General features: G+C 34.6%; 3 protein-coding genes and 1 long non-coding RNA gene across 7 annotated transcripts; 3 read left to right on the top strand and 1 right to left on the bottom strand.

Annotated features, from left to right (window-relative positions):
* The first annotated feature begins 25,555 nt into the window (after positions 1–25,555).
* Positions 25,556–26,978, top strand: LOC120091676. 3 transcript variants are annotated; one of them, XR_005485811.1, is made up of 4 exons: positions 25,556–25,681; positions 25,870–26,034; positions 26,151–26,232; positions 26,654–26,978. It is a non-coding gene; the product is annotated as an uncharacterized LOC120091676 (long non-coding RNA). The 3 variants fall into 3 exon arrangements; XR_005485812.1 differs by adding an exon at positions 26,356–26,429 and having other exon boundaries at positions 25,566–26,034; XR_005485810.1 differs by having other exon boundaries at positions 25,566–26,034.
* Positions 26,979–31,816: 4,838 nt separating this feature from the next.
* LOC120090355 (F-box/LRR-repeat protein 3) lies at positions 31,817–36,115 on the top strand. Of its 2 annotated transcripts, XM_039047965.1 has the most exons (9): positions 31,817–32,025; positions 32,315–33,164; positions 33,409–33,534; positions 33,879–33,983; positions 34,071–34,464; positions 34,556–34,685; positions 34,779–35,073; positions 35,152–35,403; positions 35,613–36,115. In XM_039047965.1, the coding sequence occupies exons 2-9, from the start codon at positions 32,526–32,528 to the stop codon at positions 35,673–35,675; spliced, it is 2,004 nt and encodes a 667-aa protein (XP_038903893.1). In that variant the 5' UTR covers positions 31,817–32,025; positions 32,315–32,525; the 3' UTR covers positions 35,676–36,115. The 2 variants fall into 2 exon arrangements, with proteins under 2 accessions (XP_038903893.1, XP_038903892.1); XM_039047964.1 differs by lacking the exon at positions 31,817–32,025 and having other exon boundaries at positions 32,187–33,164.
* Positions 36,116–36,330: 215 nt separating this feature from the next.
* On the top strand, positions 36,331–39,456 carry LOC120090356 (probable WRKY transcription factor 26). The gene is made up of 5 exons (XM_039047966.1): positions 36,331–36,840; positions 36,941–37,117; positions 37,316–37,791; positions 37,875–38,036; positions 38,855–39,456. Exons 1-5 carry the CDS (start codon positions 36,637–36,639, stop codon positions 39,264–39,266), a joined length of 1,431 nt encoding a protein of 476 aa, XP_038903894.1. The 5' UTR covers positions 36,331–36,636; the 3' UTR covers positions 39,267–39,456.
* Positions 39,438–41,878, bottom strand: LOC120090357 (CASP-like protein 4B1). The gene is made up of 3 exons (XM_039047967.1): positions 41,386–41,878; positions 41,159–41,294; positions 39,438–39,778 (listed from the first exon to the last, which is right to left on the bottom strand). The coding sequence occupies exons 1-3, from the start codon at positions 41,664–41,666 to the stop codon at positions 39,587–39,589; spliced, it is 609 nt and encodes a 202-aa protein (XP_038903895.1). The 5' UTR covers positions 41,667–41,878; the 3' UTR covers positions 39,438–39,586.
* Between the last annotated feature and the right edge of the window lie 30,211 nt (positions 41,879–72,089).

Raw genomic sequence — 72,089 nt, 5'->3', positions numbered from 1 at the left:
TTTTCCAAATTTTTGCAAAGTGATTTCCCATATTTTTCACATTTCACATAAATTCCATATTTTTCTCAGTCCTTCAGCCATAACGCATTCTACATAACTTCTCTATACTTAGCCGAAATTTCACAAACTCAATTTCCATATTTTTCTTTTCAAATCCCCATCCCTTCTTCACCATTTCATACTAACTTTTTCATCAACCTACTCAACTTATTTATACAAATTTAAATAGAGACACACAATTAAGTGGAAAATTAAGACAATTTAAATAAGAAAACACACACTTAAGTGTAAAATTGGGATTCGGGGTTCACATTTACCTCCTCCTTATAAAAATTTCGTCCTCGAAATTTTGCCACAAGTCCGTCAGTTAAACAACTGCGGATATTTATTTCTGATTTGCTCATCAACTTCCCATGTTTCTTCTTCTATAGCATGATTTCGCCATAACACCTTTACTAATGGGATTGTCTTATTCCTCAACACTTGTTCCTTTCTGTCCAGAATCTCCACTGGTTCCTCCTTATATGACAAATTCTCTTTCAACTGTACAGGTTGCTCAGATAATATATGAGTAGGATCTGGCACATACTTTCTAAGCACGAGATAATTCTGGAGGCAAATCCAATCGATATGCCATTGGACCAATCCTTTCTATTATCTCATACGGTCCAATATATCTCGGGCTTAATTTCCCTTTTCTACCTAACTTGAGTATTCCTTTCCATGGAGATAATTTCAAAAATACTTTATCACCCATTTCAAACTCCAATTCTCTTATTCGCTTATCAACATAACTTTTCTGTCTATCTCGAGCCGTCTTAAGATTATCTCTTATAATCTTAATGTTATCTGATGTCTGTTGTACAAGTTCTAGACCTAGTAATTTATATCCATTTTCCTCCAATTAATGAGTCTCACACATAAAGTCAATCATATCATATATAATTGAACTCCCTCTTGTCAATTTGAACATTTCAAACTGGCCCAAAAAATGATTCTCAACTTGAATCCATTAAGCTACCAAGGGGACATTATGGACCTATGGCTCGAAGCTCCAACGGTACGTGAATAACTAACTAAACTCTTTAGCCACGAGATCCACCATCCGTTAACTGCCAGACATTCTACTAAAGACCGATAGCTAAACTCTCCTAACCACAGATATATTTATGTGTCCATCAGATATAACCAATCAACAGTACGATAACCCTTCACAGATGCTCGTAAGTACAGTTGGGCCAATTTACCGTTTTGCCCTTGTAGTTATATCTAACTCCTTAAGTACGACTGATCCCTCTAATGAACAATACAACATAGTCCTACTATGTGTGGACACCTCTCGGGCGATGAGAAGGTGTGTGGCGCCACATCGTTCAAGCCCCAAGACCAGTCTTTAGGAGAGTAATCTATCTACTTGCCCCTGCTTCGGGGAAAGAGTGAATTTCATCTTGTGTAGTTGAATTCTTAGCTCCCAAATCAGACGAATCCTTAAAGTGGTAGGTTTGAGTCGGTGACTTGGACACTCGCACCCATACAAATCAAAGGACCACCCTCAAAAGTAGGAGTTCCTAATTCACTCAGGATTGAGGTAATGTTACCTATGATCATCCTAGTGAAGTGAAGTCTCTGTCATGAATAGCGTTATATAACGAGACGTTAACACTTTGTGGTCAAGCCTTATACAAACTCTTTGTATAGGACGCCCCCGCTCGCATGTCTCTACATGAATGATCAGGATTAAACTATCTGTAGCAAGTTACAACACTTGTAACTATTCCATTGTTGGGTTGATGTCCTAAAGTATCGTGTCCTATAGTTTGTAAACAGTTTGTACGAACGCTTGTTTTGTATAATATATGATATTTACTTCACATGTTGATTTTGCTCAGTTGTTTGTTTTAACTTGCTTTGGCACAAACCAATAAACATAAAATCCATGGTTATCTATATGTAACTTAAGCATGTATGTGGTGACATACAAGTGGATCATTTCTTAAGTGATAACCAAAACGGTCTGTAGTATATAGATGTAGGAGGGAAATCTTATATTGGTAACGTTATTGATGCGGCCCGCTTTGTGGAATGGTCACAAGTGTTGTGAATTGTCACAGATGGTCTGATTCTGATCATTCGTGTAGGGGATATGCGAGTGGGGGCGTCCTATACAAAGAGTTTGTATGAGACCTGACCACGAAGTGTTAACGTCTCATTATATAACACCATTCATGACAGAGACTTCATTTCACTAGGATGACCATAGGTAACATGACCTCAATCCTGAGTGAGTTGGGAACTCTTGCCATTGAGGGTGGTCCTTTGATTTGTATGGGTGCGAATGGCTAGGTCGTCGATTCAAACCTACCATTTTAAGGATTCGTCTGATTTAGGAGCTGGGAACTCATTTACACAAGATGAAATTCACTTCTTCCCCGAGGCAGGGGCAAGTAGATAGCTAGGTCCCTCAAGGGCTGATTACAGGGCTTGAATGATGTGGCGCCACACACCTTCTCTTGGCCCCAGAGATGTTCATACATAGTTGGACTATGTTGTATTGTTCATTAGAGGAATCGGTGGTACTTAAGGAGTGAGATGTAACTACAACGACAAAACGATAAATTGGCTCAGCTGTACTTACGAGCATCTGTGAAGGGTCATCGTACTCATGATTGGTTATATCCGATAGACACAGAAATATATATGTGGTAAGAAGAGTTCAACTGTTGGTCTTTAATGGAATGCCTGACAGTTAACGGATGGTGGATCTCGTGGCTAAAGAGTTTAGTCAGCTATTCACGTACCGTTAGAGCTTTGAGCCACAGGTCCATAAGGTCCCCTAGATAGCTTGGATGAAGTCGAAAATTAGTTTTTGGGTCAGTTTGAAATGTTCAAATTGACAAGAAAGAGTTCGATTATATATGATATAATTGAACTGATTAATTATATATGATATAATTGACTAAATGTATGAGATACATTATATTGGAGGAATTAGATATAAATATGATTTATATCAAGTAGAGGAGAAATTACTATAGTAGATATATGATACAAAACTATAGGGTAAGAATATAATATGATTATATTTATTTATTTATTAAATTCTTTAATTATGAGATAATTGGTCGAAATATTCTCCTCAATCGTACGTTAGTGGGAGAATTCAGTATTCGATTATTGTAACTGAAGAATAAAATGAAAATTTGTTTCATTTGGCAAAGAGTTCGAAAAAATCGCAATCGGTGTGAAAACATCTTGATCGCTTAGCTGAAAGCCTATACGATAGAGTTTCATCATCTAAATGATCACACACCCGCGTCTAAACGATCGCACGTCTTTCTCTACACGATCGTTTAGCTTTCCTAAACGATCGCCTAGTGTGTCGAGTTTTCTAAATGATCGTTTACCTATTACTATACGATCTCTTAGTAAAACCTACACGATTGTGTAGCTTTATCTAAACAATAAGCATCCCCGCTATACATTAGATTCTCTCCCACTTGCTTATCGTTTACACGATTAGCCCGTTCCTCTGACCTCTACCAAATTCACCAAAGACCACGCTTTGGATTCTCACTTCGGGAATACCAAGGGCTCTAAGTGGTGGTGCGTCCCTACTCTTGCTTGCTCGTGGTTTTTCGTGTTGCTGTCGTTCGTGTAGTCGATCGTGCTGTCGTAACCGACTATTTTGCTGGGCGATAGAGAACATAGAGGTTATTCCGCTGCGTTGAGTTCAAAATTGAATAGAGTCTTCAATTGGTATGTGAACCTAATCCCTTGTATTTTACTTATCAAAGCATGTCGTTGATTAGTGTAAATTGCATAACTGTTTGATAGAATGTGTGTGTGGTAATTTCAGTCACAATGAAATCGGAAAGATCTGAACGCGCTCATGGATGCTTTTCGTTAAGAGTTCCTTCATCCACAAAGCGGGCTGCATCCATAGCGTTACCAGGATAAGGTTTTCCTCCTTTATCCATATACTACAGACCATTTTAGTTATCACTTAAGACATGATTCACTTGTATGTCACTATATACATGCTTAAGTTACATAATGATAACCAGGGATTTTAGTTTATTGGTTTGTGGTTAAGCAAATAAAACATCCAATGTTCAAAGACAAGTAGTGAAGAAAATATTATATATTATACAACACAAGCATTCGTATAAAACTGTGTTTACAAACTTCAGGACACGAGAGTTTAGGGCATCATCCCCAATAATCTCCCCTTTGTCCTAAAGTAAGTGGAGTGTACATAAAACTAGTACAAAAAGATAAACTATGGCACTAAGGCCCAGTACTATAAAATCTCTCACTTGTCCTAGTCTAGCCACGGGCGGTCCCTAACAGTGTAGTCGTGAGAGCCTTCGTAAACGGGTCAGCAACGTTGTGCGCCGAAGCGATATTTGTGACTATCACGTCCCCTCGATGCACTATCTCGCGGATCAGATGATATTTCTGCTCTATGTGTTTGTCACGCTTGTGACTCCTGGGCTTCTTGGAGTTCGCCACAACACCACTATTGTCACAATAGAAGGTGATGGGCCTAGACATATCTGGATCAACTTCTAGCTCTATTAAAAACTCTCTGAGCCAAATGACCTTCTTAGCAGCTTCACAAGCCGCTACATACTCGGCCTCCATAGTGAAGTTGGTGATGCACTTCTGCTTAGTGCTTCACCACACTACAGCTCCTTCGTTAAGAGTAAAAACTGACCCTGAAGTGGACTTTTGAGAGCCCTTATCAATCTGAAAGCTAGAATCCATGTATCCAGTAAGGATCAAATCCCTATATCCATACACGAGCATGTAGTCCTTCATTCTCCGAAGATACTTGAGGATATTTTTAACTGTGATCTAGTGAACCTGGCCTGGGTTAGATCGATACCTACTGACTATTCCCGCAGTATAGTAGATGTCAAGCCTAGTAAAGAGCATCGCATACATCAAACTGCCAACGGAAGATGCATATGGGACCCGTCTTATCTCTTCAAACTCTTAAGGCATCTTAGGACACATGTCCTTAAACAAAGTGACTCCATGCTTGAATGGCAGTAGGCCCCTTTTGGAGTCCTACATCGAGTACTTGAGCAACATCTTGTCAATGTACGATGCCTGAGACAGTGCTAACACGTTGTTCTTATGATCCCGAAAGATCCGTATACCCAGAACAAACTGAGCCTCTCCCAAATCTTTCATTTGGAATTTGGTCGCTAGCCAGTTCTTAACTGCAGTCAGTAGTCCTATATCATTCCCAATGAGTAGGATATCGTCTACATACAACACTAAGAAAACTACTGAACTGTTGACGATCTTCTTATAGATAGAAGGGTTAGGGATGATGTCCTAAAGTCTCGTGTCCTGTAGTTTTTAAACAGTTTGTATGAACGCTTGTGATGTATAATATATGATATTTACTTCACTTCTTGACTTTGCACATTGGATGTTTTATTTGCTTTACCACAAACTAATAAACTAAAATCCCTAGTTATCATTATGTAACTTAAGCATGTATGTGGTGACATACAAGTGGATCATGTCTTAAGTGATAAACAAAATGGTCTGTGGTATATGGATATAGGAGGGAAACCTTATCCTGGTAATGATACGAATGCAGCCCGCTTTGTGGAATGGTTACAATTTTTGTGACTTGCCACATATGGTCTGATCCTGATCATTCATGTGAGGACAAGCAAGCAGGGGCATCCTATACAAAGAGTTTGTATAAGGCCTGACCACAAAGTGTTAACGTCTCGTTGTATAATGTCGTTCATGACAGAGACTTCACTTCATTAGGATGACCATAGGTAACATGACCTCAATCCTGAGTGAGTTGGGAACTCCTGCCATTGAGGGCAGTCCTTTGATTTGCATGGGTGCGAGTGGCCAGGTCGCCGACTCAAACCTACCAGGATTCGTCTGATTTGGGAGTTGGGAACTCAACTACACAAGATGAAATTCACTCTTTCCCTAAAGTAGGGGTAAGTAGATAGATTTCTCATGACCCGAGAGGTGTTCACACATAGTAGGACTATGTTGTATTGTTCATTAGAGGGTCCAGTGGTATTTAAGGAGTAAGATGTAACTATAGGGGCAAAATGGTAAATTGGCCTAACTATACTTACGAGCATCTGTGAAGGGTTATCGTACTCATGATTGGTTATATCCGATGGACACGGAAATATATCTGTGGTAAGAAGAGTTCAGCTGTCGGTCTTTAGTGGAATGTCTGGCAGTTAACGAATTGTGGATCTCGTGACTAAAGAGTTTAGTTAGCTATTCACGTACCATTGGAGCTTCGAGCCATAGGTTCATAAGGTCTTCTTGGTAGCTTGGATACAAGTTGAGAATCAATTTTTTGGTCAGTTTGAAATGTTCAAATTGATAAGAGGGAGTTTGATTATATATGATATGATTGAACTAGTTAATTGTATATGATATAATTGACTTTATGTATGAGATATATTAATTGGAGGAAATTGGATATAAATATGATTTATATCTAGTGGAGGAGAAAGCACTATGGTTGATATATGATATGAATCTATAGGTTATGAATATAATATGATCATATTTATTATTTTATTAATTGGACAGTTATGGGATAATTGTCCGACATTTTCTCCGTAGCCATACGATAGTGGGAAGTTCAATTCGGTTTTCGTAATTGAAGAATAAAATGAAAATTGGTTTTATTTTGCAAAGAACACACTAAATTGCTCATGGAGTGTTTCGAATGTTATTGCTTAGTAATTCAAAGCCCATACGATAGCGCCAGTTTACTAGACGATCGCTTACACCACGCACGCATTTACTAAACGATCACTTTCATTTTATTAAACGATCGCTTAATGCCCGAGCTTTACTAAACGATCGTATAGATGATCGCCTAACTTTTCCTACACGATCATGTACCTCACCTAAATGATCAAGCATCTTAACTATACGATAGTCGTTGCCTTCTCCCACTTACTTGATCGTTGAATACGATATCTTTTTCTCCTCCCATCTACCAAATCTGAACAGAGCCCATTCATTGGATTCTCACTTCGAGAATACTAAGGACTCCAAGTGGTGGTGTCACCTCATCAACCTGCTGTTTGTGTGAAGCCGTTCGTGGTAGACGACCGGGGTGTTACTGAACGATGGCCTGTTGTTCTAGCGAGAGCATAAGGAGGCCGGTCGTGGAGAGAGCGAGATTTGTTGTGAAGAGAGTCTTCAATTGGTAAGTTCCTCATTCTCTTGTTTATTTATCTCTAAGCATGCCGGTAATTTAGTTGTTGAATGCTTATCTGTATGTGTGAATATATATGTGGAAGTTCTGTCATAATAAATTGAAAAGATCCGCTTCCGCTCATAGGCACTTTTGTATAAGAGTTCCTTCAATTGGTATCAGAGCTAGGTTTGATATTCCAAATTCATTGCTGCAAAGAATTGCATTTACATTCTCGGTGGGTAAAAGCATGTCTACTCTCTATTTTAAGTGTTAATTCGTTTGTGAATGTGTGGATTAATGGAGTTTTCTGGAATGAAGCCTCGGTTTGTTAAATTCTTTTACATTTCAAGTTAATTGTAAAGGCTTCTGCGTTTTTAGGCACGTCTGTATTCAAAGTTAGTTTGAGTCTTTGTGTCGTTTGTGAAGAAGCTTCGTAGCAAGGGTTGCTGTTCTTCGAGGATGAAGACGATCAAGCGTTGGTTGGATCGTCTAGACGATCGATCTTCGCGGCTTCGTTGTCATCTAAGCGATCGTTTAGCATCCGTGTGCTATCGTTTAGTGTGCTGCACGATCATTTACCTGGAGGCATTTATTAAACGACGGGGAGCTTTGCTCGACGGTTCAACACCTAGTTTTCCTGTGAACCAGTTTGCTCAGTGGAAAAATTGTAATAGACGGAATTTTTCATTCCGATTTTAGAAGTGGTTCATCCCGGCCCATTGATATGTGATTTTATCATATATGAGATGTATGTTTTAATTTATATGTCATATGGTATGCACATATAGAAAAATCCCACCTTACGTTATGCATTGGTCATGCATCATCTCTTTATTTTAAGTGTTATCATTTAGAGAAGCATGATTTAAATTAAGTAAGAGCATGCTCATGCATCATATAATATAAGAGTTATATTTATGCATGCATACAACATTGACATTCATCATCTTTATATTATAATTGTTATAGTATAAAGGTGTATAGAAAGCATGTGTGCTTTGTTGTTGCTAGTATATAAAAGTTATGTATAGTAGTGACCGAACATTGCATGAAGCATGACACATAGGTTAAATTTATAAGTGTTATAAAAACCTTGTTGTGTAGCAATGTATGTTTTAGTTGGTTCTTGTTAAAGGTTAAAAAGAAATTAGAACTAAAAGCAATAAGAAAGACATGCATGCTTACTTAGATTTAATTCATGGTTTTAAAATGTTTAAAACTTGGATGAGATAGACCTAAGATCATAGTTCTAATATGATTAGCAATCTTAGGCTTTAATCTTTTATTCAGTTTAATAGGATTAAATTGATTAATAAAAGGTTAAAGTGTAGCAAATCTATCTATAAGGGACCTTTTGTCCAAGGCGGTCTGTTTAGGCTAGGGTATTTAAGATGACGGAAATGTAACACCCTACCTGGTAACCTATCTGGAAAGGTGAATTAGATAGATTTGATGCATGTATGCAAGTTAAGGACAATCCATTAAAGTGTTTAGTGAAACTACTTTAACTTGTTTTATTTCAAAGATAAAAGTTGTTTTTGAGCGGACTTAATAAATGACTTAGACTAAAATCAGTAGCCAGATTGTCTAGGTTAATGAACCCTTAAATAGAACACCCAGGGGGAGGTACTTAGGGCGTATGATTCTTCATTTAAACCTTTCGCGTTTCTCCTTTATAGTCCACACCGTGAGATATACTCTCGGCCTCGTGGCACCCTGGGAGTGTCCCCCCTAAAGGATGGTGTTTGGGTAAGTCAATATCAAGGTGGATGGAAAGAATGTTCATAGTATGTGGGAGCGGAAAGTGCGACAGCATATCCCACGGTCTCTCTCGTTGGATTCAATAAAGTTTCTGCGCATCGCCTCGATGCACCTAGGAGTGTCCCCCTATAGGATGGAAGTTTTGCACGTTTCTTTATTTGATCTCCTGTAAAAGGATAAGGTTACTTAGTCTTTTGTCCTCATCTGCTTCTTTCCTATGGTGGGCTCATTAGCGCGGGACTCTGACGCTGAAATGACGGATCACACTTACGCAGAATTGTTAAGGGTTAACAGTTTTGGACTGAATAAATGGTGGCTGTTAAGTTCAGTTCCAAGAGTTGGTTATGCCTAATGGTTGAGAGTGTCTCATTCCAGTGAAGGGACATCTGATCACCCCACCGGTGACATTTGTCCTGCCTTGTTGGGGTATCATTGCAAAATAGAAGTCGTAACACTTAGGGTACTGGGAAACTGTTTTGCTAAAACTGATTGGTTAAAATGTGGTTTTGCAAAGTCTTATAAAATTTTGTTCGCTTTTCAGCAACGGTTTTTTAAAAAATGGCTACAGCCACAATCGCTTTTCTTAGCATTGAAAAACTTACTGGTGACAACTGTTCTAGTTGGAAACATATGATCATGACAATACTCATCATCAAGGATTAGATGTTTGCCCTTATGGAGGTTTGTTCTCCTATTCCAGCTCCAAATGCCACTTGAAATGTTTGGGAGGCGTACGAGCGATGGACATGGGTAAATAAGAAGGCCCGAGCCTATATCTTGGCTAGGCTAAGTGACATGAAGGCCAAGAAGCATTAGCCCATGGTCTTAGTGCGTAAGATCATGGAATCCCTGCGAGAGATGTTCGGATAACCTTCTGGACAGCTCAAGCAAGAGGCTCTTAAATACATCTTCAACTCCAAAATGGAGGAAGTGTAGGATTGTATCAGTAACAGCGGAAGAATAAGGATCATCTAAGTACTCAAATTCACAAATTTTGGCAAAATATAAAGCATGCTCTTGCGGTAAACAAATAAGTTTCAAGATATACCTCTTGTAGAACTTCTTCAAAGCTCCTTCATTAGCTGTTATCTTCTCCAAATCTTGTTGAGACCACCTCAATATCTACCCCACTATTCTCTTGGTGCTCTAGATTAAGTTATGAGACTCAAAACAAGCTTGAACCAAGGGTAGAAGGAGAAATGCTCACTGTAGAAAACTAGCTAAAGAACTCTTTCTTCAAACCAAATTTCTCTCAAAATCTCTATAGATTGCATGCCCGATTTTCACTCCAATCTCTTCATTATATTGCAGATCAAAATGAAAAGGAGAGACTTCCAAGAGTTGCAGCTCATGCTTGGAAAAGACAAGGCCAAGAAGATGCATTATGTGTGAGCTACTTGAAAGATGGATAATGAGAAAACCAATTTTTCTATTTATGTGTTTTTTTTTTCTCTTTTTCAATTTTATTTAAATCAAAATTTGATTTTGATTTTAAAAATGAAAATTTTAATTAATTTCATAAATTAATTTAATATCAAATATTAAATTAATTTTAACACATATCCATCTTTATATATTTAAATCATATTTAAATATATAATTCTCTTATTCCGTTTAATTCTTAAATTAAACATGTAATTATATCTCATATAATTACTAATTCCCTTAATTCTAATTTGAACGTTTCAAATTAACTTATCACGCTATCCTAGAGCTAGTTCGTTACGAGCTAGTAGGGGAACCTCGCGGACCTACAGATCATGGGCTCCAACGATTCGAGATTAATTGGCTAATCTCATTAGACCAAATAATCTCCATTCGTTAACTAATGGGTAACTCCATTAAATCCCATAGTTGCACTCCCCTCACTGTAGATATATTATGTCCACATGATTTAACCATAATCATCAAGTTGACCTTTCACAGGTTGTTCGTAATAACGACTGGGTCAAATATCAGTTTTACCCCCGAGATTACGTCTTATTCCTCAAGTCCCTACTGATCCTCTAATGAACAACTAGTTTGTGATCCAATCACTAAACCAAACTCTCTCAGCCTAGTGAGAGGGTGGGGCCCTTTGTTCAATACCTGAATTCAGTACTTGAGAGAACAACCTTTCTTCTATCCCTAAATCGGGTAGGTGTGAACTCCGTCTTGCATCCTATGTCTCCAGTTATCTATCCAGTCTTACCCCTGAAATGGGAGAGCCTGCGCTGTTGAGCCAACCCTCATTCATAGTTAGCTTAGGATTAAGATCGAGTTACCTGGGTCATCTAGGTGAAATAGTCAGTTTTAAACAATAAACAACGTTATAAAGTAAGAGTGACTTATTTCTTAGTCCTGATCTTATGCAAACTCATTGCATGGGACGTCCCCACTCCTTATGTCATAACATGTACGAATTAGGATCACATCATATGTAGCACTTTACAACTCTTTGTAACAACTATAGAGTAGGCCGCATCCAATGGTGTTACCAGAATAAGGTACCCAACCTCATTCATGTACCATAGATCATTTTGACCATTTACTTGAACCCGATTCACTCTTATGTCTCCATATAAAGTTTAAGTACTCATACAATAGTCATGGGTCTTAGTTTATTGGATTTAGAGTTTCATACAATTTATGAGATCAATAACAAGCATATTGATTATAGAAAATGTTTATTATTTTACAAACTATGAGTTTTTAGGACATAAAACCTAATAATACTCCCACTTGGACTAAAACTCTAATGGATCAATATATATAAATATATACAAATATATACAAATATTACATGGAGAGAATAAAATGTAGAAGCTCAATAAATTAGGGCATTACAATACCCACAAATTCTCCCACTTTCCCTTGTGATACAAAACTCGTAGACCTAGTCCTACTAGGTGACCCTCGAACACTTTAGCCGAGAGAGCCTTCGTAAATGGATCAGCTAAGTTGTCTTGGGAAGCAATTTGGGTGACAATAACGTCTCCTCTGTGTACAATCTCCCTGATGAGATGGTATTTTCGTTCGATATGTTTTTCCCTTTTATGGCTTCGTGGTTCCTTTGAATTTGTAACTGCTCCACTGTTGTCACAATAGAGAGTGACAGACAGGTGCATATTAGGAACTACTTCCAGATCTATCAAGAACTTTCTGAGTCATACTGCTTCTTTTGCTGCTTCGCTTGCAGCTACATACTCAACTTCCATTGTGGAGTCTGCAATACAACTCTGCTTGATGCATCTCCACACAATTTCTCCTCTATTTAGAGTAGATACTGACCCCAAAGTTGATTTCCTCGAATCAATATTGGTCTGAAAGTCAGAATCAGTGTATCTAGTAAGGATCAGATCCTTAGGACCATACACGAGCATATAATCTCTCGTTCTCCGAAGATACTTGAGAATGTTTTTAACAGTAGTCCAATGGTCATGACTAGGATTGGACTGAAATCTGCTGACAATTCCTATGACGTAGCGTATATCGGGACGAGTACACAACATTGCATATATCAAACTCACAACTGTAGATGCATATGGAATTCGATACATCTCCTCAACCTCTTGAGATGTCTTAGGACTTTGTTCCTTGGACAAGTGAATTCGATGTTTAAAGGTAAAGATCATTTCTTGGAATTTTGCATTTTATACCTAGACAACATCTTGTCTATATAAGATGCTTGAGATAATGCCAATATTCTGTTCTTGCGATTCCGAACTATTTGGATTCCAAGAACATACTGTGCTTCTCCCAAATCTTTCATGTGGAATTATGAAGCCAACCATCTCTTAACGTCAGCTAGATATTCTACCTCATTCCCAATGAGCAGAATATCATCAACATACAATACCAGAAAAGCGACAGTTTTGTTGACGATTTTCTTATATACACAGGATTCATCAACATTTTGTTCAAAGTCATAAGATTTGATCGTAGTGTCAAATCTCATATTCTAGGATCTAGAAGTTTGTTTTAATCCATAAATGGATCGATTAAGCTTGCAAACCTTTTGCTCTTAACCCTGCTGTATGAACCCTTCTGGTTGAGACATATAGATACTCTCTTCAAGATAGCCATTCTGAAAAGTTGTCTTGACATCCATTTGCCATATTTCATCCATTGGTCTTTGTCCACATCATTCATTGCTTGATTAAAAGACAATGGATCCTCTAAACCATCATCTAGTATGATGACTTGAGTTTCAATTAAACCCATGTACCAGTCAGGCTGTTGAACAACCCTCCCACTACGAAGAGACATTCCCAACTCTTGAGAAGGATATGAAGAACCTGCTCTATCAACAACTCTTGTTGAAGAACCTGCTCGATTAACAACTCTTGTTAATGCATTTATCGTTTCTCTGGACATTTTTTCTATTACTAGCTTACTGCGAGGTTGATGGTTCTTTATATATTCTTCCTCTAGGAAGTTGCATTTGTTGATACAAACACTTTATCTTCTTAAGGATCATAAAAGAGACCACCTTTTTTTTTTCTTTTGGGTAGCCTATAAATAGGCATACTTTTGAACGATGTTTCAACTTTTTAGGATTTTGCACCAACACATGTGCTGGACAACCCTAAATTCTGAAGTGATATAAATTTCCTTTACGTCCTCTCTAGAGCTAGTAAGGTATTTTAGAAACACTTTTCGAAGGAACCATGTTCAAAATATACACCACAGTCTCAACTGCGTGTCCCCAGAAAGAATTTGGTAATTGAGCGTAACTCATCATGAAACAAACCATGTCTAAAAAGGTTCTGTTTATTCTTTCTGCCACACTGTTCTACTGAGGTGTGCCAGGGGCTGTGAGTTGAGACTGAATTCCATGTTCTATTAAATAGTTCTGGAATTATGTGTCCATATACTCACTACCTCAATCCGATCGAAGTGTTTTAATCTTTTTACCTAATTGGTTCTCAACCTCAGCCTTATACTGTTTGAACTTTTCAAAAGTTTCAGACTTTTGGTGTAATAGGTAAACATGCCCATACCTGGAATAATCATCTATAAAACTGATAAATATTCATATCCTCCTCTTGCTCTAACATTTAGAGGCCCACAAAGGTCTGAGTGAATCAGCTCTAGGGGTTCTTTGGCTCTAAAACCTTTTCCAAAAAAATATCTTTTTGTCATTTTACCCTCAAGATAGGACTCACATGGTGGTAATGAACTGTCTTCCCAACTTATTTAGATGATCGTTCTTAAGCAATCTCTCAATTCTGTTGAGATTTATGTGACCCAGTCTCAAGTGCCAAAGATAGGAATTTGGAGAAATCTTCATTTTCTTATGAGTCTCAGCAGTTTTAAACATCTCTATGTTCTAAACGGCTTTGACCTCAGTTGGTTTTAACATGTATAAGTTATTTTCTAATTCTGCAGAGCAAATTTGTCTATTTCCCATATTGATGAACACTTCACCATTTTCGAAATAAACTTTATAATTTTGTTCTAGCAAACAAGAGACAGAAATTATATTCCTTTTCATAGAAGGAATATAATATACATTTTTCAAATAAATGTACTTATCTCCTATAAATAACTTCATTTCTCCCACTGCTTTGGTTGAAACAATCTCCTCGGTCCCTACCTTAAAGATTGTTTCACCTTCTGTCAACTGTCTCCAGGAACTTGTTTCCTGTGAGATAGTACATACATGATTAGGGACACCTGAATCAATTATCCAGATTTTATCGTTTTGCGCTAAATATGCTTCGATAACAAGTAAATCATATTTATCTTATTGTTCGAATTCAGCATTCTCATCTACATATTTCATAATTTTAGATGAGTTGGGAGATAGAGGACAATCCTCTGTTAAAACACTGTTGGTGTAATCAACTGCTAGTAATTTGTTTGTTGATTTGATTTTACTGTTATGTATATCGAAAGTGAGTATTCTAGAATTTGACATGCTGATAAAATTTCAAACAAATTTTGGTTAACAAATTGTAACTAAATCCAAAATCAAGTTTTAGCAAAAAGTAATAATGTACCCATAACCATTATTTATTTGCAACGATACTTTAATGAGTCAGAATATATGCTAACGAGGGGCAGTCACATACTCCTTCACTAAAACAAACAATTTTGACCAAACACTATCTCTAGAATAACTCTTATTCCTATAGTCATTTAGTTATCGTTTTCGGTCAAGATCTTTACTAACAATTTAGTAATTCTTGTAAGTGTGACCCGCCATTTTCAAATCTTAAAGGACAGTATGAATTTGCCTCCGAGATAGAAGACAACATCCAAGACAGAACTATAAGACCCTATTCATTTTACTGAAGCTTGTGTTGTTCCGAATCCTATGTTACAACCCTCAGAGGGGATAGCCATCGCTAAATGACTAGTAAAGGGTCGGCTAAAGCAAACCAGTAGGCGCAATATAGGAATCTCACGATTTAGACTAATAGAGGAGATCATAGGATATATTGACACATATCCTTCACCCACTTACTATAAACTACTTCCTCCGTTTACCTTGATATTGACTCATACAAAGCATTCTTCGAAAAAAGATCACTCCCAAGGTGACACAAAGCATCATATGAATCTCACGGTGTAAACTATGTGGAGACGTGGTAGTTGAAATCTATTTATCGTATAATAGACTTATATTTGAACAACTTTCTCTTATTCACTGAAATCTAGATTTAAGCTAAAAAATACATTCCGAAGGGAGGTCACTTCTAGGGTGACACGAAGTACCGCTTAAATTTGGATTGTGAACTCTTAGAGACGTGAGAGATAAAAATCACGTATCATATATGCTATTAATCTCCCACTAAAGTTTTCTAATAATTTTACTTCAGGCAGGTCATCGATAGTTGACGACGGTGGACCTGGGGAGGAGCACTTTACTTTAAGGCGTGCCCCGTCTTTAGAAAAGAAATTCTTTATCATATATAAGTTATTAAACTACCACTGAAGTGTTCTATTTTGAGTAGATTTATACTTAGGTTCTTTTTGGCTAATAAAACAACCCTAAGTCTATGTGATTTATCCAAGTATAACTCAAATAATTGGATTTTAACCTATGATGTGTAGGTGATAAACCATTTTATTACCTCACATCACTCATGTATGCTCATAAAATCGGTTACCAACACTCAATAATTTGGCCATAATCCCCTGGTAGAAAGCTTTTCGTAAACCGTCAACTTAAGTACCCCCAGCCTTTGACAGGATTATATACCGGTTGAGTTTGTAACCTAGGTTTTATAAGTTTTAACAATTAAAACAGGTGGTCAACCTACGTGAGCATGCAGCTGTTGTTTATGGATTTTAAATGTCTAACCCAATTTTATAACAACTTATAAAACTTTAGACATGCTAAACATCCGTAACACACATGAGGCATTCAATATTTAATATAACATTTATATTAAATACAAGAAACCCTAACATGCATACTATATATTATAACAATTATAACATACTTTCAATGCATGTAACATGCTTCCTATGGTGGGATTTTAGATCTAAATGGCATACTATATGCACATACAAAATTTATTTAATTATAAATACATCAAATGCATAAATAATTAAACACAGACTGATATGATTTTAGTTTTGGCAAAAACAAGCAAACAGAAGCCTAACTATTACAATCAGCTTCAAAACCGTCTTTGAACCGCTCCAAACCGAACCCAATGTTATACGATCGTCTAGCGTTCAACATCACAATGACCAGTACCCATTGTTATACAATCGTCTAGCTTTTCTTCACATTATGTAGCGTCTGGAACTAGACGATCGCTTAGCAACTGGAACCTCAACAGCGATTTTGAGCAGAAGCTGAAAAACTGAAACAGCAGCTCGGCCTCCTTTACTTGTTTCTTCAATTACATCTTAATTTTGACTCTAATGACTCCAAATAAATTACAGACTCTTGCTAACACATAAAAGCTCATCAAACAAAAGCCAATTACAAATTTAAATAAGAAATTAAGGAAAATTAAATAGCCAAATCTCATAAAACAATATTAGTGCATTAGTTTCATATTTCTCATATAAAACACCCACCAAACCAAAATTAAACCGAATTGAATTCTTATTTGATGCTCTGATACCAATTGTAGGATTGTATTAGCAACAGCGGAAGCACAAGAATTATCTTAGCACTCAAATTCACTAACTTTGGTAAAATATAAAGCATGCTCTTGCTGTAAACAAATAAGTTTCAAGACATACCTCTTGTAGAACTTCTTCAAAACTCCTTCATCAGCTGCTATCTTCTCCAAATCTTGTTGTAGACCACCTCAAGATCTTCTCCACTATTCTCTTGGTATTCTAGATTGAGTTATGAGACTCAAAACAAGCTTGAATCAAGGGTAAAAGGAGAAATGCTCACTGCAAAAAAACTAGTTGAAGAATTCTTTCTTCAAACCAAATTTTCTCTCAAAATCTCTATAGATTACATGCCCGATTTTCACTTCAATCTCTTCACCATATTGCAGATCAACATACAAAAGAGAGAGTTGCATGAGTTGTAGCTCATGCTTGGAGAAGACAAGACCAAGAAGATGCATTATGTGTGAGCTACTTGAAAGATGGATAATGGATAATGGAAAAATCAATTTTTCCATTTGTGTGTTTTTGTTTTCTCTTTTTCAATTTTATCTTAAAAATCAATATTTGATTTTGATTTTAAAAAAGAAAATTTTAATTAATTTCATAAATTAATTATTAAATAAAACTTAATTAATTTAATATCAAATATTAAATTAATTTTAACACATATCCATCTTTATATATTTAAATCATATTTAAATATATAAATTCTCCTATTCCGTTTAATTCTTAAATTAAACATGTAATTATATCTCATATAATTACTAATTCCCTTAATTCTTATTTGAACGTTTCAAATCAACTTATCACGCTATCCTAGAGTTAGTCCGTTACGAGCTAGTAGGGGGACCTCGCAGACCTACAAATCATGGGTTCCAACGATCTGAGATTAATTAGCTAAACTCATTAGATCAAATTAATCTCCATTCGTTAACTAATGGGTCATTCCACTAAAGCCCATAGTTGCACTTCCCTCACTGTAGATATATTATGTCCACATGATTTAACCATAATAAGCAAGTCCACCCTTCACAAGTTGTTCGTAATAACAGCTAGGTCAAATATCTGTTTTACCCCCAAGATTACATTTTATTCCTCAAGTTCCTACTAATCCTCTAATGAACAACTGGTTTGTGATCCAATCACTAAACCAAACTCTCTCAGCCTAATGAGAGGATGGAGCCCCTTGTTCAAGACCTGGAATCAGTACTTGAGAGAACAACCTTTCTCCTATCTCTAAATCGGGTAGGTGTGAACTCCGTCTTGCACCCTATGTCCTCAGCTATCTATCTGGTCTTACCCCTGAAATGGGAGAGCCGGCGCTGTTGAGCCAACCCTCAATTATGAAAATCTAAGGGCAATCCTGAATAAACAGGAGTTCATAGTTAGCTCAGGAATAAGATCGAGTTACCTAGGTCATCTAGGTGAAATAGTCAATCTTAAACAGTAAACAGCATTATAAAGTAAGAGTGACTTATTTCTTGATCCTGATCTTATGCAAACTCATTGCATGGGATGCCCCCACTCCTCATGTCATAACATGTACGAATTAGGATCACATCGTAAATAGCACTTTACAACTCTTTGTAACAACTACAGAGTAGGCTGCATCCAATGTGTTACTAGAATAAGGTATCCAACCTCATTCATGTACCATAGATCATTTTGACTATTTACTCGAACCCGATCCACTCTTATGTCTCCATTTAAAGTTCAAGTACTCATACAATAGTCATGGGTCTTAGTTTATTGGGTTTAGACTTTCATACTATGAGATCAATAAATAGTATATTGATTATAGAAAATGTTTATTATAGAAAGTGTGTGGCACCACATCGTTCAAGCCCCGGGATCAGCCCTTAAGGGAACAATCTATCTACTTACCCCTACTTTGGGGAAGGAGTGAATTCCATCTTGTGTAGTTGAGTTCCCAGCTCCCAAATCAGACGAATCCTCAAAGTGGTAGGTTTGAGTCGGTGACTTGGCCACTCGCACCCATGTAAATCAAAGGACCGCCCTTAAAGGCAGAAGTTCCCAACTCACTCAGGATCGAAGTCATGTTATCTATGGTCATCTTAGTGAAGTGAAGTCTCTGTCATGAACAGCGTTATATAACAAGACGTTAACACTTCGTGGTCAGCCTTATACAAACTGTTTGTATAGGACGCCCCCGCTCGCACGTCACCACATGAATGATCAGGATCAGACCATCTGTAGCAAGTCACAGCACTTGTAGCTATTCCACAAAGTCGGTCGCATCCGTAGCGTAACCAGGATAAGGTTTTTCTCCTTTATCCATATACTACAGACCATCTTGGTTATCACTTAAGACATGATCCACTTGTATATCACCACATACATGCTTAAGTTACATAATGATAACTAGAGATTTTAGTTTATTGGTTTGTGGTAAAGTAAATAAAATATCCAATGTTCAAAGACAAGTAGTGAAGAAAATATCATATATTATATATCACAAGCATTCGTACAAAACGTGTTTACAAACTAAAGGACACGAGAGTTTAGGGCATCATCCCCAACAGTTTTTGTTTTTGTTTTTTTTTTTTGGACAAACCCTTTATCTTGGTTTTAAAAAGTAAAAATATATAAAAATGGACGTGGATTCTTTTATATACAAATGAAAGTTTAATGAATAAAGCACGCATCTATCAACATGAGCATATATTTTTGCTTCAATTGATCAAGAATTCTTCAATAATTTCAACATATTGTTTATTCATGACAATCATTTTAATATGGTTGTCGAATCTCCTACATATTATTAATTAAAATTTTTGAAAAAAAATAAAGAAAGCAGAAGAAGCTTAATGAATCTCAAATAAAATGGATCAACTCATATCAATCGAATACGTTAATAACCATGAAAATATATTTAAATATTTATGAAAATAACTAGCCTTTAACATCCTGCATATATTTAATTTTTGAATTTCTACCCCGATTGCATTAAAAAAGAACACCCTGCATATAATAGTAAAAAAAGTATAGAATAATATAAAACTATCTTCTTAATATGTAAAACAATTGCAATGTCTCAAAAAGGAAAATTGCAAGAGATGTGCACTACATTTCTCCGTATTTAGAATCCATGAAGAAAAAAACTAATTTAATTAACAAATTTGAGTAGAATGGTCAAGAGATTGTTATTATTATTGTTTTAAAAATAATGAGTAAGATGTTAATAATATTTCTATAAAAAGAAGTTATTAGGGGTTAACAATAAGACCCCCTTCATAATCATTTTCTTTTTTATTTATTTATTTAAAAATTAAGTTTATGGATCTCCAATTTTTTTCATTTGTTATCTATTTTTTACCATTGGCTTAAAAACCAAACCAAATAGACTTGCTTTTAGAAAAATCATATGTGAAAATAAACAAAATAGTATTTGATAAATTTCAACCTAAACTTAAAAAAAGTAGGTTAGAGTGTTTGGTAAATAAATATAAAAATATCTTATTTTAGATATAATAACTAAAATAGACTTATAATCAATTTTTAAATTTTTTTTATAATTTAAAATTTTAAATAATTGTTTAGTATGATAAATTTTGTTTGTTATAGATTAATTCTTAACTATTAAGGGAAATAGCTTTATTTAAAAAAGTCAATATGATATACTTTTTTAAAAAATTGATGCATTTAGCTCATGAAAAATAGAAAATACATTTAATTACGTGAGAAATAGATAAATATACAAAATAAATATTATTAAAATTCTAAAGGATTCTCCATACTGCTTTTAAAATAGACCAGAAATTGACTTGTTTTTAAAGTGATTTTGATGGATTTAATTAATTTCTATTTTACGGAACGCAAAAAAATAGTTAAGATTTTTTTTAAATGTTTTCTTGACACTGCTAACACAATGCTAAAGTAGCCTTGGCATTCTTTTTGTATTTGAAATTTGGCTAAAAAATCAATACAAATCATACTAAGAAATAGATTAAATAACTTAATTTAAAACAAAAATAAAAAACCAAATAGTTATCCAGCGAAAACTAATATATTTCAACCATTAAAATTTTCACCTCATATTTGCAATATTGTATCGCAAAAGAAAAAAAAAAAACTATAATTATTTAATATTAATAATCAATAAAATTATTTTCTCTCCTAAGCATACTCTTTTTTTTTTCCTGGATGTACAAATAATAAAAAAAAAATATATAATGGGTAGCATTTTTATGAATAATAACTAAATTTATAACATCATTTGAAAAAAATTACAAATATAGACAAATCTATTAGATCGTTAATAGACTATTCTCAGTGATATGGTCTACCTACCAATAATATGGTCTATCGTTGATAGATTATTTAAATTTGACTATATTTGTAATTTTTTTTAATTATGTTATATCTACTAATACCTTGAATCTATATGTACAACTATATCTAAAAATAATAATAATTAACCGAAAGTTGGAGATAAGAGAAAAGGGGAAAGAAAAGGAAAAAGGAATCTTTAAAGATAGGGAAGTTGGCGCCTGCAGGTGTAGTTAGTGCCTCCACCAAGTGCGGTGATGGAATAATCTACAAATCCCCAAATATTTCCATATCCCTTCTCTATCAGTGTTCGCATAACGAACGGAACGGAACGGAACGGAACACCAGGATAAACATTGAAGCATTTTGGGCCCACTCACAAAGTCACAATTTCATTACTATTTAAAGGAAAAGTATAACGTTTTTCAAACAACGTGTTTATAATTTATTTAATATTTCAATTAGTAACATCTTTTTTTTTTTCCTGTTTCATGCATATTTTTACAAGTGTTGATTCATTGTTCATATTAATTAATGTTGAATCCATGACAATATGAAAATATTGACGAAAATATAAATATATCGACAAATATTTAATTCATCTTTACAGGTTCAATTACAAGTTTAGACAATAAACTTTTGAAGGTATGTAGTCACTATATTTTTCAACTTGGTATCTAGTAGGTTGTCGACAAAGTCAAATTTTCTAAAAGTTAATTGATCTATTGTATATAAGTTTGAATTTTATGTGTCTAAGTGCAAAACTTGTTAGAGTATTTAGTATTAAGATGGAATAATCTCAGGATTTATCTGGATTGACTTGAGAAAAAAAATGTTTTTTTTAAAAAAAAACTCATTTTTTTATTTAAACACTTTTTTGATAAAAAGCTCAATAAAATACATTTGAAAATCTATTTTGAGGGGATACCAAACACCTTAATTTTTTTCAAAATGACTTAATTTTTAAATTAAATACTTGAACATGTATTCCAAACATGCCCTTATACTATGAAGCACAAATACTTCATGTGAAACAAAAAACCCGTATCAGATACCGATACTTTCTAGATACTTATCTTATACACGATTGACATATCTATTTTTATGCTTGTTTTTTAAAAAAGAAATAGAAATAAACAAATCATCTAATTTTTCACAATCTAAAATTGGGCAGCATATTTGAAAAGCTCACTACTCAAGTCCAAAACTAAAAGAAAAAAATAAATAAATGAAAGACCAAATCCTTGAATAATCTAATTTCTATCTTCACATTGAGTCCCCACAAAATCCATCAAAATATAACCCATTTGAATATTTTCAACAATTCAACGAAGAAATTTTTCGTTTATCTTCATACTTCTTTCTCTAATGTTCTTCTTTTCTGGTCAATATGAATAATTTTTTATTGCATTTTTTATTGATTATTTTACTTCAACATCTTGGATGTTTCTTTTTGTATTGTATTTAATGTTTATATCGTATTTTGTACTATTGTCGTTAACTTGTATGCTATTCTATATCCTAGATTTTTTTAAAGAAAAAAAATCGTATTTTCAATATCAGTATCCTAGTTTTTTAGAAATTGACATATCCTCATACCCAATCGTATCTATATCTTGTATCTGTATTGATGTTTATGCTTCATTGATCTTATATTATGTTATTTAGATGTTATTTAGTTAGATTTTTTTATATGTAAAAGTTTATTGGCCCCATGTTACTTTGTATTTAGGTTTTCTTTCCTATTATTGTAATGTTGAGAAATCCTAATGTAATTCTCAAATGATTCTCCATCTCTCTAATTCTCTCTTCCCTCTAAAATTATTCAAAACTCTCCTCTTTCATTTTTATGACCAGTAAATCGTTAAAAAAAAAAAAAAAAAAATTGAGAGCTCCAACAATAAGTTGAGTTTAAATCAAAGTATGGTGATTACATTTGTAATTTAACATGTTATATTATCATATTATGAGATATATTTATAATGATTAATTATAATTAAATTAAACTTGTTGATTATCTTGATCTCCTACGGTCAATAAGGCCTGATAAATTCCTTGACTTTTGTTATATTCTGCCACATCTTCCGTGTAGACTTCCTTAGCTTCTGACTTTTCATTTTTTTTTTCATATTTTAATTAATCCACACTTTTTTTTAGTAAGACCAAAAAAAAAAAAAAATCAACATTCAAAAGAGAATTCACCCAGATGAGTTGGATTAAAGTCATATTGATGTCCTCTCACGTATGTATGTGTTGGGATGGTACCCACACACAGCGGAATCGACGAGCATCGATAAGTACTCTAATTGATTAATTTTTGTAAAAATGAAAGTATGCTCAAGCAGAATTTAAAGAGTTTCAAGATATACCTTTGAAGAACCTTTGAAATCTTGATTTTCAGCTGTTAATTCCTCCAAATCTTTGTGCAAACCACCACAAAATCTTCCCTATTAATCTCTTGGTGCTCTAGATTGAGTTGTGGACTCAAAATAAGCTAGAATCAAAGGGAACTTGGAGAAGCTCACTGTAACAACCCAATGAAGAACACTTTCTTCTTTCCAAATTTTCAGCTAAAATTCTATCGGTTGCAATCACTTCAACTTCACTTCAATCTCTTCAATATATTGTAGACTATCATGCAAAGAGATTTGCTGCATGGGATGCAGCTCATGCTTGGAGTTAATGAAGCTTGAAGATGATGGGTTCTTTGAAAGCTAGTTGAAGATGAGGTTGAAAAATCATATTTTTCTTTTTGTGTAAGTTCTATATCCAAAATCCAATTTTGATTTCTAAAATCATGTTTGATTTCTAAAATCAAAATTTATTAATTTTACAAATTAATTTTAATTTTACACAAATCCATCCTCATATATTTAAATCATATTTAAATATATATTCTCCAATTCCGTTTGATTCTAATTTGAACATTTCAAATTAACTCATCTAATCCATTTCCGAGCTAGTGGGGGGATCTCGTGGACTTACAGATCATGGGCTCCAACGATCCGAGATTAATCGACTAAACTCATTAGACCGATCTAATCCTCATTCGTTAACTAATGGGTCACTCCACTAAAGCCCATAGTTGAGCTCCCTATATTATGTATACTCGATATAACCATGATTAGTAAGTCAACCCTTTACAGGTTGTTTGTAATAACGACTGGGTCAAATCTCTATTTTACCTCCGAAATTATCTTTTGTTCCTTAAGTTCTCACTGATCCTCTAATGAACAATTGTTTTGTGATCTAATCAACAAAACTGAGTCCCTTTCAGGCCAATGAGAGGGTGGAGCCCTTGTTCAAGATCCAAAATCAACACTTAAGGGAACAACCTCTCTACTATCCCTAAAGCGGGTAGGAGTGAATTTCATCTTGCACCCTATGTCCCCAACTATCTATTCAGTCTTACCCCTGAAATGGGAGGTTTATCGAGTCGGCACTGTTGAGCTAACCCTCACCTATGCAAATCTAAGAATAATTCCAAATAAACAGGAGTTCATAGTTAGTTCAGGATTAAGGTCAAATTACCTAAGTCATTGCTTTGAAATAGTCAGTCTTAAATAGTAAATAGCATTATAAAGTAAGAGTAACTAATTTCATGGTCCGATCTTGTACAAACCCTTTTACACAAGGACACCCCCACTCCTCATGTCCCAACATGAACGAATTAGGATCACTTCGTTTGTAGCACTTTACAACTCTTTGTAACAACTATAGAGTAGGTCGCATTCAATAGTGTTACCAGAATAAGATACCCAACCTTATTCATATACTATAGATCATTTTGACTATTTACTCGAACCTGATCCACCTTTATGTCTTCACATAAAGTTCAAGTACTCATCCAATAGTCAAGGGATTTTAGGTTTATTGGATTTCTATCAAGCAAAACATCTATTCAATAACCACCTTATTGAATTTTTAGAATAAATTCTATTGTTTACAAATCACAAGTTTTAGGACATAAAATCCAAGAGTGTGCATGTGTAGCAAGTTCATGCTGACAAAAGAAAAGTCTTGGATTGCAATGCAACGTTCACTATAAGAAAATTAGAAATACTACTTTTTATAGCTCTTGAATATAGCTTTTCCTAAAGTAAGCTATTAAAGATTAAGGGGAAAAAAAGTGGGAAAAGGCCAAAATTTCGGAGGTGGGGGGAAATTGGAATAATGTTAAAATTTTGGGGAAAAAAGAGGCGAAACAATCCTATCGTTCAAATGTCACCCCTTACTTTTCTATGGTCTCACACTTTGCCCTTCTCAGTCTTCCGTCTTCTCTCTTCATGGATTTACCAATCCCCAGTGTTGAGCCACGAGAAACGATGGCTCGAAGTTCCAACAGTTATAGACCTATAATTTTGCTCTTCTTCCTCAATCCCCACACCTTCTCCAAACTATTCCACCTCCAATTCTCTCTCTTTTTTCTCTTCTCATTATTTTTTAGTAACCCATCTCTTTTTTTTTTTTTTACCTCCCTTTGGATTGAACTATCCTGTTGTTTCTTAATTTGTTTTTTTTTTCAATTGCAGGTGCCAAGAATTTGCTTCTGGTGTTGCTGAGATTATGGGTGTTGCTTCGCTTTTCTCCCTCTGTACAAATGATGTGGTTGCTTCAGATGATGGGGTTGTGTGAGGGCTTCGATCTGTTGGTCTTGGCGTGTTCCAAGAGAAGGGTTGGGTTGTTTAAGTTCTTATGTAAGTATTTATTGTTGTTGACTCTAATTTTGATTCCTCCGACCCCTACTTTTCTCATTTCTTAGTTTTTTGGTCTCATATGGTGGAATGAGTTTGACCCTTCTTAGTTATTTCAGCCTGAAAATGAGAGTAACTAGCTGATTTCCTCAAATGGCTCTTCCATTTTCATTCTCTTCTTCCTTTTCTTCACATCACACGGTACGTTCCTATTTCAATCTTCTTTTTTTATTTCTCGTATTCTACAATTTTTGTTTTTAGCACTCCTTTTTGCTTTGATGTGATTATATATAGGGTATTATTGATGCATACTATTCATTATAGGTGTTCAAATCCGGACTGTTTTATCACTCTTTTTAATGATGCAATAGTAGCTGCTAATCCCAAAATTTACCATGGTATCTAAAATTTCCTCCTTCTAGGGTGTTAAAGCATTGATATAATGAAATTTATCTAACCTATACATTTGAGTTTTTGGATGATTAATGAATTGAATTCCCTTTCTAAGAACAATAAAGTGATGATAGATATATATTGGCTATGATTTGGATATTGATTCTCAAGACAATTTTTTCACATTTAATGATTAATGAGGGATTTTAAAAAAATTGTTATGTAACAGATGATATCAACATAAAGAATGTGGGAGTTGTGGTCATAAGAGTTGATGAATGAAGGGAATACAGTGTTGATGTTTGAACCCAAGTCTTCCATTGGCAGTAAAGTTCCAATCCTTGTACTTGAACCATTTTTCTTCAATTTGCAATTAATGCCACTTCTTTGCACCAACCACTTACCTCAATAAGTGTTTTCTTTTACGCTCTTTGATTTTGGTTTTAATTTCCTTTAATGTATGAATTGTTGCAGTGAATTGGTGAAACAATTTGGCTATTGCCAAAAATTCATCTATCTATCCACGAGAAAGTGTGTTTAGTATTGAAAAGCAAGTTTCTTTTTACCCATCATATCTTTCTACAATGTAGTGCTAAATTGTAAATTTTAATTCAATTGTGATGAATACTAATTTACAGGTTTGGTACTGTTATAATATCGGCAGATGTTAGATATGAAAAACCAGATGAAAAAATATTTGAAGTTGCGTTAGATCAACTTGGAGTCACGTCTAACAACGTTATGCATATTGGAGATGACCAGAAAGTAGAAAATTGAAAACACATCAAAGTAAGCCCCTTTTCCCCTTCATGGTAATGAATATGATCAATTTGTATAAGCAGCCTATAGAGAAGTGATGTGGCAACATTCCAAGACCTTTGAAATCAAATCCTCATCGGAGCCTCGAGCTTTTAAGCAGCCGATATTGTAGTTCACTTCTCCCTATGGGAAGGATATGAATCTGGCTTGGGTCGTCCTCAACTCTTTCCTTTAAAAAAAATACTAATTTATTATTAACACACTTTGTTCACGTTTTGTTAAGTTGAATTTTAATGTTATATGTTCATGTTTTGTTTTGTTGTTTGTTTAAATTTGACGACTTAGTTGACACTTTTAAGTGTTGATACACGTTATTTAAGTTTAATGGTTTTGATTGTTTAAAGTATGATTCGGATTATGATTAACATTTTATTTGGAATTTATGGTATGAACTATGAATGTAGCTTAATTTGGAATTTATGTGGTGTGATTAAAGTATGCTTTTGAGGTTTTTTTTTACTTAATTAAATTGTTGTTTTGAGTTGATTGTGTGATCAAAACTTGATTTGAGGCAAATTTTCACTGTTTTTTCTTTCTCCTTTTTCTATTGTGCAATTAGTAGCTTGGGAGGTTTTTCTTCTTCTTTGAAATTGATTAGGCATTTAGAGGTAAGTAGAGGTTTAACACTGTGTATTTATGGTGTATATGTTTTGTTTCACATTTTTTAAATTGGTCCCATTCTAGTGCTTCAAAAGAAATTTAATTAGAGAATACAAAAGGAATTTAATTAAAGTTAGCACACTAAACTTAAAGTGTTTCTAACTGGACTGAAAACCAAAGGCATAGATGACTTTCCTAAACTTTTTCAATGTAGGACAAACCTATGACTTTTCTAAATCTTTTTTTATGTAGGACAACTGCATTTCTAATATTTTGCCAAAAATTCAATACAACCTAGGATAAAATCAACTTCCTCTGCCATTCTTCAATCGTTCTTACGAAACCAACTGATTTGCTCAAGTCAGTTCTGTTGGAAAATCAACAATCTACCAGAAACAAAATTTCTCATGCTCTATCCTGATTCCTAGAGTTCATTAGATGCTAGAAAAGTGGTATTATTCATAGAAAATTTATTGAGTCTGAAACTATCATTTGATGAACAACCTTGTATTATAAGTCATAATACATGGTTGCTAATAGACGCAAGAATCAAAATTTTGCAATAAAATATAATGGTGACTTATAAATGGGTGCAACATGAAATGATAAACTGCAAATAGTTTAAAATAATAACAAAAAGAACTGCTACATTATATTGTTTTCTGGATAAGAAAAATGTAAATAAAAAAAAAATGGGATTGAAAAAGGTAGTACGGATAGAAGTTAAATTTGATCAAAAGTTGAGAGATGATAAAAATACTCTTCAATTTACCAATATAAACAGAGACACGAATGAAAGGTTTTTTTTTTTTTCATTAGTTACAACAGTTTCCTATTTTTAGCTTTTGTAATCTTCGTAGATGCAGTAGCTTTTATTTAAGCTTAACAACATTATCAATAAAAGTAGTTTTTGTTGTGCAATTCTATTTGTGTTCTCAACATTCTGGTATCAGAGTTAAGGTGGGTTTGATTTCAAAGCAGCAGCCTTTGGAACTTTGTAGCAAAAATAACTACAGAAGGAAATAAAAATGAAGGAAGTTTTGTACAACCGCAATTCCACGCTTCGATGGTCATTATGATCATTGGAGCATGTTGATGGAAAACTTCCTTCGATCCAAGGAATACTGGGAGTTGGTCGAACCTGGATATGTTGAACCAGCTAGCGAATTGTTGCAAACAGAAGCCCAACGAAAGAAAAATGATGAGATGAAGCTGAAAGACTTGAAAGTAAAGAATTATCTCTTTCAAGCCATTGACCGTACAATTTTAGAAACCATTCTCAAGAAGAACACTTCTAAAGAAATATAGGATGCAATGAAGAAAAAGTTTGAAGGCAATGCAAGGGTCAAAAGGTCTCATCTACAAGCTCTTCGTATATATTTTGAAATTCTTGAGATGAAGTCTGGTGAAGGAGTGACAGCATACTTCTCCAGAGTCATGACGGTGGCAAATAAGATGCGAATTTATGGAGAAGATATGCAAGATGTAAAAGTGGTCGAAAAAGTTTAACTATATAGTTTGTTCTATTGAAGAATCAAAGGATATTGATACTCTCACTAGTGATGAGTTGCAAAGTTCTTTGATAGTACATGAACAAAAGTTTCAGCGACGAAGCGAAGAGGAGCAAGCCTTGAAGGTGACAAATGATGAAGGAAGTGGTTGGGGTCGAGGTAGCTACAGAGGAAGAGGCAGAGGAAGGGGCCGAGCAAATTTCAACAAAGCAAATGTGCAGTGTTACCGATGCCAAAAACTTGGTCATTACCATATGAGTGTCCATAAAATAAAGAAGCAAATTATGCCGAAATCGATGATGAAGAAGAAGTGCTTATAATGTCCTATAAGGAATTGCATGGAGTCAAAAGAGAAAGTACATGGTTTCTTGATTCTAGGTATTCTAATCATATGTGTGGTGATCAATCCATGTTTAGTGAGCTCAATGAAGATCTCCGACATTCAGTGAAATTGGGAAACAATACTAAAATGAATATGATGGGCAAAGGAAATGTGAAGTTGTTGTTGAATGGAGTTAATCATGTTGTTACTGAAGTATACTACATTCCAGATTTGAGTAACAATCTCTTGAGCATAGGACAATTGCAAGAAAAAGGTTTGACTATTTTGATCAAGGGAGAGGAATGTAAAATATTTCATCTAAAGAAAGGCTTAATTATTCAAACAAAAGTGAGCAACAATAGGATGTTTATTTTGCTAACCCAAACCTCTTCTCAAGCACAAGTTGATCAGTGCCTTCAAACAAAAGTTGCAGCTGAAAGTTTATCTCATCTTTGGCATCGACGATATGGACATTTGAGTTACAAAGGTTTGAGAACTCTACATTGTAAAAACATGGTATATGGACTTCCTCAATTTAGTGTCTCAAATGCTACATGCATTGATTGTATCAAAGGGAAACAACATCGATATCGCTTTCCAAAGAGAAGCACTTGGAGAGCAGCACAAAAGCTGGAACTTATTCATGCAGATATTTGTAACCGAATCATTCCTACATCCAATAGCAACAAAAGGTATATTTTGTTATTTATTGATGATTATAGCAAGAAAGCGTAGGTATATTTTTTTGGTAGAAAAGTCAGAATTTTTTAACTCTTTCAAATACTATAAATCCTTAGTTGAGAAAGAAGCTGAGTTGCCTATTAAGTATTTACGCACTGGTAGAGGAGGAGAATTTAATTCACTTGAGTTCAATGATTTTTGCAAACAAAATGGGATCAAAAGGCAATTAATGACCATCTATACTCCACAATAGAATGGTGTAGCGGAAAGGAAAAATAGAACAATAATGAACATGGTTCGTTCAATGCTATCGGAGAAAAATATACCCAAAATCTTTTGGCCGGAAGCAGTAAATTGGACCATCTATGTCTTATATAGATGTCCTACCTTGGTGGTCAAAGATATCACACTAGAGGAGGCTTGGAGTAGAATAAAACCCTCAATAGATCATTTTCGGGTTTGAATCCAGTATCAAACCTTATATTTTAGGATCTAGATGCTTGTTTTAAACCATAAATGGATCTTTTAAGTTTACAAACTTTTTGCTCTTGACCTTGTTTAATGAATTCTTTTGGTTGAGACATGAAAATACTCTCATCAAGATGGTCATTCAAAAAGACTATCTTGACATCCCTTTGTCATATTTAATAGTCATAATATGCAGTAATGGACAAAAGTATTCTTATAGATTTTGAAACCCAATATATATCCCAAAGATGACTTTTCATGGAAATAAAACCCAACTAGAATGCATTAGAAGGGTATGGGCCTAACTTTAAGTGAACGAAGTGGGATATAACCAACTCCGTTTTGGGTTTCAATTATAATAGTTGATATTGAATTTTTTTTGGAGAAATGACCAAATCCTTAAAAGTTTTTTTTTTCAATAACCAAAAAAGTTTCTAACGATCAATTTCATAATTTAAAAAATGACAAATATGCTCTTGATTTTATCACTATGTATTTAAAAATAAAATCTACTAATCTAATTATCCAATCACTTAACTTAAAAGATACTAGAAAATCATCATAATATCTAGCTTCATCACCGAAAATTATTTTTAAAAAAATAAAAAATAAAAAAATCTCTATGGATATGAAGATGTAAAGTGTGTTAACGGTGTCAAAGTAAATCCAAAGACAGGAACTAGAGAGTGAATGATGAGAGGAGAGAAGAAATGGAATGGGAAGGGCAAGTGGGGAGTGGGCCCAAAATCCTAACCCACTTTTGACGCTATCTCTCACCGTTCTTATCTGAGTAAGGTCGGTACTATGGCTGCCCCCAACTATAATAAGTACGGCCAATTTCCTTTTCCTTTCCCTTTCATTGACTCACCCATTTCCCCTTCTGCCCTCCACCTCCACCAAAACTCCTTTTTTTTCTTTTTCTTTCTTCTATATATTCTCTTATATATAATCTAACCTTTTTTTTTTTTTTCTTTTTTATTCTTCTCCTCTTTCGATTTCTTAATTATTTTTAATTGATTCCTTTTTGTTAGGTTTGCCGTTTTTTTGATCGTACGGGTTGTATGCACTTTGAATCCGTCCTTCCTCGCATACTCCTCCACCGGATGACTCATGAAAACGACGTCTTGTACTCCAAATTACAATATTAACCCCACTTCTTTTCACCATTTCCACTTTGTCCTTCCCTGTCCTTTTTCTCTGGTACGGAGCTCCTTCGCCTTCTTAAATTACTAACATACCCTCCTATTTAATCTGCCGTTTTTATTTTTATAAATTGCACAAATTGATACTTAGTCAAACACATATCTATTTCTCTCTTACTCTTACACCCAAGAAATGGAGGTAATAATCTAAACTTTCAAGAATATGTGATATTATATAAATTAAAATTAGCGTATCATCGACGTTCTGAGGGCAGTAACGTAATTAGGCATTTTTCTCTCCCTTAATCCCATCTCATAATCTTGAAACCAGTATTTTCCGTTTACAGTTAATCGCTCCATCTGAGGAAGTAGTTGGGTTTCTTCTTCCCGGTTTCGAACATTCTGATTTGGAAAACCAACCACTCAGATTCAACCAGTTCTTCATCAGAGCTCGTGAACTTCTGGCCTTCTTTTTTTCCTTCTCCATTTTTGTTTTATATGGGGTTCTTTTAGAGTTCAGACACAAAGTTTCTGGAAAGAATTTCCTTCTTCTCAAGCATGAAGAAGCAGAAATTCGTTGAACCCACGAACCCTTTCGATCTGATTTCTGATGAAATCATTTTTTCCATCCTCGACTTACTGAGCTTTAATCCAGTTGATCTCAAGTCCTTCTCCTTAACCTGTAAGTCATTCTACTGTGTTGAAGCAAAGCACCGCAAAATCCTCAAACCTCTTCGTTCTGAACACCTTCCTTCTGTGCTTAAACGATATACACAATTAACTCATCTTGATTTTTCCCTCTCCCCTCGAGTCACCGATGGCTCTTTGGCTATCATTTCTAAGGCCTGCAATTCCAAGCTTCGTTCTCTCGACCTTTCGAGGTCTAAATTCTTTTCGGCTACAGGGTTGTTGAGTTTGGCTACGAATTGTACAAATTTGGTGGAGATTGACTTGTCGAACGCAACGGAGCTCAGAGATGCGGCGGCGGTGGCTTTAGCGAAGGCAAAAAATCTCGAGAAGCTGTGGTTGGGGAGGTGTAAATTGATAACGGATATGGGGATTGGGTGTATTGCAGTTGGATGCACGAAATTGAGATTCATTAGCTTAAAGTGGTGTATGAGTATTGGAGATTTAGGGGTCGGTTTGATTGCTGTTAAATGTGAACAAATTCGTAGTTTGGATCTCTCCTATATGCAGGTAATTTGTTTTGTCTTGGCATTGAATGGGTTTTTCTTTCATGATTTTGATTATGGAGTGAGAGACTATATACATTTTTCAATCTGATTTCCACTTCATGAATTCGCAAAGTGTTGATTGTTGATGAATTCCTGGTTTTTTGGGCTTCAATTGTTACTTGTGGATGAGTTTTATGCTCGGTCGAGTGTTTAACTTCTCGTTAGATGTATAAACATTGGTGCACCTTTCTTTTTCTCCCTTTCAGATCACGGAAAAATGTTTACCATCCATACTAAAGCTCAAGTATCTTGAAGATTTGGTGTTAGAGGGATGCTTTGGCATTGATGATGACTGCCTTGCCGTTATTAGATATGGATGCAAGTCCTTGAAGGTAAATTTTGATTAACTTAGAGACAGTTCTCTTACTTATGTTTTCTTTTGGCAAATAATCCTTGGCCTTGTTTGAGTCAGAGAAGGACTCTGGTTTAGCAGATCATTTATCAAGTCAAAAGTTGTTGCTAGAACCTGATTAATGTTCCACATTTGATTTTTAGTTATTCTGAACCATTAATTATATTATGACATTGTTTTTAAGGTCACTCACTCACTCACCCACACACGCACATACAGAATTTTGATTGGAAAAGAAATTCTATCTCGTTTTTTTGCCAGTTTTTGTTGATTTCATCACATGAAAGCATATTATGACATTGGCAAACATTTCAATTACTACAGAAACTTGATGTATCCAGTTGTCCGAATATTAGTCCTACTGGGCTATCTACCCTGACTCGCGCCACTGCATCTATACAGCAGCTTACTTTAGCGTATGGCTCTCCTGTAAGTCCAACTTAATCTCTATTTTTAACTTTTGATCCTTTTTGTATTTCCTTGTTGTTTATAAATCGTTTTCTGTTGGTGGTTTAGGTGACTCTTGCTCTGGCTGATAGTTTGAAGAACTTGTCCATGTTACAATCGGTCAAATTGGATGCCTGTGTTATTACATACGATGGACTCAAAGCCATAGGAAATTGCTGTGTATCACTGAGTGAACTGAGCTTAAGTAAATGTGTTGGTGTGACTGATGAAGGTCTTTCCTCCATCGTGAAAAAACACAAAGATTTGAAGAAGCTTGACATAACTTGTTGTCGCAAGATAACCGATGTTTCTATTTCAAATCTTACCAACTCGTGTACTGGCCTTACTTCTCTAAAAATGGAGTCTTGTTCCCTAGTTAGCAGAGAAGGATTTATCCTGATTGGACGAGGATGCCATTTTCTTGAGGAGCTCGATTTAACAGACAACGAAATTGATAATGAAGGTGCTTAATTTTCCTCTTATAGGCTATGAGTCTCCTTGTATTGTTTAGTGTATTCGGTGACATACTTATCATCTATTTCTATTTTATGCAGGTTTGAGATCATTATCTAAGTGTTCGAAACTCTCCATCTTAAAGCTAGGAATTTGTCTGAATCTTAATGACGAGGGACTTGGCCATATCGGCACGTGCTGTTCCAAGCTTTTGGAGCTAGATTTATACAGGTTTATGACTTCTCATGCTTTTCTTTCTCTCTAATTTTAAGGGACTTGGACCTGGACTGACTTTATGTCCTCGTCTTCTTTTTTTCTCCTCAGGTGTGCAGGAGTTACTGATTCTGGCCTTTTGGCAATCATCCATGGTTGCCCTGATCTTGAAATGATAAATATAGCATATTGTCGAGACATCACCGACACATCATTTTCATCCCTTCGTAAATGCTCAAGGCTGAAGACAATCGAAGCTCGAGGATGCCCACTTATCACATCTTCTGGCTTAGCAGCAGCTGTGGCAGGATGCAAGTTACTGAGGACATTAGACTTAAAAAAGTGTTGCAATGTTGATGATGCTGGCATGATTCCCCTTGCTCATTTCTCTCAAAACCTCAGACAGGTGATCATTGCTCTCTTTTCACTGTTTCTTAGAGTAAAACAGTTAGAAAAGCATATAACTTCTTTGATTTCTCGACAGATAAATTTGTCGTATAGCTCGGTTACCGATCTGGGACTCTTGTCTCTCGCCAGCCTTAGTGGGCTTCAGCATCTGACTGTATTGCACACAAACAGATTAACTCCAAGTGGAGTTGCAGCTGCCTTGTTGGCAAATAGTTCCCTAACAAAAGTGAAGCTCCATGCACTGTTTCAAGCTCTGCTACCCGAACGTCTTCTTAAACACTTGGAAGTACGGGGATGCACATTCGAATGGAGAGAGAAAATATTTCAGGTACTTGTTAATGCATTCTGATGATGCCTTAGTTTTCATTTTCGTAGTCGACTGTAGGACCATGATGTTTTTGACCCTGGAAAAAACACCAATGTTAGGCTATTAAAAAGAGTGGAGCCTGGATTAATGTTTAGGGGATTTGACAATCTTTGTGCAGATACTATATGTCCTCCTATGGAATCCTAAGTAGCTTTTTTCATGATTGGCAGGCTGAGTTGGACCCTAAGTGCTGGAAAATGCAGTTGGAAGATGAGATGCAAATTGTCTTATAGGATGCAGCTAACTGCCATATATGGAGATTTTGAAAGAATTTGTGGAAGCCTCTATTTTTGGTGAATTAAAAATTTTCATTGGCTCTCCTCCATATGGGAATTGGAATGCTTTTCTCTCCTAGTTTGAAATTTAGTCTAAGAGTGAAGCTGTGTGTTACTGTTATTTCATCTTGTAAAGTTTGAAAAATGAGGAAACATGGGTCTAAACAAATTCCAAAACTGGATGGGCCCACAGAAAAAACACAACTCTGAAAAAGCAGTGGGCTATTGTAAGGCCCAAAAAGAAAATTGGATCAACAGAGTCCATTTATTACCAAACTTATATTTTGGTACTTTTCCTTTTCTTTTAAAAAAAATGAAATGTCCGATTGTTCTGGCTTCGTAAATGAAGATGAAATGCTGAAGCAGCTCTTGAAATTGAAATGAAAAGTTCCATCGCTGTCACTCTCTTCTTGTTTAATTATTACTAAGGATATTCAAAACTCGAGCTTAAAATAAATATTTTAAGTACTATTATTCATTAATAAAGGGAAAAAAATATAAATATATAAGAGAGAGATAGAGAGAAAGAGAGATGCGTTGTTCCAGTGCAGTCCACGTATACAGAGATGAGACACGTGGCGCCATCTGAGGAGCACAAAGATAAGCCGCCTTCTGAGAAAAGGCCTGACCAGTCCAGTCAAACCCACAAGCTTTGACCGAAAAGGAGAAAATTCCACAGTCAAACTTCCATCTCAGCTTCGAAGAAAGTAGCTCAGCTCCACGAAACCTTAATTGCCAACAAAACAAAAATCACTCCTCTGTTCCTCTTCCCTCCTCCTTCTTTTCTGCTCCTCCTTTTTTTTTTTTCTGTTAATATAAATAAGCCTTCATTCTGTAACTTCTTTCCAACACACACCTTCCTTCTTCTTCCAGTGACTTCCTTTTTCCCAAAAAAGGAAAAGGAAAAGAAAATACTAACATGAATAACATAAACCAAACGATAAATACACTCTCTGGCGGATCTTCTGACAACAAAACCAATAATTTCGCTATGGAAGTTCCGAAATTCAAGTCTCTTCAACCTCCTCCATTTCCAATGTCTCCTTCTTCTTACCTTTCCTCTTTCTCTTCTGGTTTAAGCCCCACTGAGTTTCTTAATTCCCCTCTCCTTTTCTCCTTCGGTGTAAGTTTTCAAATTCTTCCCATTTTATAACTTCTCTTAATGTGATATATTTGTTTTGGGTTTTGCTGATTTGTTCTCTAATTTTGGTATTTTTTAACAGGTTTTTCCTTCTCCTACCACTGGTGCCTTAAACTTGAGAAATGATTATGAGGAGATTGACCAGCAAGAAATGAAGGGAGATGTGAAAAATAATTACTCTGTTTCTTCGTTCAACCCACAAACAGGATCCTCTGTTTCGTCTTATTTTCAGTCCTCTTCTTCCAACGTGATCCAACTGGTAAATGTTTGTCGCTTTCTTAGTATTTTAAAATCCCTTGTTCTCTCCTCGCGTGATGATGATCTTATTACTTGAAAGATATTTAATACCATAAAAAACAGAATCCCACAGGTGTCAGTAGATTAGAAAAAGGGGGAGGGGGTGGAATTAAATAAAATTAGGATCTGTAACAAACAATTTCTGTTTTTTGTTTGGTAGAATCCAGGCGGTTTTTCGTGTGATGAAAATAGAGCGAAATCAGAATTTGTTACTACAGAAATGGTGGTAGCTGAATCAAAGCCAATTTCCCAGCTATCAATTTACAACAGAGAACAGCACAAATCAGAGAACGATGGATATAACTGGAGAAAATATGGTCAAAAACAAGTGAAAGGAAGCGAAAATCCACGAAGCTATTACAAGTGCACTTTTCCAAGTTGCCCAACAAAGAAGAAAGTTGAAAGATCTTTAGATGGGCAAATTACTGAGATTGTTTACAAGGGAAGCCATAATCACGCCAAGCCCCAGCCGACAAGACGTTCCGGTAACTCCGCTGTTTACGATCCATCGGCGGCGGATTCTGCCCTGCTGCAGGAGGATTCCTCCGTCTCGGTGGGGGACGAGGAATTCGAACCCAATTCGCCGTTTAGCAACTCGATGGACGACAATGAAAATGAACCGGAAGCTAAGAGATGGTGAGTGAATTCGAATGGTTACAAAATATTATTTTTGGTTGAAAATTTATGGGAGCAGTGTGAACAAAAATGAAATGTTGCAGGAAAGGGGAGAATGAAAATGAAGGATATTGTGGGGGTGGAAGCAGAACAGTGAAAGAGCCAAGAATTGTGGTTCAAACAACCAGCGAAATTGACATATTGCCGGATGGTTATAGATGGAGGAAATATGGACAAAAAGTTGTCAAAGGAAATCCAAATCCGAGGTATGCTTTTGTTCTTTGTTCAACATTGAATCTTTTCTCTTTTCAAAGTTTCTGCAAAATGCCACTTTTTACCTTTTCTTTTTCTTTCTCTCTTAGGTCAGATTCCAATTTTGACGTAGATCCCAGTTTAATTTCTTGCACTTATAAAAAAAACTTAATTAGTTTTGTAATTTTGTCTTAATTTCAACTTCATTCATGCAGTTTAAAAGTTTTCGATTAATTTGCTTAAGCCTTACAGATTCAATAGAATTCTTTTTAGGTTCTATTCTCTAATACAATCGATTTACTAAAGATCTTTGAGAGATTTACCTAAAGTCAATGACTAACTAACTAGAGATATTTGAGAAGTCAACTAACTACAGATTGTAAGAGACATAACCAAAGTCGAGGATTAAATAAAACAAAATCTATTTAATTATTGTACCAATTTGATGACATGACCTGCAAATAATAATAATAAGATAGAGCTGCTAGCATGAGCATGTTGAATAACTGTTAAGAAAAGAAATTTTAATTTGTCATAATCCATCTAACTTATCTTAAGCTTGTAAGTCGTTAGACAGCTGAATTTGTTAAGGGATATGTTATTGACTTAGAGGAAGAGGCTCGAACCCCATTCTAATTATTGAACTTGAAAAAATAACTTCAATTTTTTAAGTAGTTAAGCTTTATCAGTTCATTGTTAGTTTAATAAAGTTTAACTCAATAGTTAAGACATCGACTTTTACTCTTAAAGTTCGAGATTCATATTCTCATTATTGTTTGTAGGACTCAACACTGAACTTGGTAATTTATTTTCTTCATGTATACCTATATAGGAGCTACTACAAATGCACATCTTTAGGCTGCCCGGTGAGGAAGCATATCGAGCGAGCGGCCAACGACATGAGGGCTGTGATCACCACCTACGAAGGCAAACACAACCATGAAGTTCCAGCAGCACGTGGCAGTGGTGGCGGTGGCTATAACGCCATCAACCGACCTATATCGACCAACATTCCAATGCCGGTGAGACCATCCGCCATCACCAGTAATTCTTTCACGGCAAATTTTCCTGCCGCGTTCCAGCCAGCAAATTTAGGGATGTCAGAAATAGGAGCAGAAGCATCATTGTTCCGATTTCAAACATCACAAGGACTGCCTCCAAGTTTCCAAGTTTCAGGATTTGGATCAGCAGCTAAGGAAGAAGCCAGAGATGATGACATATACTTCAATTCATTTCTATCTTAGAGTTTCTTTGTTTTTGTTTGTAGCATTGTAAAATTAGTAGGGGATGATGAGTAGAATAGAATAGATAATTGACTTGGAAGAGAGTGAATTTGTTGATTGGTTATTAGGTTAGAGATGAGTTTAGGAGATATGTGGGTTTGTTGTATCAATTAAATAATATAGTGGTTTAAATGACTGAGAAGTTTACACATTATAATAATGAAAATTGAATGAAAAATTGAAGAAATGATGAGAGTGTTTACATTATAATGAAAAACAAAAAAGGGTGGTTAAGAGGGAGAGTTAAGAGGTAAAATTAAAAGTGGAATTAATTAGAGAAATTAAATATAAGGGTAAGTAGAGAGTTTGTATCCTGTAATGGCGGCGGATAAAGCCAAGGAGAAGAAGGCGAAGAAGGACATAACAACAGAAGCTGCCAATGAGTCTGTAAAAGAAGAATCTGAGCCTTCTCTCATTCTGTTTGTCATCGGAACTGCTGAAGATGCCGCCGACATTTCCAGATACGCCATACTCTGCATATCATCATCATCATCATCATCATCATCATCATCATCATCATCATCATCATCATCATCCATTTTTAAATATTTTTCCAACCTCATTACACAACCTTACATACACTTTTACCCTCTGCTTCTATATTTACTACTTCTAATTTGAGGATCTCATTTTATTTATTTATTTTTATTTGATTTCCAGTAAGAATGGGACAAACTAGCTTAAATTTCGAAAACAAAAATTAAAAAACAAAGACTCAGATAATCATTTGATTTTTTTATTTTTTGTTTTTAAATATTAAACCTATTTCATCCTCATTTCTTAAAATGATATACATTTTTTCTTAAATTCAAAGGTTCAAATCTTAACCAAACTCCAAAAACAAAAATAAGACTTTAAAAGCTACTTTTTTTAATATTCAAATTTTGATTTTTTTTTTTAAACTATTGGTAAAAAGTAGATAACAGACAAATAAATTGAGAGTGGAAATAATGTCAAGAACCAAATGATTGTCAAAACAGGTCTAAAATTATTACCAAATTTTAAAAGATCTCAATACTTCAATTAAATTATATATTTGAATTTTGAAGTTAATTTACGATTTTTGTCTCTAAACTTCTAGGTTTGTATCTAATATATCTCTTAAATCCTAATATAAACTCTTTAAACTTCAATGACCTATTAGACATAAACGTGAAAGTTGAAGAAGAATTTGTGTTTGTATTTATCCAAAATTTGGTCACTTTTAGTTGGTAAAATTTAAATTTAGTCCTTATGATTTCTAAAAGTTTTAATTTGATCCTACTATTTAACTGATTAAAGAATATTTTTGGTTTGTAATTTATTCTCTATAATTTGAGCTTACAATTCATCTTGGTCCTATGAAATATTATAGAAGTCTTAACTTGATTCCTATATGATTGGCTTCAATCTCACAAATTGCACCTAAATCGAACTGCATTCACTTGAAAAATCTACCATTTATTTTCTCTACCCAATACTATCAACTAAAATAACTACCCGAATGAAAAACTGCTTTGTGTAAAGAAGAAAAATGCTATTCCTAATATAATAACATTACAAACAATTTGTGAAACGTGAGTGAGTCGTGAAAAACCAAATTGAAATTTTAAAAATCACATAAACTAAGTTAAATGAAATTCTATGTACCAAATTAAAATAAAGATGAAATTATCGAAATTAAGTGGAGAAAAGAAATAAAAACTATTTTGAGTAGAGGTAAACACTTCAATCATTTGAAACCAAATTAAACAACCCTAACTTTAAAGTTTTAAAATCGGGAATTGCGTAAATCATAGGATTAAATTTCTAATATACCAAAATATATATATATATTTGCAGCACCAGACTTGATTAGAAGAAAACAGACCGACCTGGTCTCCAATAAAGTCGATAAAGGCAGCTTTTTGGGGTAGAAACACAGATTTCCCAGTCGAAAGTTCATGAACTTGTCGCAAAACTTGGGCGCCCGTATACAAAGTGGAGAGAAATGCTACTGCCAACAAGTACCTATTTCAATACCAAATTCAATTCTAATAACTGTCTCAAATATAATGATAATTTATAATTTAAAATATATATATATATCAAATTGGGTTACCTGAATTCTTCGTACTTGTCGAAATCTTTCCAATCGCCATGTTTATTGCTAGCCATAATAATGAAAGCAAGCAATGAAAAGATAAGGCTAAATCCTCTGAGAGCCAAAACGCGGCGTTTTAACAGATCCTCCCTCCGCCACCGGCTCACGATCTCCGACACTCCAAAACTGCTCGCCTGTGGCGTTGGGTTTTCCACGTCCGACGCCGGAGGGGCAGACGGTGGCGACGCCGCCGGCGCCCCTTTTTGTTGCGTCGGTGCAGAGTCTTCGGGATTTGTCATCACAATCGAATAAGTGATTGGGATTTTTTTGGATGGAACAGACCAACTGGAAGATCGGGGTATAAAGAACTTCTAGTTTTTTTGTGAGTGAACAAAATTTGTTATTTGTTAAAACTTTTTCTTTCCCCTTTACAAATTATTTGGGTGGCATTATGAAGCGACAACTCAGCTTCTCTGTATAAGGAAGCGGGTGTGGGAGTTGAGACAGAAGCCACGCGAAGTGGACTATGGACCAATCAACGTGTTTTGATTTTGTCACGTGGCATAATTTGGGTGGTGCCACATGTCCAGATTGGACATTTTCCATATGAAAATTGACTTCTCCATACATAACTTTTTTTTATTTTTCCTTCGTGGTTAAATTAAATGCCCATCAATTTTGGGCTATGTAACTATGTATATTTTCAATTATGTTTTAAACTTTGATTTTTTTAAAAAAAAAAAAATTGCCATTAAACATTGAAATTTGTTTTTTTGAAAAAACATTCTCAATGAATTGAGAGTATTTCTTCTTTGTTAAAATTAAATAAAAAATTAATGCCATAGCTAATATGTAAAAACTAAAACACATAATGTGATACATGAGGTGCAACAATTGATTATATAATTATTTTAATTATATTTTTTAGGTGAAATAAATTATGACAACTATTTAATCTTTTATATAGTTAAAAATAATATCACATATATATCTTTAATTTCACAATTAATTTTCATGACATTTATCATATTTTTTACCAATAAAGTTTCAAGAGTATTTTTTTAAGGTATGACAAAAGTTTAATGGTAAAAAAAAATTATTAAAGTCGATCATTTTAATTTTCTTAGTGTTTTTTTTTTTTTTGGTACTTTAAAGTATTGTGGGTTCGTAAATTTCAATAATGATATATGGAAAAAAAAAAAAAAAATCCAACGATAGTAGTAGAAATTTTCTATTTATGTCCAACCAAAACGTTCCGTGTGATCCTAAAAGAATTTTAAAAGAAATACGTGTTGAAATTCTAAAATCCTCTTTTGTACATTAGCCATATAAAAAAAATCTCTTATTCCAACTCTAAATAAAAGATGTTAGGATAGAGTACTAGGTTGGTTGTACTTAGAAGAAAAAAAAAAAAAAAAAAAAGGTGGTTGGGACTCTTGGTTTTTCTTTTTTAATTTTTTTATTGAGTGTGTTGAATGAGAAATTTTGGCTAATCACAAGTTGCCACATCATAAAATGAGAGCCCAGAACCCACTGTTGAAATTATAAATTGGATCGGGTCGAGTCATTAAAGTCGCTAGGCCCAACACAATTAAAGCTTATAATAAAAATTTTTACCCTAATTAAAGACTGAACCCAAACCCAATATTTGGGTCCAACAACAACTGGGCCCAAGCCCATATAATGTCCATGAGAAATTTCTATAAACAGAGACATTACCTATTCATACGGGGGGTTTTAAGTTCTATAAATAAAGATTTTAAGACTCTAAAGTTCTAATCGTTCTAAAGATTATAACCTTTTGACGATTGAATACTTGGAAGATTAAAACTTTCTTGAATTCCAGAAAACTGAAGCTTTGATCAATCTTAAGTTTGCAACTTCCTGAAAATTAGAAGAAGTGAAGACCAAGGCTCTCTGAAGATCTAAAGTTCCAAACAACGAAGCTCTAAAGAGTATAACTCTTCTCAAGTTCTAAAGACTGAAGCCATGAAGCTCTTAAATACTGAAGATTATTGAAGCATTCACGCTAAAAGACTAGAAGATTGAAGCTCCAAAGGCTGATCCAAGACGATCAACATGCTAGGGGCCAATCCAAGTCGATCAACAAACCAAAGGTCGATCCAAGTCATTCAACAAGTCAGGGGTCTATCCAAACCGATCAACAAGTCAAAAGTTGATCTAAACTATAATGACCCAACTTTCTAACGCTAATAGGATTTTACTACATGCATGCATAAGCTTGAAAGTAAATCTTTTTCAAATTGAGCAATAGAATCAAATCCTTTTTATAAAATATAGAAACATCATCAAGATAAATATTCATAAACCCAAAAACCTTTACTTGGGATACCGCTAACACAAATTTAAAAAAATAAATAAATAAATAACTAAATAAAAATAATCCAAGAATTTCAATGTTTTTCTACTAAACCAAACATGGAAAATATGATGAAACATATGCAGAAGCGTCAGTTTAATCCCATCCCGATGCTATTTCTTGGTGACACTGTGGATACGGTTCACTTTGTAACTATTGCATAAGTTGTAAGTGTTATAGACAATTGATCCATATTGTTCATGTTGAGACATGTGAGTGGGAGTATCCTGCATAAAGAGTTTATATAAGATCAGACCGCGAAATGATTGGTTTCTCTTTATAACACCGTTACTTGAAGAGACTAGATGACCATAGGTGACTTAACCTTAATCCTGAGTGACTTGTAAACTCCTGTCTATGAGGACAATCCTTTAATCTGTATGGGTGAGAGCAACCAGTTTAACCAATTCAATAAGCCTACCATTTTGGATTTGTCCAAGTAGGGAGCTGAGAACATAACTACACAAGATGGAATTCACTCATTTCCGTCTTTAGAAAAAATAGATGTATTGCTACCTTAATAGCTGATTTCGGGTCTTAAACAATGAGGTCTCACCCTCTCATTGGCCTGAGAGAGGTTAGTTTATAGTTGGACTATAAACTGTTTGTTCATCAGAGGAATCAGTGGTACTTAAGAAGTTAGATGTAACTACAAGAGTAAAACGGTAATTTGATCCAATTGTAGTATGAGTAATTTGTGAAAAGTCAACTTACTGTTGATTGGTTATATCCATAGACACAGAAATATATCTACAGTCCGAATAATGCAGCTATCGGTCTTTAGTGGAGTGACCGGTAGTTAATGAATATAGATTAATTTAATTAAAGAGTTTAGTTAATTAATCTCGTATTATTGGAGTTTCTAATATGTAGATCTATAAGGTCTCCTTGTTAGCTCACTAAGGATAAAAACAAGGAACAACTATTTTTGGAATAATTTAAATTGTTTAAATTATTCAAAGGAATTTAAGCTATTAATTATATTCATGTATATTGATACATTATAACATATATATTTAATTATAAATACGATTTATAATTAAAACTATATAATATACCAGAGCTAAATATTTGAACGAGATTCAAATATATTTATATAAATACTTTAGGTTAGAATTTGATGTAAATGTGATTCATATTAAAACTATAGGTTATAAGAGAGAATTGCATTTTATTGCATATTATATGGTTTTTTTAATATGTTAATTAACCCTATAATATAAATATTATATTATTAATATTATAATAATGTAATACTCAATAACTCCCCGGGACAGGGGAATTATTCTTGCTGGTCGTGAGAAGGTGTTATCGTAACTCCCTCTCCCTCACTCTTCCATTTTATGTGTTTTTGAAAACAGAGTAATAAGGTGAGACTCAGACACAAAAAAAGACAAAGAAAAAAAAGCTCGTTCTCTTCTTCTCTTATCTCTTGCAAATTCCCTTTGTCAAAAAGGTTTTTGGAACCCTATTTGCGCTCGAATTGATGTTGTTAGTTCAACTCTAACTTAAACAAAAATATTTATAAATCACTGAAACCTACATCTTATACTAACAAGTAGCACAAGCGGTAAGCACAGGGTCGATCCACACAGGGAAGGCTTGTTTAATCTTTTCCTAAGCTAAGTTCAACTATGAAAGCAATAAAAAATGGAGTTTTGATAAAGCAAGAAACATATTTGAAAATCAAAAGATAAAGATAATTGCAAACAAGTGTTATTCAATTTTATTTCAAGTTTAAGTTAGACATTCAATGCAATCTCTATCATCGATTTTTACAAATTAGTCATGCAAATGAATTATGCACACAACTACTCGCTTGACTCGATTAGGCTAACCTTTACAAAGGTGGGTAGCTAGCGAAATCTAATCAAGAAAGCGTTTTAACTATTGATTAAAGTTGGAAAGGCCTAACTCTAATCAACCTATATGCCTCTAGTTCTATTGAGTTAGATAACGTTCATATAGAATAGAAAACATATGCATTAAGTTCTAGAATTCAATTGTGTCAATTAATTGTCAAGATAGTCATATTCAATTAACCGAATTTGTCCTTGAATCTAGCAATTTATGTATTCTAGGAATAGCCATCAAATACAAAATTAACCTTTTCCACTTGGTCGACCTTACTAGACATTCTTATACATGAATACATCCTAGCAACATATCCAATCAAGATTGTGGCAAAACTAAGGATCTTGGCTTAACATGCTTCAAAGACAAAAATCCCTAAACATGCTTTTAAAACTTAAAACCAATTCAAGAATCCATAATTTCATAATGCAATTTACAAAGATAAGCAAAAAAAACTTAAGAAATTGCAAGAATTCTTGAAATCTAGAAACAAAATTGAAGAAATTACTTCACAAATCCATAGACAAATCTATGAAGAAATCCATTACAATGTTTACAATCAAAGAAAGAAATGAAAATCTAACTAATTAGAGACAAAGTTACCAAAGAGTTGAACTGGTGAATAGAGAAACTTCGGACTCCATGAAGAATTTTACCTCCCTTTTCGCTAAAAATGAAAGAAATGTTTTATAGTTGCAGGTGTAGGGTAGCGTCGCGACACTGAGGCTAGCATTGCAATACTAAATCATAAAAAAGCCAAGAAGCGTTGGGCTAGGGTTTTGACACTGCATTAATGCTTGGTTGCGCAAGGCGCGCAAGACATTTCCATCAAATTTTGGAGCGTTGCGACACCCATTGCAGCGTTGCAACGCTGCCTTATTTTGCAGCAGATGGATGCTTGCTGTCTTCAAGCATTTCTCAACGCTTCTAGGAGGATCGTGACGCTGGGTCTGATGGCATTTTGATAATTACTCTGATTCTCTTCAATTTTGTTGACTTCTTGATTATCTTTTATCCTTTTTAGCCCAAATTTCTCGAATTGACTTCTAATCGCTCCCGAGACTATTTTACCTATAAAATAAACATTAAAAACAAACAAATAACACAATTCTAAGGGAATTAACGTAGAAAATATCTCTCTTGAAGACCTATCAAAACACCCCCAACTTAACTCTTGGTCGTACCGAGAAAGTTAAAACTAGAAATATGCATGCAGTCAATAAAAAAAATGAACATTCATTTGTGCATTCATTCAAAGAGGTCATTCAAAATGTTTATATGTCCTTTTTTATCTACACAAATTCGATTCACATCTATCTTTTCAACAAATAAGGAAATAAATGATACAAATGGGCATTTAGAATTTTAAAATTTTGCTAACAAAGAGTTGAAACCTATTTTTGAAAAGAAAACGTCTTTTTTTTGTAAAGTCATAAAAGAAAGGACTACTTAGTTTTAGTTTATTTAAAGGCTAAAACTAGTAAAAAGGCCATATCCAACTCTCAATTCCTCTTCTCCCTACACTGGGTCGATTATCAATCTAAGATATACCTAACTTGCATTGGAGAGAGGCAATTCTAATACAAGGGTTCCTTTTTTAAACTCATGCACACAAAATGTAATTGGCATGTCTTTTAACTAGAGGGATAGCTTTCACATTCACACCGCAGGGAACCTATCACTTTATTCTCGTGGGTCCTATCTAAACAAAATCAGGGTAGCTCTTTTAACCTCTATCCATGCACACACATGTTAGTGAAGGTTATGTTAATTTGGCAAGCTTGCTTTATTTTTTTTTTATGCTAGCAACAACTACTTTTTTTTAAAACACTACTCTTTTTATTCCTCTTTGTCTAAACTTGCTTCTAAAACAAGATGGTTGTTCTTAGACCAAAGGTTGTCCTATTGAGGTAACAAAGAAAATTAAGTAGATATGACGTTTCTAAGAGTTTAAAGATTCTAAATAAATCTAAAAAGCTAAGTATTTGATTTTTTTATGAAATAAAAAGGAAAAGAAAGTTTCTTTTGAAAAATTGAGTTTCAAAATGTTGTTAAAAAATTTTAAGAGGTCTAAAATTTTATTTGTATCATTACTTGAAAGAATGCGTCATCAGAGTTTCATTGATAAGAATCGAGAGATTATGGAAATCAAATGATGCATAAAAAAAACAAAGTGGATGAGATTCTTGAATGAATGAACATGCATTAAAGCAAAAATGAGTCATTTCAAAAATATCAAGAGATCATGATATTGTTTTTCAAAGAATAAAAAATATGTCATCAAAATGCATTAGAGTCTCATCAAGATGTATCTAATCAAGATCACAAAATCTAAATAACCCTAATAAAATGTCATAAATATGCAATGTTCCCCACCCCCAACTTAAAAAGTAAACATTGTCCTCAATATTTTAAAATGTAGATATAAGCGAGAAGACAAAAGGAAGGGAACAGAAAACTCCCCCGGTTTCATATAGTGGGAGGTGGTAGAATTTTTCTTCCTGCTTCAAAATATTGTTTTTCTTTCATTTTGTTTGTTCTCACAAAAAAAAAAAAAGAAAAGAAAAACAAAAGAAAGCAAAAGCTACAAGAAAAAGAAAGTTAGTCTAAAAATTTACTTCTAGAAAACAAATAAAGGAAAGCGAATAAAAGTTGTTTTATTTTTTACACCTGGCTACCTCCAGGAAGGGTAAATTTTTAACGTCGATTGCTTGATGCGACCCGTCTTTTTTGCTTTTCAAGGTACGTAAAAACTTTCATACTTCTCCGGTCCTTTCTTAGATGAATCTATATAGCTTGGAAGGGCTATAAAAGTACTCATCTTTTGACGAGAATCAGACAGTAAACTTTGGCAAAAAAACGAGAAAAATAAGGAATCGAAAGACTCAAGTGACCCAAAAGAGTCGAAAGAAAGAAAAGACTCGACAACAGACTCTGACTTGTAAGGATAATATGAGAAATAATAAAAAAATATTAGATGCCAGAGGGAAGAAAAGAATGGGGTTTGACAACCTCAAACTCAATTACCTAAGACTCCTCAATATGAGGCTCGAACTCATATTCTACTTTATCGACTTATTTTTGGTACTACGAGGAATAAATATCTTCTCCGTTAGTCGATCGAGAGAATTCCTCACGCATGTTGATCTCGGTGCAATAGACAATGGAGGGCTCTGAACAACTTTCCAGTGTAAGTCCTAGATGTGCAAGTTGAGGAAGAGACTCTTCCTCAACGAGCATGGGGGTTTGAGTACTTAGGTGAGACTCAATAGGTTCCTGTACACACTGAAAAGAAGAATTAGCGAGTTCACACATAATAAAGTCCAAAGTCTTACCTTGACCTATACTTCGAGGAACAAGTTGCTCAACATTATGATCGATGTAAGCAACTTCACTCAAAGTTTGGTATTACTAGAAAATTGTTGATTCCAAGACTCTTCTAGTCAACCTACTGATTTAGTAATCTGAGCAACGAGATTACTCAAATTACTAAATTCAATTTTAACTTCAGTTGCAAAACTGAAGCTATCTTGTTGGAAACTAGGGGATTCTTGCTGACTGAGGGAGGATTCCCTGCACAATCTCGCAAGAATTGTTAGAAAACTCCTTAATTAATTCTTTTAGAGAAGTACCTGAATTGGAGGAAGAGGCATGTATCGACATCGGTGTTTGGCTAGATATCTCCCAAGAAGGGTAATGCTCACATATAGGACCACGTGAAACTTGTGTTTGCCTAATAGTCAAATCTTGAACAAGAAAGGTTAGTTGAAGAACTTGACTTTTAAGTTTATTTATTTCTCTTACCTTTTGTTCTTTCTTACGTTGAGCTGCTTGTCTCGAAAGAATAGCATAGAAGATATTAATATCTGCCATATTAAACTAAGTGACTCAAAGAAAGAAAAATCTTTTTAGTGTTTTTAAAGTTTACAAGTTGAATTTAACTAAGAAAGAGATTAAATGGTTTAGCCATTTCCCCAACAACGATGTCATTTTTTTTGTGCTCGAATCGATGTTGTTAGTTCGACTCTAACCGAAACAAAAGTATTTATAAATGACTGAAACCTACATCTTATACTAATAAGTAGCATAAGCGACAAGCACGGGGTCAATCCACGGGGAAGGCTTGTTAATCTTTTCCTAAGCTAAGTTCAACTATGAAATCGATAAAAATGGGGTTTTGATAAAGCAAGAAACATACTTGAAAATCAAAGGATAAAAGAAAATTACAAACAAGTGTTGTTCAATCTTATTTCTAGTTCAAGTTAGACATTCAATGCAATCTCTATCATTGATTTCTACAAATTGGTCATGCAAATGAATTATGCATACAATTACTCGTTTGACTCGATTAGGCGAACCTCTACAAAAGTAGATAGCTAGTGAAATCTAGTCAAGAAAGAGTTCTTCTAGTGTAATGTTTAATTGAGAATGTCTCAATTCAATGAACGAATAACTATACACCCTGAGGTGACATTTATTCTAAATCAAGGAAGTATCATTGCAAAATTAAATGATATTAGGGTTTATTAAGTTTTTTTTTTTTTTTTTTTGCTAAATCTGATTGAATTAAATGAGTTTTGTAAGTATATCTAATATAAATGTTTTGTTTTGTTTCAGCGATTTACAATCATGATTATCGTTGTAATAACTTTGCTTAGTTCTGATAAGTTAATCGGCAAAAACTACACGACTTGAAAAAATACAACTAATACTATCTTGGTCATCGACGACCTCAAATTTGCTCTAACGGAGGAATTGTTAGGATGTTGTCCTAAAGCCTCGTAATTATATGTTATTTGAATCAATGGTTGATTCTCTTATATATGCAATAATCCATTAAATAAAGATCTAAGGTTACTTTATGTAGCTTAAACATGTATGTGGTGGCATACAAGTGGATCATGTTTAAGTAATAACCTAAATGGTTTATAGTAAATGGATAAGGTTGGGTGCCTTATTTTGGTGACACTATGGATACGACCCACTTTGTAATTGTTACAATTGTTGTAAAGTGTTTCAAATGATTTGATCTTAATCATTCATGTGGAGACATGTGAGTGGATTCTATACAAAGAATTTGTATAAGATCAGACCACTAAATGATTAGCTCTCTTTTTTTTAACGCTATTACTTGAAGAGACTTCATTTCACGAGGATGACCATATGTGACTTTGAAGGGAATCGAATTCCTGCAGCAGTAGCGAACGATTGCCTTGTGTCTAAGAATTCGTTTTTGAAACTTAATAAGACAAAGAAAAATAAAGAACTAAGAGGATAAACAATATACACCCTTAAGCATTCATTTCTACTGTAAATTACAGAGAGAAAAGGAAAATGGTACACTAACCTTTGAAGAATCATTCTTCTCTATTTCTCTTCCGGTGAATGGTCACGAACAGTGAGATATATTCCCTTGAACACAGGTCTTCTCTTGAATGCAATAACCTCGAACACCAGTAGCAACAGGACGCCACCACAATGATTACTTTGTTATTCTCAAAATGAGAATCAAGGAAAGTATGTGGGCTTCCTTGATTAATTTTGGTGAAAGGGAAGATGAGAGTTCTTGTGTGTGATATAGGAAGGAGATGAAGATTTTTTGGAGAACTTTTCTACCCAAAAATTTGTTCCAATGTTGAAGTAAAAAAAAAAAAAAAAACAACCTTCTACCAGTTACGTTTTTTTAGAGAAAATGAGGGAGTTATGCCTCCATAACTTGAAAATAACTCCCTTGGAGTTAATTTTCAAATTTTAAATAATAATATTAACTACATTAATATTATCAAAATTGAATCATATATTATATCCCATATAATATATAATCTATATTTATATTATATCACATATAATATAACCTATAGTTTACATTCTCTCATATAACATATAGTTTTAATATGAATCATATTCATATTAATTTTAACCTATAGTTTTTATATGAATCATATTCAAATATTTATTTCTCTCATTAAACTTTATATTATAATGTAACAACATACATTATATTAATTGTATCACATATAATTAATTGTCTTTAAATTAATCTGAACAATTCAAATTAAACCAAAATTAACTTGATTCTCATTAATTCTTATTGAGTTAATAAAGGGACCTTATAGACCTACAGATTAGAAGCTCCCAATGGTATGAGATTAATTAATTAATCTCTTCAATTAAATTAATCAACATTAATTAACTATTGGTCACTCTATTAAAGACCGACAACTACACTATTCATATTATAAATATATTTTTGTGTTCATTGGATATAACCATTCAATGATGCATTGACCATTCACAAATTGCTCGTAAGTACAACTGGGTCAAAATTACCATTTTACCCCTGTAGTTACATCTAACTCCTTAAGTAATCCCTCTAATGAGCAATTAGTCATAACCCCATTATGACTAGTCCCCTCTCTGGCCAATGAGAGGGAGAGGGCTCTTATTGTTTAAGACCCGAAATCAACCATTAGGAGAGTAATTCATTTACTTACCCTAACAACGGAATGAGTGAATTCCATATTGTGTAGTTGAGTTCCCAGCTCCCCACTCAGACAAATCCCCAAAATGGTAGGCAATTGAGTCGATGAATCCAGCCATTCTCACCCATGCAGATTAAAGGACCACCCTTATAGGCAGGTGGTCAAAACTCACTCAAGATTAAGATCAAGTGACTTTTGGTCATCCTAGTGAAATATAAGTATCTTCAAGTAACGACATTATAAATAGATACTAATCATTTCGTGGTCCGGTCTTATACAAACTCTTTGTATAGGATACCCCCACTCACATGTCTCCACATGAATGATCAAGATCAAATCATTTTTAACACTTTATAACAATTATAACAATTACAAAGTGGGTCATATCTGTACTGTCACTAGGATAAGGCACCTAACCTTATCCATTGACTACAGACCATTCAGGCTATTACTTAAACATGATCCACCTATATGTCACCACATACATGTTCAAGCTACATAAAATAACCTAGGATCTTAGTTTATTGGATTGTGTTAATGCACATATAAATAACATTTATTTTATTAATAACAATTTATTTATACAAGTTTACAAACCATAAGAATAAGAGATTTAGGATACCAATCTCAACAATCTTCCACTTGTTATAAACCTAGTGGAGTGGAGTATACAATACAAATAGAATACACAATACAATAAACTAGGACATACATTATACCAAGTAACATCTCTTATTGCCTAGACAATGTGTCGAATATCTTGTAAACCTAGATTTTTTAGATGATTCTTGAACAATTTAGCCGTAAGAGCCTTCATAAATAGATCAGCAACGTTGTACTCTAAAGCTATCTTCATGACTATCATATCACCTCGTTGCACAATCTCCCAGATCAAGGGATATTTTCTCTCAATGTGTTTGCCTCTTTTATGACTTTTAGATTCCTTTGAATTTGCCAAACCACCACTATTATCACAATAAAGTGTGATGGACAAAGACATATTTAGAACGACTTCCAAATTAGTAAAGAACTTCCTCAACTAAATAGCTTCCTTAGCTGCTTCATAAGTAGCTAGATATTCAGCTTCCATTGTGGAGTCTGCGATGCATCCTTGCTTAATGCTTCGCAGACTATAACTCCTCTGTTAAGAGTGAACATTGATCCTGATGTGAATTTTCTAGAATCCCTATCAGCATGAAAATCAGAGTCTGTGTTCCTATAAGGATCAAATCCTTAGTTCCATACATAGGCATATAGTTCCTCGTTCTCTGTAGATACTTGAGGATTGTTTTGATCATTGTCTAGTGATCTAATCCTAGATTCAATTGATATCTACTGACAATCTCTACTACATAAAAAACGTCAGGTTTAGTACATAACATTGCATACATAAGGTTGCCAACAACCGATACATAAGGAATTTGTCTCATTTCCTCAATAACTTAAGGAGTCTTAGGACATTGTTCCTTAGACAAGAAAATTTTATGCCTGAAAGGCAATAAACCCTTCTTGAAATTGTGTATTGAATATCTGACGAGTATCTTGTCAACATATGATGCCTGAGACAAGGTTAGCCTTTTGTTCTTACGATCCCTGATGATCTAGATCTTTAGAGCAAAGTGCGCCTCACCCAAATCTTTCATTTGGAACTGGCCGGCTAGCCATTTCTTTACATTCATCAATAAACATACATCATTCTCAGTGAGAAGGATATCATCCACATACAACATAAGGAAAGCTACTGAATTGTTGATGATTTTCTTGTAAACACAAGGTTCATCAACATTCTGATCAAAGCCATATCAAATCTTATATTCTAAGATCGAGATACTTGTTTCAGCCCATATATAGATCGATTAAGCGTGCAAACCTTTTCTTCTTGACTGTGCTCAATGAATTCCTTTAATTGATTCATGTAGATGGTCTCTTGAAGATTAACATTCAAAAAGACAGTCTTAACGTCCATTTTCCATATCTCGCAGTCTATGTGGATATGGATAAGAGAATTCGAATAGACTTTGACATTACAATAGGTGAGAAAGTTTCTTCATATTTCATTCCCTCAATCTGGGTATAACCCTTTGCCACTAGTCTAGCTTTAAAGGTATGTACCTTTCCATCTACACCCGTTTTTATCTTGTAGATCCATTTACAACCTATAGATTTTACCCCATTAGGTTGATCTACAAGCTCCCAGACAGAATTGAAATACATAGACTCCATTTTCTTATTATTGGCTTTAATCCATTCATCCTTGTGAACATCTTCCATTGCTTGCTTATAAGACAATGGATCCTCAATTCCATCATCAGATATGTTGTCTTGGGTTTCTGTTAAACCTATGTAGTGAACAGGTGGGTTTATAATTCTCGCACTATGTTGAGGTAATCTCAACTCTTGAGATGGATGTGCTTGACTAGATGAACCGACATCAATAACTCTTGCTGATGTACTAGCCTCTTCAACAACCCTTATTAAAGTCTCAACAGTTTCATTGGAAATTTCACTTAATACTATATTGCTTTGGGGTTTGTGGTCCTAATAACTTGTAGAAATACAAGTTATTGTATCTCTTCCATGTAAGAAATAAGAAAAAGGCATGAAGCTTCGACATTCTTTATCAAATAATTTATACAAAAAAAATGGAGTATGCGATCACACACTCTCAATATCTAACATATCTAAATTATGGACTGATACTTCTATCTTTATGCAGAATACCCTACAACACAACCAGATGAATGCATGCATAAGCCAAGCACCCACTGACGTGATCAAACAAGAACGGCCAAAAAAACAGATGATCACATAGTTATAAGCGATGAGGCATGACATGCATGGGCAGTGGGAGTCAAATCACAGACTACGTTGGTAGCCGGTAAGAGAACTTTATCAAAGATTCAATGAACCCTTGACACGTTGTAGACAGCGCGTCAGGATATGGAATTTAATGTACCCCATCAATGCTATCATGAGAAAGATTAAAAAAAAAAAAAAAAAAAAAAAGAAGAAGAAGAAGAAGAAGAAGAAGAAAAGCATCCTCGAATGCCTATCAATTTTTTGGTTGATGCCCTAAATCTTGTAGAGTTCTATAATTTGTAAATGCTTTGAATAAAGTCATTTTTTATTTAGTAAAATATATGATATTTTATTTCATATTTTAGTTACATTAACCACAAACCAATAATCTAACATCCAAGGTTATCTTGTAGCTTAAACATGTATGTAGAGACATACGGGTAGATCATATTTAAGTGATAACCTAAATGGTCTGTAGTAGATGGATAAGACTGGGTACCTTATCCTGGTGACACTACAAGTATGGCTCGCTTTGTAGGTGTTACAATTATTGTAAAATGCTACAAATGATCTGATCCTGATCGTTCATATATAGACGTGTGAGCGAGAATGTTCTATACAAAGAAGTTTATATAAAACTGAACCACGAAATGTTTAGTCTCATTATATAACGTCATTTATAATAGAGACTTACATTTCACTAGGATGACCATAGGTGACATGACCTGAATCCTGAGTGAGTTGTGAACTCCTGCCTATGAAGGCAGTCCTTTGATTTGTATGGGTGAGAGTGGCCAGATCGCCGACTCAATAAGCCTACCATTTTAGGGATTCGTCTGATTGAGGAGCTGAGAACACAACTACACAAAAAGGAATTCACTCCTTCCCCGAGGTTGGGGTAAGTAGATAAATTGCTCCCTTAAGGGCTGACTCTGGGGCTTGAACAATGTGGCACCACACCCTCTCCTGGCCCGAGAGGGGTTTAGTCATAGTTGGACTATGATCTCTTGTTCATTAGAGGGATCAGTGGTACTTAAGAAGTTAGATGTAACTATAGGGGCAAAACAATAACTTTGGCCCAGCTGTACTTACGAGTAATTTGTGAAGGGTCATTGTACTGTTGATTGATTATATCCAATGGACACATAAATATATCTGTAGTGCAAAGAGTGCAGCTGTTGGTCTTTAGTAGAGTGCCCTACAGTTAACGGATAATGAATAATTTAATTAAAGAGTTTGATTAATTTTTCATGTACCATTGGAGCTTCAAGCTACAGGTCCATAAGGTCCCCTTAGTAGCTCAATAGGATTAAATGAGAATAAATTTTTGGATTAATTTGAATTGTTCAAATTAATTGAGGGATTTAATTATATATGATATAATTAAGTTATTTTAATTATATGTCATATAATTATTATAATGTATTTGATACATTATAGCATTTGTGAGAGAAAATAAATGTTTGAATAAGATTCAAATATTAATTATATGAATTGAATTCATAATTGTTAAATTTAATATAAATGTGATTTATATTAAATGTCAAGGAAGAGAGAAAAGAAACTATATGTTATATTGTATATGATACAATATTTAAGCTATAGGTTATAAGTTATATTTGATATAACTTGTAGTTTAATATATATATTATGATAATTAGTTATCATATTTATATATATTAAATATTTATTTTATATAAACTAATTTATTTGAATTAGGGAGGGAGTTACAACTCCCTCTCCTCTTTTTTCTTTCCACCCACGTAAGTGGGTGGTTCTTAATATATTTGGCATTTTTGAAAGGCTTTTTTTTTTTTTTTTTTGCCCCAAAGAGAAAAAGTAAGATAGAAACGTTATGTAAGAGTGGTATTTCTTAGAAATCAATTTCATTTTCTTATTCTCCTTTCAACTCTCAATCTTTCCCTCATTCCAAAATAGTCAGAGCCCATCACTCCTGGATTCTTTACCTGAGAATACCAATGTCACCTTCATGGTAGTGTCCGTTTCTTGATAGAGGGATTCTTGAAGAAGATCTTCAAAGGTAAGGGTTTCTGAAACCCTAAGTTTCCTTTTAATAAAGCATGTTGTATTTTATAGAAATGCATAATTCGTTCTTTTTTTCTGTAAAAATTATATTCTATGAGAAATGAAAATTGGGATGATCCTGCTTCCGCTCAAGGTTCTCTTCAATGAGATCTTTCATAGATACCTATGCAATTTTCATGCAGATATAGTGGGAGACGAGAGTAAATTTTGAGAGGAAACTCTGCTAAAAAACTTCCTATTTTTCCATAGAAATTCCCTAGTGAGAGCCTAGGATTCTTGTGAGAAAGGAAGAAGGATACCTCTGTTTAATGTTCTAAGTGAAGTAGTCATCAAAAAAGCCGGAGGGAGTAAGACAATGTAGACCACAGCTTGATTCTATACTTCTTTCTTTTTCTTTGTGTATTTACATTGTAATTTCTGTATTGATAAATTCAGACATTGCAATATGAATACATGTTCATCTTATCTTTTGTCCATATTTTCCATCAATATCATACATAACTAAATTGCCAAATGGGTTGAGAAGTGTGTAGCTGACACTACTAAGCAACAAGAGAATCATGCGATCAACTTGTCTTATGTGTGCTTATATGCATTGCTTAAATCAATTGAAAGATTGTTCTAAGTAAATTTAATCTAAGTTCGAAAGACCTTAGATTTGGAACCCATAAAAGAAGAGAAGATGTTTCTAATAAATATGTATATCCTCTGCACATTGCACTCATCGCATGTATCTTAGAAATAAGATAATGTGGCTAGATACACTGAGAAGTGTTGGACGTAACATTGAGTACATAGCTTGATCGCATAATCCACTTAGTTGTTTAGAAAATGTTATGACAATTCTTCTCAACCTTATCATCACATATTTGTCACTAAATTCACACTGTTTCACTTAGACATAATTTTCTTCGCATAGTACTTAGATTTAAAACAGCTCATTCACTCAACCACTTGGAACATTCCAATTTGCACTATGATCATATTTTTAGTTTCACCGCACATTTATAAGCAATCCCTGTGTTTGACCCTGGACTTATAGGACTCTGGTTGAATTTACACTTGGGTTCAACCAAATAAAGCTAAGCGTTAAGCTTTATAAGTCTTATCATTTCATCGCATGTTATTAACACATCAGGTCCCTCATGTGGTCTTTTTCCAAAAAGGTAGCATTTGTCGATACAAGCACTCTATTATCTTTAGGATCAAAGAAATACCCACCTCTCATTTCCTTGGGATAGCCTACAAATAGGCATACTCTCGGATGAGGTTCCAACTTTTTGGGATTTGTCATTAGCACATGTGCCAGACATCCCCAAATTCTAAAGTGGCGTAAATTACCTTTACGACCTCTCCATAGCTCAAAAGGTATTTCAAAAATACTTTTTGATGGAACGTTGTTCAAAATATAAATTGCAGTCTCTACTACATATCCCCAAAATGAGTTAGGAAGTTGAGCATAGCTCATCATAGACTGAACCATGTCCAATGGGGTTCCATTTATCCTTTCTCATACACGATTCTGCTGAGGTGTACCAGGGGCTGAGAGCTGGGATGTTATTATGTTTTCTATTATATAGTCCTGGAACCTTAGGTCCATATACTCTCTACCACGATTAGATTGAGGTAATTTTATCTTTTTACCTAACAAGTTTTCAACCTCAATCTTATAATCCTTGAACTTTTCAAGAGCTTTAGACTTATGTTGCATTGGGTAAAGATACTCATATCTTGAATAATCTTCAATGAAAGAGATGAAATATTCATACTCTCCTCTTGCTTTTACACTCATTGGACTGCAAATATATGAATGTACAAACTCCAAGGTCTCTTTGGCTTTTCACCTTCAAGGCATGACTCACGTATGGATAAAGCGTTTTCTTCTAAACCATTTAGAAGTCCACTTTTAACCAATCTTTCAATCCTATTGAGATTAATGTGATCTAACCTTAGATGCCAAAGGTGGAAATTTTTTTTAGGAGAAATTCTTTGCCTCTTAATAGTTGTTGCCGTTTTGAATATTTTAGTATTTAGGACAACCTTTGTTACTAACGACCTTAGTACATACAAATTATTTTCCATTGAAGAAAAGCCTATCTCCATTCCATTCTTAAAAGTAAACACTTTACTTTCATAAAAGGAAAGATAATACTTTTGTTCAATCAGACAAGAAATTAAAATTAAATTCCTCTTAATATTAGGAACAACATATACATTATCTAATAACATATTCGTTTCTTGTTCAAAATTAACTTGAGTCTGCCTACGACAACAGCCGAAACGACCACTCCAGTACCAACTCGAAGAGTCATCTCTCCAGCTTCCAATTGTCTCCAGGAATTAATTTCCTGAGAGGAAGAATATATGTGGTTAGTCGTCCTTGAATCAATTATCCAAGAAAAATTATCACTCTCCACCAAACATGTTTCCAAGACAAGCAAATCAGATTTACTGTAGTTAGATTTCTTCTTATTATAGAAAGTAGTGGGATCAACTTCAAACCTCTTACTATAAACTCCAAGTTTTATCTCAGAGGTTGTTCGGTGTCAAGATCGATATCGTTAATTCGAACTCAACCCAAGATAAATAAAATTTGTAAAACACGTACAACTTCTAATACTAACATGTAGTAAAAGTGGAAGCACGAGGTCGATCCTCAGGGAACCTCTTTTAACTAGCAAAATTGACTCTTGAATTTCAATTTGGGGTGGGGGGGAGGGCGAGACTTGTTGAATTTCTAGGAACAAAGTAAAATTAAAACTAGGATTGATATGAATTTTGTAAGAGACTAATAGTAGAGAGCATAAAAGAATTCTTACTAAGATTTCAATGTAAAAGATCTTGGGGAATTATGTTGGTTAGTCTAATTCAATCATTGGCTTAATTGCACTTATTCAAATTGTTCCATAACCCATTAGAGAGATGTTTTAATGTCCCAATTAGTTAATTAACCTAAAATTGTCAATTAACCCTACTTTAGTTCTAAGATGCTTCCTAAAGACATTCCATATCAAAACCCTAAATTGTATTAATTATAGTGTGTTTTAGGCTATGACATGCTTGAAATACTATAGAGTTAATTCAAGAATGATTTATTTGAATGTTCTAAACTCGTCATACTTTCAAGAAAATAGGAAAAAGTCCAAAATTTCATTCAAGATTTTTAGTTCTCGCAACTTCATTACAATTATGCTATAGAACCATGTAATTTTTCATACAAAAATCTAACAAATTTGAGGCGTTGGCTCATTTCTATAAGATTTTATTGAAATTAAAATCAAGAACATTCAATTACACAAGATGAAATTACAAGAAAAAGCCTCAAAAACTTACTAACCTAACAATTTTCCCAAGAAAGAAGATTACCTAGCTATAAACTGGTAGATTTTTGAAGAAATCCATTGAATCAAACAAGAAATTGATACATGAATTAAAAGAATTATAGAAATTGCTCTCAAAATCGTGAAATTGGGTCTCCTCTCGTAAAAAATAGGTCTCTACTCATGAAAATGGGTGAAAAATGCTCTTATATCAAGGTTATAGCGTTGCAATGGTGATAAAAAGTGTTGCAACGCTCTCTTGCGTAGGCGGGTTGAACCACTTTGATAAATTTCACTAAAGTTGACAACATTTGCCTCTCATATTAGTCCCTTAACAATGAATTGGAGTTCATTTAGGGAGCTGACATTACTGGTTTTGTCAAAATTAACCCCACCCTACTTGAATTATGAGAATTCTCACTCAAATAATTCTTGCACTGATTGTATGATCTGAAGTGCAGTGGCCATGATCTCGTATCTATTGGCTAAGATATTAGGTATGCTCGCCAAAATGTAAACTTGGGCCTTAGTATTGGCCTTTGTCTGCCTTTCATATACATCACGAACATTTCGTGATGCATTAGGGGTTGGGACTAGAGGACATTCCTCAGTCAAGAAGAAATTTAGGTCGTCGACCATGAAAATAGTTCCAGAAAATTTTTTCCATATTGTATAATTAGCTTTGGTCAAATTTATGGAGGCTAACATTGAAAGAATTGTACTTGACATATTGCTAAATAAAATAAATTGATCTACATAAGATTTTAGCACAACTCTTATAAATCCAATCAAGTTTAGCAAAATTTTAACGAACCCCATTTTACATCTAAGTTTACAATTATTCTTCAATGATTTAGGATAAAAGCCATTGAATGGTGGTCTGTCACCCCTTCACTGAACTAAGACACTCAATCAATCATTACACCGGAATAGCTCTTATTCCTATAATACTAGTCACCGTTGATTTGGTCAGGAAATCATTTACTTATTAACAATTTTCTGTAAGTGTGACCCTCCATTTTAAACCCTAGAGTTCCGCCCTAATGAGCCAGCCCGAAAAGAAAAATTGATTAGAGTAAAGACTAAAGGATTAGGTAAGTCGAAGTGCATGAAAAGTAAAATGCGAGAAAATAAAAGATAGAAATGAAGGAGTATATCAGTATGCAGTGGAAGCAACAAGGATCAATAAGCATTCGAATCCATTAATTTTGGCTGTAAATAAAGCATGGTCATACAATAATAAGAGGGTTTCAAGTCATACCTTTGTAGAACCTCTTGGAACTCAAATTCAACTACAAATCTTCTCCAATTCTTCTTGTGAACCACCTCAAGATCTTCCCTACTATTCTCTTAGAGCTTTAAATTGAGTTGTGGGACTCAAAATAAGTTTGAATGAAGTAAATTTGGAGAAGAACACCACTGATGCAACTTGAAGAACACTTCTTCAACCTTACAAGTTTTAAACAAAACTTCAACCAGTTCGAATAGTTTGCATGCCCGATTTCCACTTCCATCTTTTCTATTTATTGCAGGACATTCATGCAAAGAAGAAGGTTGCATGAGATGCAACTCATGCTTGGTGAATTGAAACAAGAGCAAGTGGGAAATTAAGTAAGCTAGTTAGTTAGGTGTAGTGGAGAAAACCATCTTTTCTCAAATTTGTGTTTTCCAAACTTTTTCAATATCAAATTGAAAAATCAAATTTAATTTGAAAATTTAAAACTTTATTAATTTTACAAAATTAATTTTCTAATAAAATTAATAATAAATAAATTTAATTAATTTCTAATTAATTCGATATCAGATATTAAATTAATTTTACAAAAATTCCATCTTCATGAATCCCTATTTATAAATTTAATATTAAATCATATTTAAATATTAATTAATTCTCTAATTCTGTTTAATTCCTAATTTGAACGTTTTCAAATTAACTTATCATGCTACTCTAAGGCTAATCTATTTATGAGCTAGTAGGGGGACCTCGTGGACCTACAAATCATGGGCTCCAACGATCCAAGATTAATTGACTAAACTCTTTACATCGAATTAATCCCCATTCGTTAACTAATGGGTCACCCCACTAAAGCCCATAGTTGCACTCCTCTCACTATAGATATATTATGTCCACATGATTTAACCATAATTAGTAAGTTGACCCTTCACAAGTTATTCGTAATAACGGTTGGGTCAAATTTATGTATTACCCCCGAGATTATATCTTATTCCTTAAGTTCATACTGATCCTCTAATGAACAATTAGTTTATGATCCAGTCACTAAATCAGATCCCTCTCAGCCAAGTTAGAGGGTGGGGCCCCTTGTTCAAGACTTGGATTCAGTACTTATAGAACAACCTTTCTCCTATCCCTAAATCGAGTAGACGTGAATTTTGTCTTGCACCCTATGTCCCCAGTTATCTACCCGATCTTACCCCTGAAATGTGAGGCTTATTGAGCTGGCGTTGTTGAGCCAACCCTCACCTATGCAAATCTAAGGATAATTCCAAATAAACAGGAGTTCATAGTTAGCTCAGGATTAAGATCGAGTTACCTAGGTCATCTAAATGAAATAGTCAGTCTTATACAGTAAACAAAAATATAAAGTAAAATTGATTTATTTCTTGGTCCGATCTTATGCAAACTCATTGCATAGGACGCCCCCACTCCTCATGTTAATACATGAACGAATCTGGATCACTTTGTTTGTAGTATCTTTACAACAACTTATAACAGTTACAGAGTAGGCCGCATCCAATAGTGTTACCAGAATAAGGTACCCTAACTTTAAGCATGTACTATAGACCTCTTTGGCTTTTTACTCGAACTTGATCCATCTCTATGTCTCTACATAAAGTTCAAGTATTCATATAATAGCCATGGATCTTAGTTTATCGGATTTAGAAGTTTACGTATGCAATTTATAGAATCAATATTAAGTTTATTGACAATATAATATGTTTATCTTTTATAAACTACAAGTTTTAGGACATAAAACCCAACAATACTCCCATTTGGACTAAAACTCCAATTATACAAATATATAGAATGTTGAGTTACACTGAGAGGACAAAAAGTATAAATAAAATAAACTAGGGTATTAAATACCCATAACTTCTCCCACTTGCCCTATTGATTATTATCTCGTAGACCTAGTCCTACTAGGTGACCCTCGAACACTTTAGCCGAGAGGGAATTTGTAAATGGATCAGCTAAGTTGTTTTGTGAGGCTATCTGCGTGACAATCACGTCTCCTCTGTGTACAATCTCCCTGATGAGATGGTATTTCCACTCGATATGCTTTCCTCTTTTATGGTTTCGAGGTTCCTTTGAGTTTGCAACTACTCCACAGTTGTCACAATAGAGGGTGATAGGCAAGTGCATATTAGGAACTACTTCCAAGTTAGTTAGAAACTTTCTGAGCCTTACTGCTTCTTTTGCTGCTTTACTTGCAGCTACATACTCAGCTTCCATTGTGGAGTCAGCAATACAACTCTGCTTGATGCTTCTCCACACAACTGCTCCTCCATTCAAAGTGAATACTGACCCCAAAGTTGATTTCCTAGAATCAATATCAGTTTGGAAGTCAGAATCAATGTATCAGTAAGAATCAGATCTTCAGCACTATACACGAGCATATAATCTCTCGTTCTCCGAAGATACTTGAGAATGTTCTTAATGGCAATCCAATGATCATATCCAAGATTGGACTGAAATCTGCTAACCATTCCAACAGCATAGCATATATCAGGACGAGTACACAACATTGCATACATTAAACTCCTTACTTCTGATGCATATGGAATGCGTTTCATATCCTTAACTTCTTGAGGTGTCTTAAGACTTTGTTCCTTAGATAGGTGAATTCCATGTCTGAAAGGAAACGTTCCTTTCTTGGAATTTTGCATTTTATACCTAGACAACAACTTGTCTATATAAGATGTTTGAGATAATACTAATGTTCTGTTCTATTCTTGCGATTCCGAACTATTTATATCCCAGGCACATACTGTAATTCTCCCAAATCTTTCATTTGGAATTGCATAGCCATCCATCTCTTAATGTCAACTAGAAATTCTACTTCTTTCTCTATGAGTAGAATATCATCAACATACAACACCAGAAAGGCGACAGTTTTGTTAACGATTTTTTTGTAAACACAAGGTTCGTCAACATTTTGTTCAAAGCCATAAGATTTTATTGCAGTGTCAAATCTCATATTCTGGGATCTAGATGCTTGTTTCAACCCATAAATGAATCAATTAAGTTTGCAAATCTTTTGCTCTTAACCCTGTTCAATAAACCCTTCTGGTTGAGAGATATAGATAATCTCTTCAAGATAGCCATTCAAAAAGGTTGTCTTGATATCCATTTGCCATATTTCATAATCATAAAATGTAGCTATGAACAAGAGTATTCTAATTGACTTTATCATGGCAACTGGAAAGAAAGTTTCTTCATAGTCTACCCCCTCTCTTTGGGTAAACCCTTTTGCCACAAGTCCCAACTTGGTCTCATTTTCTCTTGTAGATCCATTTGCAACCGATGGGTTTTACCCCTTCAAGTTGATCTACAAGATCCTAAACATAATTGAAATACATAGATTCCATTTCAAGGTCCATGGCTTTAATCCATTGGTCTTTATCCACATTATTCATTGCTTGTTTGAAAGCCAATGGATCCTCTAAGCCATCATCGAGTATGATGACTTGAGTTTCAATTAAACCCATGTACCGGTCAGGCTATTGCACAACCCTCCCATTACGACAAGGCATTCTCAACTCTTGAGAAGGATGTGAAGTACCAGTTTCATCAACAAGTCTTATTGATGGACCTGCTCTATCAACAACTCTTGTTGTTGCATTTGTCGTTTCTCTGGACATTTCTCTATTACTAGCTTACTGCGAGGTTAGTGATTCTTCATGTGGTCTTCCTCTAGGAAGATTACATTTGTCGATACAAATACCTTGTCTTTCTGAGGATCATAAAAGAAACCACGTTTCGTTTCTTTTGAGTAGCCTACAAATAAGCATACTTTTGAACGGTATTCCAACTTTTTAGGATTTTGCACCAACACATGTGTTGGGCAACCCCAAATTCTGAAGGGACGTAAATTTCCTTTACGTCCTCTCCAGAGCTCGTAAGGTGTTTCAGAAACACTTTTTGAGGGAACCTTGTTCAAAATATACATTGCAGTTCCAACTGCGTGTCCTCAGAAAGAATTTGGTAACTGAGCATAACTCATCATGGAACAAACTATATCCAACAAGGTTCTGTTTCTCCTTTCTGCCACACCATTTTGCAGAGGTGTGCCAGGGGCTGTGAGTTAAGACTGGATTCTATGTTCTATCAAATAGTTTTGGAATTCTAAGTCCATATACTCACCACCTCGATCTGATTGAAGTATTTTAATCTTTTTACCTAATTGATTTTCAACCTCAGCCTTATATTCTTTGAACTTTTCAAATGTTTCAGACTTTTGGTGCATCAGGTAAATATGCCCATACCTAGAATAGTCATCAACAAAGCTGAAGAAATATTCATACCTTCCTCTAGCTCTAACATTCATAGGACTACAAAGGTCTGAATGTATGAGTTCTAAGGGTCCTTTGGCTCGAAGACCTTTTCCAGAAAAATATCTTTTAATCATTTTACCCTTAAAACAGGATTCAGAAGGTGGTAATGAACTGTCTTCTAACTTATTTAGATGACAGTTCTTAACCAGTCTCTCAATCCTGTTGAGATTTATGTGACCCAGTCTCAAGTGCCAAAGATAGGCATTTGGAGAGACTTTCCTTTTCTTATGAGTCTTAGCAGTTTTAAACATACCTTCCCATGAGATGAAGAAGACAAATTTGGGCTCCATCTCAACTAATTACATGAGAAGAAGGAAAAAATTAGAGAAAAATACAAGTGGAAAAGATGAAAAGGTGGAGAAATCGGCTAGTGGCCAATTGAAGATGCTAGAATAACGTAAAAATGAAGAGGAAGGCATTTAAACCAGCATCGCAACGTTGCAACGCTACGCAAGATCATTGCAATGCTCGCATGCACACGCTCCTCTCTGCCTCTGTTAAAATTTGTAGCATCACAACGCTACTAGCATTGTGACATTGCCTTATTTTCCAGCATCATATGAGGCTTCTACCTTGTAGCGTTGTACAATGCTCGACTAAGCATTGCAACATTCCATCCAGGGGCATTTTTGTCCTTTTTAAGCTCTTTGAAGCCTGGTTGCTTAATTTAGCTCCTAATTGCTCCAAATTAACCCCAAATAGTCCATAACGGTCGATTATACCTCTTAGGCACCCGAAACCTACAAAAACACTAAATAAACAAATTAAAACATAATAACAACCTTGAATTAAGAAGAGAAAGATAACACATTTTCGGTGCTATCAAACACCCTAACTTCATTCTTGATCGTCCTCGAGCAAGGTAGAATCATACATTCATACAAAAATATGCTTGCTCAATCACAATGGTCGTTATTATACTCTCAACAATCTCTTAAGATAAGATTTGCAATCAAATATGAAATCCAATTACAATCAACCAATGAAGCATGTTTAAAAATGATTCTAAACCTACTCGTGCATGGATAAGTCCAAAGGCCTACAATCAATCAATGGAGCATGTTTAAAAATTATTATAAACCTATTGATGCATGGATGAGTCCAAAGGCCTACTAGTTAAGCTTGCAAAACTCGGAATGGTTTTACAAGGCTCTCAATTCATTTTTCCCCTACTCTGGCTCGAAGGTTCAAGAGTTAAGCTTCCTAGACTCAACAATGCAATGACACACTTAAGGGGGAACCAAAATTTTATTGTATTTTTGTCTTTTTATTCTCTTGTTCTTACTTTATTCAAAAGAGGAGACCTTATCTAGACACGTCACCTTCGTTTTAGCTTGCCCATATGGGTTACGTGAAAGATATCCAACTACGAGCAATGTCTCCTAACAAGGTATCGAAGCTTACTCATCCCTTGGGGTACTTTAGCTCAGAGGGAAACTACGGGTGTCATAGCCGCCCCAGGTTAATCATAACCCTAAGAAAGAGGAGAATCCCCTTACAAAATAACATACAAACTTGCTTTTACTTTACAACATGCTTGGCTTTTACAATATAAAACAAGAGTTAGGCAAAAACTTAGGCATGCATTACTAGGTTGAGCTTTCAGTCACTTAACACCTATCACCTAGGCCTTTCGGGGTGACAATAAAAATATAAACCCAATAATACAAATCTAAGCATGCAAGACCTAATTTTGTTAAACAAAGGACTTAGGCATGCATGAGAGATAAGAAATTTTTTTTAAAACGGGATAAAAATCATGATCATGCTCTTCAAACATAATTTCATGCAAACCTAATCACAAAGAGGGTGTGTCATCAACTACTCATCATAAAAAACCAAGCAAGAGAGCAAACAAGCAATTTAAGCACACAAACATTGTCCAAGCACAACACTCAAGGACCCCAAGCTATCACGACATACCCCATCCCCAACTTAAAATGATACTCAAAAGAATAGAAAACTTCCCCTAATGAGTTTACGTGCATAGGATGGTGGTATAAGGGTTCACACATGAATTGATCTTCTTCTTGTGCTTTTAGAGCAGAGGAAGGGAACCTACAAAAAAAAAATAAGAAGCTAAACTACGAAAGCAGTAAAGGAAAGCAATACATTTTTTTCACCTGGCTCCCTCCAAGAAGGAAAAATTTTTAACGTCATTTGCTCGACATGACCTGTCTCTTGTAAAGGCATAAAGAAATTCTCATATTGCTCTAATCCCTTTTTAGATGAGTCAATATAGCCTAGTAAGGCTATAAGATTCTTCATCTTTTGAAGAGAACTAGACAAGTCGAATTTGGTATTTTTAGTATATGACAAAAAAAGGGAAAAAGAATGAATCAAGAGACTCAAGCGACCCAAAATATTCTAAATAAAGAAAAGACTCAACAGATTCACGAGGACCAGAGGAGGAAAATTAAAAAAATATATATACGAAATACCAGGAGTTAGAACAGGGGGAGGTCTTTCGACCTCTAACTCTATCACCTAGATGTCATCGGGTTTAGGCTCAGGTTTCTCCTTAACCTCATAAACTGGAGAGCATGGTGTGACATCCTCATTATCACTTGAGGGGTAGCATTCCGCCAGAAACTCTGCCTCCAAGGTAGAGACAATAAGCTTCTCTGGTTGGCTCTCCAATCTCTGCACGACCACCGTCATCAGCGCAACATGGTCGAACATGCTTTGCAGTTGAGCTTGGGTGTTCTACTGAATTGAATGGAGTTATTAGCATATTCAGAAATTAAGAACTCTTATGTTATACCTAGGGGCGAATCTCCAAGAAGTGGTTTCTTCTCCTCTACTACGTCGACATTGACTACCTCATGCCTCTAAGCCCTTGGGAAGTCAAGGGAATGGTCTAGCAATGGCTCGTTCAGCCTCTCAACTGATGTTGCAAGTTAAGCAATAAGGTCACTTAGGCTTTGCAAATCAGTTCCAATCTCTGCCTCGGGGCAAAACCTCTCCTGCTAAAAGCGCTCAAACTCTGACTGCCTATGAGGATTGTCCTGCTGAAGCTCAAAAGTATTGCTAGCAAGCTCCAAAACCAAAACCTCTAAGGACGTACCTAACCTTGAAGACTGAGCATGAGTTGACTGATGGGGTGCTATGAAATCTCGGTTGTTCAAGCTCTGCTGCCATCCTGAGTATCCATGGCCAAAAGACTCCTCCCACTAAGATGAAGGGAATCGAATTCCCACGGAAGCGTAAGATCGCATTGCATTCGAATTTCCATTTAAAAGAAACAAAATCACAACAATTCGTACAAAGAACAATGGGAAATAAACATTATATTCAGCATGCTATTGAAGATGAAGAAAAGGGCAAATGTAGCTCACCTTTGTTAAATCTCAAACTTCTAAAAAATCCTCTTTCTTTGATCCAGAAATCTTCTTCATGATCAAGGACACCATTGTAAGAATAACCTATTATTCTCTAGGATTCCAAGGATTGGATGAGTGGTCTCCAATACTTGGAAGAGGAAGAGTTAAAGAGAAATTGGTGAGAAAGTATAGAGGATTTTAGTGTAGCAGCTGGGTATTTTTGCACAAATGAAATCCTTGCCCTAAATGGGCTATAAGGATATATTTATATGGAGAAGAGTTGACCACTTCTCCAAGTATTTCCTTTTAAACCTTTAGTGCTAATTAATTAAATACCCCTTATTTAATTAATTGGCACACTAATTAAATAATCATATATTAAATCCTATTTAATATATAGTTAATTAATTAATATATAAACAACACATTTATATGTATCCACCTCTCTAGCATTATAATTAATTAATTCTTCATGAATCTAATTCACTTGAATTTAATGTTTGAATCTCATTCAAATATTTCTCTCTCGCATAATTTGGATTATAGATTACATCTATAATTAGTCATTATATATTAATCTCTTTAGTATAAAATTTCCCCAATTGATTTGAACAATTCAAATCATTTCTCATTACTATCCTTTAGTGAGCTAACAAGGGGGCCTTGTGGACCTACAAATTAGAAGCTCTAATGATATGAGATTAATTAATTAAACTCTTTGGTTAAATTAATCGATATTCATTAACTATCGGTGACTCCACTAAAGACTGATAGCTACATTTTTCGCCCTGCAAATATATTTCTATGTCCATAGCTATAACCAATCAAAAGTGAGCCAACCCTCACAAATCGCTCATAACTACAGTTGGGTCAAATTACCGTTCTACCCTTATAGATACATCTAACTTCTTAAGTACTACTAATTCTGAACAAACAATCTATAGTCCAACTATAAACTAACACCTTTTAGGCCAGTGAGAGGTTGAAGTCTCATTGTTCAAGACCCAGAATCAGCTATTAGGGGAGCAATTTAACTACTTTCCCTAAGATCGGGAAGGAGTGAATTTCATCTTGTGTAGTTGTGTTCCTTGCTCCTTACTCGGACAAAACCCTAAAATGGTAGGGTTGTTGAGTCGGCTAATATAGCCACGTTCATTCATACAGATCAAAGGATTGCTCTCATAAACAAAAGTTCACAACTCACTCAGGATTAAGGTCAAGTCACCTATGATCATCCAAGTGAAATGTAAGTCTCTTCTAGTAATGGTGTTACGTAAGGAGACTATTCATTTCGTGGTCCGATCATATATAAACTATTTGTATAGAATACCCCCGCTCACATGTCTCCACATAAATGATCAGAATCAGATCATTTGTAGTACTTTACAACAATTGTAACAACTACAAAGCGAGTTGTATTCGTAGTGTCACCAAGATAAGGTACCCAATCTTATCCATCTATTACAGACCATTTAGGTTATTACTTAAACATGATCCACCTATTTATCAACCACATACATGTTTAAGTTACATGAAATAATCTTGGATCTTAGTTTATCGGATTGAACTTGTGGGACACATTGGTTTTTTTTAATTATTATTTTTAAATGAATGAAAAACATTAAATTGTTGTATTGATATGCACATTTTCATTTACATTGTCTTATTTTCCAATTATGAACAATAGTTGTAATATGTAACAAAAAAAAAATGAGAATTTGTTATTTACTATAATGTCTCTTAAAGTTATAACAGTTAAAGATAAGACAATGGTAAATTTTTCTTATTACTAAGAAATAGGTGAAAGATCTCTTACCGAAGAGTTCCATGGGCGCGTTCGAATCGCTCCGATCTCACAGTGATCGAAATACAACAATATACATTCAAACATACAGTTATGCAAACAAATCTTAATTAAGGACATGCTATGAACAAGATATAACAAGGGAGAGAGTGCCATACCAGTTGAAGACAATCTTCAATCTTCGAAACTCAACGCAGCGAAAACCTCCACGCGATCTACCAACGCCCAGCAGAATCGTCAACTACAGCAGCACGAACACGAACGCCGTAGGAACGACACCACCAGAAAAGAGCCCGGGTATTCTCGAAGTGAGAACCCAAAGTGTGGTCTTTGGTAAATTTGGTAGAAGAAGGAGGAAGCACGGATTGTGTAGGCAATAAGCAAGGGGGAGGGAAAAATGCGCTATCGTATAACATGATGCTTATCGTTTAGGAGACGCTACACGATCGTGTAGATTTTACTGAACGATCGTTTAGAAAATGGTATACGATCGTTTAGCAACTCGGCACACACTACGATCATTTAGAGAAGCTATGTGATCGTGTTAGAACTAGTGTGCGATCGTTTAGGCGCGAGGTGGACGATTGTTTAGAGAAGAGCGACTATTGTAGAGGCTCTCGATTCTTTTAAGTGATCGTTGACGATTCACCAACGCGATCTTCTATCTTTTTTCGGATGAGCATTCAAAATGAAAACTATTTTCATTTTAATTCATCGATTACAATAACCGACATTGCCCACTAACCCACGTCGAAACGTGATTTTTTGGGTTAATTATCATATAATTAATCAACTAAATATTAATAAATATAATCATTTATATTTTTAACCTATAGTTTGATATCACATACTACTATAGTATTTTCTCCTCTACTTGATATTAAATCATATTTATATCTAATTTCCTACAAAATAATGTATCTCATACATTTAGCCAATTATATCTATGTAATTAACCAACCCAATTATATCATATATAATTGAACTTCTTCTTGTCAATTTGAACATTGCAAATTAACCCAAACACTGGTTCTCAACTTTTCCAAGCTACCCAGGGGACCTAATGACCTGTGGCTCGAAGCTCCAACGGTCCGTTGAATAGCTGATTAAACTCTTTAGCCACGAGATCCACCATTCGTT

Source organism: Benincasa hispida, chromosome 11 (assembly GCF_009727055.1).
Source record: "Benincasa hispida cultivar B227 chromosome 11, ASM972705v1, whole genome shotgun sequence".
In the NCBI taxonomy this organism is placed as follows: domain Eukaryota; kingdom Viridiplantae; phylum Streptophyta; class Magnoliopsida; order Cucurbitales; family Cucurbitaceae; genus Benincasa; species Benincasa hispida.
This window is presented reverse-complemented; position numbering and strand designations above follow the sequence as displayed.

What these genes read in the sequence shown, in the direction of transcription:
- LOC120090356 (XM_039047966.1), top strand. Translation starts at nt 36,637, where the DNA reads ATGAATAACATAAACCAAACGATAAATACACTCTCTGGCGGATCTTCT. An exon ending in CTTCCAACGTGATCCAACTG is followed by an intron (nt 37,118 to 37,315) that starts GTAAATGTTTGT and finishes TTTGTTTGGTAG; the next exon opens with AATCCAGGCGGTTTTTCGTG. An exon ending in GAACCGGAAGCTAAGAGATG is followed by an intron (nt 37,792 to 37,874) that starts GTGAGTGAATTC and finishes GAAATGTTGCAG; the next exon opens with GAAAGGGGAGAATGAAAATG.
- LOC120090357 (XM_039047967.1), bottom strand. Translation starts at nt 41,666, where the DNA reads ATGACAAATCCCGAAGACTCTGCACCGACGCAACAAAAAGGGGCGCCG. An exon ending in GACAAGTACGAAGAATTCAG is followed by an intron (nt 41,295 to 41,385) that starts GTAACCCAATTT and finishes GTATTGAAATAG; the next exon opens with GTACTTGTTGGCAGTAGCAT. An exon ending in TCGACTTTATTGGAGACCAG is followed by an intron (nt 39,779 to 41,158) that starts GTCGGTCTGTTT and finishes GATGATATGCAG; the next exon opens with AGTATGGCGTATCTGGAAAT.
- LOC120090355 (XM_039047965.1), top strand. Translation starts at nt 32,526, where the DNA reads ATGAAGAAGCAGAAATTCGTTGAACCCACGAACCCTTTCGATCTGATT. An exon ending in TGGATCTCTCCTATATGCAG is followed by an intron (nt 33,165 to 33,408) that starts GTAATTTGTTTT and finishes TCTCCCTTTCAG; the next exon opens with ATCACGGAAAAATGTTTACC. An exon ending in TCTCTCAAAACCTCAGACAG is followed by an intron (nt 35,074 to 35,151) that starts GTGATCATTGCT and finishes ATTTCTCGACAG; the next exon opens with ATAAATTTGTCGTATAGCTC.